This window comes from Amblyomma mixtum, chromosome 10 (assembly GCF_055824585.1).
Source record: "Amblyomma mixtum isolate Tamu chromosome 10, ASM5582458v1, whole genome shotgun sequence".
NCBI lineage: Eukaryota > Metazoa > Arthropoda > Arachnida > Ixodida > Ixodidae > Amblyomma > Amblyomma mixtum.
Genome location: NC_143021.1, coordinates 8,771,150 through 8,827,500, shown reverse-complemented (window position 1 = coordinate 8,827,500; position 56,351 = coordinate 8,771,150). Strand labels below are relative to the sequence as shown.

Sequence of the window (56,351 nt, the reverse complement as noted above, 5' to 3'; positions counted from 1 at the left end):
AGAGTCCTTAAATCACGTATTTACGCTGTTTTCTCTCTCTTGTCCTTAGTGATTGCTCAAAAATGCGTGCAACATGTAATTCACAACTCTTTGTAGATATATTTCTGTTTTCTATTATTTTTGTTTGAAAATGAAGTGGCGCTGCAGAAAAATAATAAATGAGAGAACAGGGACCACATGCAAAAGTCTGGGAGAGCCGCGTTGCGCAACTTGTTTCCTGTGTTTATTTTAACTCTTTTACTTCCTTTTTTCAGAGTAGCAGGCAGGACAGAAAGCCATGACAAAGGCATGACGCGGGTCCTGCCCCCTTAAAAATTGGCATTCATACAGATACGGATGCCTCACACGTGTTTCACAAGTCAAACAAAACAAAAGAAAACACACAAGTATTGCCCAAATTTTAAAAAGCTATTGAGAACACAGCTCATGTCGAAAATGAATGCGAGTGGACATGAATAAACAGTTGTCACCAGAAACAGATTATGTGGGAACGATTGAAATATAATTGAAACATCACGTAGGTAACCCAAAAATATCTTAATCTTAAAATTCGGATTCCAAAAATGATCTCAACGACTGTTGCTCCAACCAATTTTACAAAGAGGGGAGCGTGTATGATAATGATTCCTTGCAGTAGTTTGCTCGTTGCGTGGGTACGTTGCATGTTGCACCATGACTGGTACGGCGACAAGATTCGTTCTTTTCCAGCTGCACTATTTCCGCTAAGATGTTATCGCTTTTTTTAACAGAGGACTTGGAGCATACCAGCAACCTGTGACTACCAGATTAGGAGGGGGCATTTGTATGCGGCACGCTTGGCAAGCGTGAATAGTCGGTCGAAGTAGGGCCGCAGGCACTTCGGGGGGCTGTATACGTTGAGGATAAGAGACTGTTATCCAGAGTGTGCTGCGGCACGAGTTCGAGGAGGAGATGATCTATTTCAGGGACGTCTAAGGGGTGGGAGATGGTTGTGAGCGCATGGCGTACAAGGAATGCAACCCGATGGGGTGTAGGAGAAATAGGGACGATGGGCAGGTAGCTGGGTAGGGTAAGGGAATTGGAGGGCTCTTTCTTGCAGCGCGAGCATGTCAGGGCCGTCTGCCCGAGCTAGGAACTGGTGAACCAGTCGCCGCCTGGAACCAAAGCCCCAACAGTTCCACTGCCAGATGGTGAGGCTAGTGCGTGGCCTCGCCATCACTGAAGGTGTCGTTTGCCGTGCAGGAGTTAGGGTGTGGAGCTGGGCCTTCTTTTTAGGCTGCGCGTCGTCACAAGCTGTCGCGTGGGGAGCCTCTTGCTCCTTGAATCGTTCGTCAATTTTTCGTGCGAAATCTTCTAGACTGGTAGTGAGCCTGGAGAATTCATTGTTCAATTACTGGATGGCCGTCTGCACCGCGGCCTGAATTCTGGCTTCCATGAGTTGTTCGAATTTTGGAGGTAGGACTGGGGTTATCTCGGCCGGGGTTGCTGTGGTCAAGGAGGTAGAGGGAGTTGCAGCCCGCTTCTTGGCTGGTGGTTCGCGAGTAGGGAGAGGTGGTGTTGGAAGAGTGGAGGTAGGAGCGGCCGGGGCCGCTGTGCCCGGGGTAGGGGTTTGGGCCTGCTGATGAGCACGCAGCTGGGCCTGGAGGTGGAGGTTGGTGGTTTGGATGGAGGCGAGCTGCGCGCGGACACGCAACAGCTCTTCATAGAGGGGGTTGGCGGAGTTCTGGGACACTACGTCTGCCCACCTCACCTCAATGGTGGTGAAGCGACGGGGTGCTTGGGCAGGTGGCCTCGGGGGGACTGGAGGTGGTGGTAGCCTGGTTCCGGTCCAAGAGCGGGACCGGGCCTTGGGCTTGCTAGTGCTAGGCGGCTGTTTCGGTGCGGCAGGCTGCAGCGCCGGGAAGGACTCCGGGGTGAGCCGCGGTGCCTGGGGCTTGCGGGTCGAGGAGCGGCTGCCGTGTTGGGATGGAGCCTTACTGGCGGAAGCCTGGCTGGCGTTTGCCTCGGCGGCTCGCTTGGCATCCCAATACCTCTTTTTGACGAGGTATGGAGTGCGGGAACGCACCTTGCACGTTCTGTCCACCGTAAGGTGTGCTTTGTCGCAGATCTTGCATTGCGGCCTGCAGGAGTGGTCCTCGGGGGGATCTAATTGGTCGCAGCCGGGGCAAACGCATTGTTGGGAGCCGGGCACACATCCGCGCGGTGGCCGAGTGCGCCGCAGTTAAGTCAGTGCTCAATCTTCTTTTTAAACAGGTAGCACCCAGAGAGAACGGAAGAGTTATAGATGTGCTTGGGCACCCAGTCTTTTTCGAAGAGACTGATGATGGGCTCTGTCGAGCCCATCCGTCTAAAGTCGAGGATGGGAGTGCTCCGCTCGCGACTGAGACGCTCCTTGATATCTTCGTATGAATGGTCGAGAGGGACCCCGTGGACCACGCCGTGGACGCAGTTATCCGGGGCTGCTTGTTAGGATTATATATCGTAAGGGGTGCCTTTGACGATTACTGACTTGATGGCGAGGTAACGGAGTCGGCGCTGCCGGTCGGGAGTGTTGATGAGGATGAGGTGTTGGAGGGTATAGATGATTAGTGTGTCAGGCTTGGCCTCTTGAGGTCCTAGGCGTGCTGCTTGTAGAATGGCATCGTGCAGCACAGCGCCATTAACGGTGGGAAGGTTGAGGCCGCCACGGTGACGGAGGATGATCTTATGATCGTCGATGGGTAGCTTGGGGTGGCGTAGGGAAGAGAGTTGGGGCGGCCGGGGCAGGCGCCCGGCAGAGGCTTGCGGCAGATTCGGAGTAATGGTGGGAGGGGAGTTGCGACTTGAGCATCGCTTGTGGTGAGCTGATTGTCAGCCGTTGGTAGAGGTCAGTTTCGAGGGTGATATGTGTTCTCCTTGTACTACAATGGTTTCCATGCCGGCTTCGAGGCGCCGACGCGCCGGTGGTCTGAGCGCGAAGCTGCGTCTCTAGCGGCGTTCGATATCGGTGGCTGCTGCGTCGCGAGGCTTAGCCTGTTAGCGCAGCGCTGTGAGGAAAAGATATGGACTTGCCTCTTGGTGTGGTAGTCCAAACCGGGAGAGGTTGGTATCGGCAGGTCCCTGACGAGAATCGGAGGCTGGTGATACTAGTTTCAGACGGCTGGGATGAGTTAATCAAGTCGTAAATGATAAAGTTTGCGGAGCGCATTTGCAGCGGGTCCGCACACACGGCCTGCGAACGCTGGGTCTCGTCATCCAGGGGAATACTGAATCGCTATACCTTCCATTAGGGTACATGCAACACTGATTTAATAAATCATTTGAGACTGCAATAACTTCGAAAATTCGGCATTAACAAAATCGCTAAGAGCACAGATGTTTTTTATGTGTGGCAAGGTCTTACCTAATAAGGTGCAGCTGATTCTGGACTTCCGTTAACACGTTTCAATTGCTGAATCCAGTGGCGCCAATGCGAAGGAATGCAAACACTGGTAAATGGTCTGAAATAGACACGTTAGGCTCCCGAGGATATGTCGGTAATGATGAACAAAACATGATCTAAAATTGTGGCCGATGTAGCCGTGATTCGAATAGGTTCCGATACGCAGTACATAAGATTGTAAGGCGGCAACAGCTGTATATACTCTAGAAATAACGATGTTGAAGTCTCTAAAACAGGCCTTTATATTTAGTATGCATTTAATCAAGAATTCCATCCATTTCCTCTAGATATAGACCGTGGTTAGAACTGGGTGGCCTGTATACTATTCCCGCTATTATACCACTAAAAAACCCAACCAAAAGTCATTCTAACGTTTGGTAATCAACTGATACGTGGTTAATTATCATGAGTCGTAAAGAAGGCCTAATTAAGAGAGGAACTCCTCCTCCTCTAGATAGCGAGTTCCTATAGTTGGTTAGTAGTGTATATCCACACACACCGACCTTCTCGCCGATTTTCAAACAGCTTTCTTTTAAAGCTGCCACATCAAACAGGAAATCAGGCCCAGATAGCAGTGCTCACAATGAGTTTTCATTCTAATTTCAAACTTCGAATATTGCAATAAAACTCGGAAAAGTTATTTTGGTTACGGAATTCAAGATTAACTTCGGCTGTCGTAAAACCCGCATTTGTGTTGAACGGCGAAAACTGTTTAGGCTTGTAGGGCCAATGGCCTACACCACTCGTTCAAGTACCTCCTCTTTAGTTATGTGCACAACTTCAGATCTCTCAGTTTTCCTCATTAGGATCTTGCTATTGCTTACTCACGCGAATCTGCAGTTTTTGTCCTTTTTCTTCTGCATACCCCTGTCGAGAAGGATCTTGTTTTCCAGACAGAGAGAGGCCCACTAGTCCCAAGACCCAGAACAGATGTAATTTTCAGTTTTCGTGCCGTCCGGAGCATTTAATCTCGTTTCTTCCCTGAGATGAATTTCACAACGATGTTCGGTACACTGTTCTTTGTGAGAACACGGTGGACAGCATCGATTTCCTCATCGCGAATTTCCTTCTTAAGTACAGCAGCAATTTTTGAAATCCCATCTGAGAGTGACTCATCAGCAGCGAGTGGGACGCCTTTGATTTCGGCATTGTTGCTCCGGCTGTATTGTTTCATGTTAATAAGTGCGTGGCGCAGCTGGCATGCTTAATTTTGCAGCTCCTTAATTTCTTTAGCGTCCTCCGTCTGTTGTTGTTTAACTAAAGTCAAGTCCAAGGAAACACTCTGTATAGTAATTCTCAATTCTTCAAAGGTATCATTCATTAAATCAATTGGAGCTTTCACTTCCTTGTGGCCGTTTGCGCTGCCACAGATGTCTGTTTCTTATAATAATTTTAATCATGGCTAACTTCTGTATCATATCAGCCAAGACCATCGCGATTTATTTCACTCTATCAGATAGTGATTGTGCAAGCGTTGTGAATGGATTGGCGCCATCGCCGGTTTGCATGCTGATTAATCCAACAGCTAAGCAGCAGCAGTATGAATAAGTACGAAGCGGTTCAGGTGCCAAAATTCAAGCAAGAAGGTGCCAAGCTCGTAGCGTACCTGCGAAATGCAAAGCAGAACCTTAGTTTTGTAGTGGGGTTTTCGGCTGCCAGAACCGCTGCTTAGTGTGCCGACTGGTCGGTGTAAATAGCGTCCGAGGTCGGTGCGCAACCGCTGTCACAAGTGTTGGCGTGTCTTTCGGTGCTGTGTAAGCGTGGGTCCTGCTCGCATAGTGGCAGGAGGGTCAACATTACATAGGAGTATTCAAGTTACATGTCTAAGTCGACCTGGTTGACTGTGTAATTTCTATGGACGCATATACACGACGAGATGTACCGCTGGAACGTCTTATAATTTGTTTGTGCGGCGCCTTCCCCTGGCTCTTTAAGAGAAACCACGGCTGGAAAATGCTCAAAGGAAAAGCCGGAGGTCGGCCCGCTTGGAACGGGACCGGAGCCCCCGATAGTTCCATTGTGTAATCGTAATGGGGGCAGCCGATTTAGAAAGAAGGGAGCGCCAACACTGAGGTTGTCCCGCAATGCTCAGATTAAGAAGTGAAAGGTGGAAGTGAGATACCAGGGGTTGAAGCTCAGCACCTAGAAGGGGGCAGCGTCGAAGTCATTGACTCGGTGGTACGATCTGGAGTGCCGACCAGATGCGTCCTTAAGGGGGCTGGCTCTGGGAGAAAGGCGTGGGTTAGGCGCGACGTGTTGAGCGTTCCTAGGGGCAATAGCCTCCATGACTCGAGCGTTGAGGCGTTCTATCCCTGTCTCCAACAGGGTGTTGCGGTTCTGGGCAATTCGTCGTATCTCGACAATGAACGCCGGTACTGGTTCCCCTTCCTACTGTTTTCGGTAGGAAGAACTTGAAGCTTTTGGAAATCTCGCTCGGTGTAGGGTTATAGTACTTGCTTAGCTCGTCGACAACTGACTGATAGCTCAAGGTGTTTGGCTAACTCAGGAGTGACTTGTCCACAAAGGACGTCAATGGTTCTTGACCCATGCACGGCGACTAGCAGTGCTCTTTTGTTTCCACAGCCGGTTATTTGGTTAGCTTCGAAATACGCTTCAAACGTCACGAGGTGAAAATTACCACTTATCTTTCCCTTCGTCGAACTGTGCCAGACAGTGACCCATGGTTGCGGAAGGTCGCAGGCCTGGATGCTGTTGTCAGGCTTTTCTGTTCGATAAATCCTCGTCGCCACTGTAGCAACCGGCCGGCGGCAGCGCCGGGCCCAACCAAACCAGGCAAGCAGTCGGGGCAAATGGTCGGCGTTTATTCAACTGCTTGCGTTTTTCAAGCCAATGAAAAGGAGGAGAAAAAAAGGGGTTTGTCGAGTGGCGCGCGTGGTCTTCGGCACAAACGATAGCAGAGCGATAGGAGGCACACGTGACCCTGACGGCACAGTTCGGAGCAGGGTGTTAAATTTAGCATTAAGACGGGATTCGAGTTCAATCCGTAGCCGTAGCTGCCGCCGTCTCGATCTCTATAGCCTCCGCGTCTGGGGAACTATGGGGAGGGGGAGTTGTTTTAAGGCTTCAATTTTGGCGAGTAGCATCTCATTTTGCGCCCGGAGAGAAGCTACAAGGTTGTGGAGCTCAGCTTCAGTAGCCGAGCGAGGGGGAGGGGGGGGGGGGAGGAGGAGACAACCCTGCCCTAACCGTTCACCTGTTAGCCATTCATGACGCCATCGGCCCATGCACCGGCCGCGCCAATCTTGTCTTGGGAATAGGCTTGCTTTTCCTCGCCGCCGTGTGGGGCGATTGTGACACTTGTCTGCTCTTCACGCCATTCCCGCTAGTAGGCGTCTGTCGCTTTGAGCCAGTGACGTCGCCGCAATGTGTTGAAGCATTGCTGGCGGGGTGATGTGTCTGCCTGCCCGTCACGCTGGATTTCCGGCCCTTTTAGACGGCTGGCTGGTTGCGACGATACTTTGCAGTGCACTCTCGCGATTTCGCGGCATGACCACCACCAGAAACCGCACTCTTGTGCATACACACGTGAGGGGCCCACACCCCCTCTTCTATGGGGAGCCTGCTGTCCACACTGGCCATACTTATCTTGGTTTGGGGCAAGAGTCCGCCCGATGGCCGGCTGTTCCACACAAGCTGCAGGCCGGAATAGGGCGCAAATATGGCTGCACTGAGACGATCTCAGACTTGTAGTGGATGAACCTAGGCTTCAACGTTCAGCACAGGTGAGCCGGGCTTTGTTTCAGTTGCCCATCTTGCGGATGTCAAGTAGAGGGCCGTTCCTCCACTGCGCGCGAGCTTGATGTGATTTAGACGACTCTAGGTTGGCCACCGTATTGACCCCATAGCAGACGCCCTCTGCATTTTGTTTGAAATGGCCGGCGAGAGGCACATCTCCTTTGGCCGATTTGATGGGAAAGTCACCTGGCAGACGGTCTGTGACGTGGCCGTTCCTGTTGCTAGCGAGGATGAAATTTTGCTCCTTGCAGAAAAGGAGGCCCAACTGGGCCGCCTTAGGCGCCCCGAGGAAAGCGCCGAACGTGTCACCGAGCTCGCCATATTGAAAGGCGTCCCGGATGGCCAATGATTTCCGGGGCTTGATGATGTTGACAAAGTCGTCCTGGTGGAATTTTGGTAAAGGCTTGTGCCTCCACTTGGTCACGGAGTTGGGCCCTTGGGGCCGCAGTCCTTCGCCGTGGTCGAGGTGGTAGCTTGGCAGGTAGCAACAGCCTTGACGGTGGTTGGCGTGGCGTTAGCCGCTATCTTGGCCTCTCGTGGGAGCGGCGCTCAAGGAGACGCAGAAGATTTTCATCGCGGATCGGGTCCGCAGGTGCCGATTTCGGTTCCACAGCGACGGGAACGGTCGAACAAGACATCGTGTCCGGGTCATAACCGAGGTAAAGAAGTGTTTCTGCCATCTTGCCAAAAGAAGCGGCTCCCGGAAGCCGTTAGGCTTAGTGTCGGTGCCGGAGGCGGGAAAGAAAACCCGCTTTAAAATTTGGAAAAGTGGACCCACCTAAATGAAATTCGTGTCCACGGATGCCGATGAACGTGCCGCATCCAAAGGGAGCTGCAAGATTGCTGCGGTCCGATGACATGATTCGTGGCTCCTGTCAAAAAATGACGGAGCGAAGCGCCACACACCTAGCAGACGCAAGACGCTGCCGTGTTCCTCTGAAAAAAGCGTGCCGGCGATGCCGGATTCTTAGTGGTGGGTCATTTCCGGTCTGGCTTGTTACTTCTCCAACAAACGAATAGGGGACTGCATCGTCTTCTACAGAGTTTTTTTTACCGTTTCTGAGTAAAATAGCAGATGCTTCACAGCCATAATATTAAAAATAATTATTATTTATAACGTCCACACTATATCGAGCGCAAAATTAACCGAAGTAAACCTTCGGTTAAGTAGGCCTCTAAAGCAGCTGCGCGCATACGTCAGTACATGGTGGTGACAGCTGCACAGCACCTTGCCTACATTCGTTTGCATGTAGTGCTCAGATAGCCTAATGCTCAAATACTTGCTGAGCTAGCTGCTGTATCGTCTTCGTTATTAACAACTTTCTCAGCTCCGGGTTTTCTGCCCATGGCAGAAGTAGATCACATGCACGTGGGCGAACTCTTTTTGATGTCTAGTTCCAGCACGTGAATGCAGGTATTAGTACACGGTGTTTGAGCTTGCCAAAAGTTTGTTGTTCGGCACCTCGTGGACTCCGTGACTGACAAGTATGAACTGCATTTACTTATTTCAAATCCATATGCAAAAAAAAGAACAACGGGGTCTGAAACAGTAACATGGAAAATTTTCTTCGCTATTCGTCGCTTCCTGGCACACTTCCAGTGAATGATTCCAGCCTGGTAATCGAGAACAGTTGTGTGGCACAAACCGTTGCTCAAGTAGGTATGAATGTTCATTTTGTTGCATTGTTAGAACATTTCTACGGCACTAGTCCATCTCAGTATGAAGAGGTGCTTTGATGTCATCACAGGAATATAGAGCTGATTGAAGCCATGTAAACTGGTTACGAGGTCGAGGCTTCTTGAGGAACGCCGCAACAGCCTGCCACAGCGAAATGCAGCCGTGCGCCTAGCCCACCATGCAGCACCTATGAGCCATTGCTGTGCAGCAGCACTGTGCCGCCAGTATCAAGTGGATGTGCCCCTCGAGTTTCCTGTTCAAAGAGAAAGTGTGATGGAAGAAAAGATACCGCTCTCTCAGACTTAGTGGAACAACAAAAGTGATGTGCAACAAATGGGACGAAGCAAGAAAGAAGGAACTTGAGTGGTATGAAAAAGCCGTGAAGCTTCAGGAAGAGTCTGGAAGGAGAGAAACGGAGTTAGTAGGCGTCTTGAAAGATTTCTTGTCTCGTTGAGGAGTAATGCAGGGTGCAGGTACAGAAGCAGTATGACAGAGAAAACAGGAGCATGTGCCTTCCGCGCTTCGTGAAGCACTGCCGCCGAGAGCTGACAAGAGTAGGGGGCATAAAGTGCATGCGTGGAAAGAGCTGCCGACCTCTCTTACTGGGCGTGTGCGTTTACCGCCAATTCTTGCCCGCTTTCGGTGGTAGCGCTTCACGAAGCACGGACGCCAGGCGCTCCCGTGTTTCTTTAAATATTGCTTGTATCTCTACGGTAAAGAAATAAATGTATATTGTTTGCAACGCTGAGTGTCATCAAAAACAGTTGAAAGCATAGTTTGATCGGGGTAAATGGTCATCAGTTAATGTGGACACCTAGGGCATTCTATTATCTCTCTGAGTACTTCTTGCAACCATTGAATTCAGTATAAGGCGCAAAGTTGCTCACCCCTCCGCATAAATTAGTGAACTTCCCCACTTACTAACCAAGGGGAAGCGAAGGCCGCTTCTTCTGCTGCTGGCTCACATTTCAGTCGTCAAAGCAGAGTTGGTGTTCAAATGTTGGCTTGCAAATAACTGGTTCGTGTCAATGCTTCTCAACCTTTGTTTCAAACTCAACCAGGCGGAGTTTCATGAAGTTCATGAAGTTTCAACTTCATGATGCATCCTCAGCATTAGAGCTGAGTCTACGACTTATATGAAAGTTTAAAGAATTTCAGTTGAATATCTTGGCAGCAGTGGGCTGAAAGTACTAATGAACTTTGCCAGCCCAGTCCAAAAGGAATCAAGTACATTGGTTTCATTCCAAACGAGTTTAAACAGAAAAAAAGATTAATGGCATGGAACACGGCTGATTCATGACCAACGCAATAAGAGCAAAAGCCTGCAAGGAACCATTACGCACATAAAAAACTCCTTGGCTTGAATAGTTGGATAGTTGGATAGGCTTGGATAGGAAGTCCTCATGAGTTACGAGCAGACCTTGCAAAAATGCTGTACCAGTGCTTCCCTCACACTGCGTGCAGTTACAGTTCCTTCTCCTGTATAGTGTGAACTGTCTGCGGGAAGATAGTGTCCTGTAATGCGACCTCCTGCTCCCACTGCTGGCCCGTACGCTCTGTGAACTCTTCACAAAAGTTGTGAAGGACACTAGCGGCCTTAATTGCGAATTTCGCTGTGCTGACGTGACATTCCATGTGTTTCATAGTGAAACGAAACCTCGCCTTCAATCGACCAAAGCCATGTTCAGCAATCCTTCTCGTCTCGGCGAGGTTATAATTGAATGCTCCTTCAAGAGCTGCTACAGCAGCATTCGAGCACGCATTTTGTAAATTTCACGTCAGGCTAAAAGCCTGATCATACACCATGATCGGCGGAACACGCACCCCTTCCACACATTCTGTCGGCTCTTGGAAGCAAGAGCTCTCAACATACGTCTGGAGGCTGGAATGGTCGTAAGCATAGGCATCATGGCACCGCCCTGGTGATCCCATGTTTACAAACATGAAGCGGTACCTCTGATCAACGAGGGTCAGCATGATGATGCTATACCTACAGAGAAGATAATCAAAATGAAGGTGCATGGTACATGAGTCAGAAAGGTTTACAAATTCAGAGCAAAGCTATAGGTGGTAAAAATGTGCAAGCCTTTGCCAGAGAATGAGCTTTAAGTGTATAGATGCCATAATGGGCAGACGCAAAAGTGCCAGTAACGATAGGACAACTGCGCACACGAATGCTACAGTAATCTACAAGCAAAGCAGGTGAGGCACAGCAAACATTGCTTTTTCTGGTGTCCCCCATTTTAGTGGTTTCCACTGCTTTACATGGAAATGATACAAGACAGTCGGATCTGTACTGAATATTGCGGAACAGTAACGAAGAAACAAAACAAGTATAATGCAAAATTTTACCTACCATCCTTTATATTTATAGTAGTCTGTAGCAAAGTCTTTGGGCGGTGGGACGGGGAAATGGCATTCGTCTAGTGCACCGACGCCTTGCGGAATTAAGGTGAGTGCCCTAAACTCGCGAATGTGTCAGCGGACGTTGAACGTAAGCCACTGCTGCTCCAGATTACTCAACACTGCCGCACAGAACTCTGTTAATTCGTTGACAGTTGAACGTCCAAGTACAAATAGTTCGGCTATTACTCGGTCCTCCGCCGCTGAGGACAGCCAGAAAACCCCGACAGTGACACGTTTTTCGATGGAGACGGCTTCCGTCTTGCAGATGTCCTGTCGTTCAGGGTCTTTGCGGCAGGACTCCACGAGGTATCTATAGATGACTTGTGAAACAGGAAAGCATCTTTTGAACTTGGCTTGTCCTAAGTGAGGCAACGTTTCCTCAAACCACCTTGAGTTACGGGGAAATCGCCAGCGCTGTCTGGCACCGTCCCGACTGTAGCACTCACAGTAGCCACTACCATTGCATTCGCCAGCAAATGATACTCGATGTCATAGACACGATTCCTAGCAGCGTTCAGTTGCATCTGAAGCCTGTTGAATTCAGCGCGATGCTTCACACGGATGCAGATAAGAACCACAAGGAAGCGTTGAGCCCTGTTCATGTTTGGACTCCCACGTTTCGGCCGCAAACACCACGTTCAGCACGTTGAACACGTGTTCGCTGAACACTTGCAACTGTCCCAGAGGTCTCAACGGCTGCACTACTTTCCATGGCGCGGCGAATGAAACTGCGCAATGCAAAGCAGAGCCTTCGTTTGCCTGGCGTGTTTTCGGCTGCCTGAAGCGCTCCGTAGTGTGCCGACTGGTCCGGGCAGCGGGCTTTTTTATAGGCGGGCTGATGCGCAGTAAGTAGCCTCCCAGGATGGTGCGCAACCGCTGTCACTGGTGTTGACGTGTCTTTCGGTGCTGTATCGTCCACGTGCGGCCCGTGTTGTCGGCATGGCTATCGTCGCTGAGCACGTGCAACTGTCCCAGAGTTCCCAACGGCTGCACCACTGTGCATGGAGCGGCGATCGAGACTGCGAAATGCAAAGCAGAGCCTTAGTTTGCCTGTGGTGTTTCCGGCTGCCTGAACCGGTCCGTAGTGTCCCATTTCACGCTGTGCAACACAGTCAGCCGCGAAGCATGACAACATGCCGGGTGGATTCGAGCCTATCTGAGAATATCGCAGAATCACACCTTTTACATGCTCGACTTTCCAACATGTTCGAAGTGATAGTCCGGCAGCTGTCAGCCATGTTTTTTTTCCTCCATTGCTTGCGTGAGATGATTCAAACTCCTCCCTGGTGGATGTCAAGTCGGTGAAGAGAACGAGTGGGGCTACCAAAGAACATCCAGTAAATGAGCCCGCAGTAGGTCATGGCACTGCTTGAGGGCTTCAATGGCGCAGCTGTCGACTGCAGCTACAGGCTTTACTAGCTAATATGCATTCATTTTGCGCACAAGCCGAACGGCAATCTGTCAAAGTTTTATGGCCTGTGTTAACAAATGGCCCCAAAATATGTTGCCGAGAAGCGAGGTGTAAACTCTGTAGCTGATTCTCTTAGAAAATATTCTACATGACAGTTTGGTTTCTTGAATCATCCTGGCAGCGAGGAGGCACACACACACACACAGAGAGATAGATAAGGAACGCTCAAAACACGGACGAACGCTGCACTCACAATTGGTTTATTGGGAAACGATTTTGGGCATAACAAAGGCTCACGCGTCTGCGCACTACAGACAAGAAAAAAATCGTAGGAACCACATGCCAAGGAACACCAGAAATATCTTATCGTATTGCCGCGAAAAGATTGAGCTCCGAAGTGTACATAAAACCGACGCATCACTACTACAGCCATCTGCTCCTTTCTTTAAATGAAAGGCGCAGGCTTTCTTGTTTCCGGAAGCGAGACATGAAGAAATGGGTGTGCTTAAAAAGCACACCACGCCCTATGTGCAGTGCAGTTTTGGGGTTGTATACGAGCTGCCACTCTCATGTGGAAAAGTGTACATCGGTCAAACGGGGCGATGTATCACGAGCGGCTTCGGGAGCTCCAAAGGAATTTAAAGAACAAAGAAAATGTGCACTTCGTTAAGCACTGCCAGTCATGAACGACATGTTCGCCACGTTTCGACAGTGTAGAATTCTAGGCAGCAGCAAGTATCAAACGTCCCGTGAACTCCTGGAGGCCTTTCACATAAAGAAAGGAGCAGATGGCTGTAGTAGTGATGCGTCGGTTTTTTTGTACACTTCGGAGTTCAACCTTTTCGCGGCAATACGATAAGATTTTTTCTGGTGTTCCTTGGCATGTGGCTCATACGATTTTTTTCTTGTCTGTAGTGCGCAGACGCGTGAGCCTTTCTTATGCCCGAAATCTTTCCAAATAAACCAGTTGTGAGTGCAGCGTTCGTCCGTGTTTTGAGCGTCCCTTATCTGTGTGTGTATGTGAGCCTCTTCGCTGCCGGGATGATTTAAGAATGTTACCAACTTGCCCAAAATGTGTTTTAATTGTTTTAATGACAGTTTGGGTTCCGAAACTTATTTGAAATACAAGAGAAGATAGTTTGGTTGGTTTGGTTTATGGGGTTTAACGTCCCAAAGCGACTAAGGCTATGAGAGACGACGTAGTGGAGGGCTCCAGAAATTTTGACCACCTGGGATTCTTTAACGTGCGCTGACATCGCACAGTAAACGGGCCTCTAGAATTTCTCCTCCAAAGAAATTCAACCACCGCGGCCGGGATCGAACCCGCGTCTTTTGGGTCAGCAGCCGAGCACCATAACCACTGAACCACCGCGGCGGCACACGACAGGAATAGGCTGGGCTAGTTGGTACATTATTGGAATAAAAAACTTTCAAAATCTCGGCTCGGTGCTAAGAAATGTGAGATGTGCAGAAAGTTATCAAACCCACGAAATGCGGAGGAGAGTTACAGCTGCAGAATCGCTAAAATATGCGGCTATGCATATTTGTTCCGCTATTACGAACGCTAATTTGTGTGCAAACGTTAATTACAGCCATTTTACACGTGACGTCACTTACCTTTTCTGAACGCCGACGTAAAAACTACCCGCACCGAGTCGCATCTTTTATGAAAGCTCTCGAAGAGGATGGAAGTCAGATGACTTCGAGCGCAGACTTGAGAGAGATGCACAGAGAAGTTGCATTTTTATAACACTAAACGATCTTCCACAACTGCTGCGCCTGCTGTACTGGTCCGCATTTTAATGGCAAAACATTTCACAGCCACACCTGTGCGGAGTGCACATCCATGGCTATAAGGCTGTAATGTCGCATATACTACTGTAGTATAACACAGTCTAGAGAAGGGTTGGCAACACATGCTGTTGGTGAGCCTGCCTGGAGTTATGACTGAACAGCATCTTAGTAGGACATGGAGAAAGGCAGAAAGAGTTGCTCTAGCACTAAAAAAAAAGCAACAGGTAATCTGGGCAGATGCAGTTCATATAACAAAGAGCAGTCTCCACACAGTCAAAGAAGGGGGCCTACGAATTTAAAACGGACAGCGCGAAGATGGCTATGGCAAAAACAACCACATCACCGAGTTCAACGTTTCCTCCTATTCCGACAAAGAAAGGGATTTGGTGTTTACGCGCAATTTATCTATCCTCCTTAATTTATCTATGCTTCCTCTAGCCGACCGAGCTGTGTTATGTTTTTCAGCATTTGACACTGCCGTGCTTTCGAGCTGTCCAGTTAGAATAGATGTAAGGTAGAGCATACTGTGACATTTAGGCAGGACGTGTTAAGCGGTTGAGGGGTAAGCGACGGACTGTTCCGGTTACAGGGCACTCTCTGAGGGATCTGAAAAAAGTAGTCGGGTCGCACAGAGGCACACGGGGGACAAAGGAATTCACAAAACTTGCTGGTGTAGGGGCGGCCCGAACCAAGAGACCAATGCTAAGCAGATCCCATGAGCTCCACATTGATGACGACGATTATGGTGTCGTTATGCATGGAAGAAAAGAAATACAATGTCTGAAGAAAATAAAATTTATTAGATGACGGGGGTTACGTGACAAACAATGTAAAACAATTTAAGAGACAGGCGAGTGGTTAAATGAACTGAGAAGAATATACGCAAGTGGCAGATTGCAACTGCACACATGCAGCGGTGCTCCATTTAACTTCAAGCGCAATCCGCAAGACATACAACTGTAAGGCCCTGCAAGGTCTTTTTTCGACTTGCTTTTTATCCCCAGTCTAGCGTAGGAGGTCACATTAATAATCGGGTCAGTTGAGAAGTTACTTTTCATTTGTCGAAAACGAGCCTAGACCTACTTCACGTACGTGAAGCAAGTCTACGCACGTTTAAAAGAAATGAAAAATCACTTCTCAACTGACCCGCTCATTACACCCTACTTCACTTACGTGAAGTAGGTCTACTCAGTGGGTGACTCAGTACTCAGTTGGTCTAGTCAGTAGGTCGCATACGTTAAGTAGGTCTACTCGTTTTACTTCAAGTACATGAAGTAAAACGAGTGCTTCTAAAAATCAGCACTCGAACCAGCCATATTGCTCACTAATGGCTCCACCAATAAAACTCTTCCTTAGCATCCACAATGTGATTCCGAAAGAACTCATGCAATAGCACTACTGGTCGTACGCTGAATTCAGCATATAATTTTAACTGCTAGTATTTTGGTAGTCTAAGTTAAATGATAGCGCTGCTGCCTCGCGCGGTACAAATGCTTCAAAGAGTTTTTCTGCTACATTTCATGAGAACGCATTCCTCTGTCACAAGCCTGTAAGGGTCATCTCAAAGGGGCATCGGTATCCCGGCCATACAACGACAAGGCGAATACCCCGCGTTAGCCGTGCACACATTTCGCAAACATCGCTCCACTGTGGTCGTAGGCGCGACTGCTCGGATGCACAGAAAACTGTTCGGACGCACAGATAACGCCGAATGATGCGAGCGATGTCACTGCTCCTCGAACGAGGACGCCTCCAGCTTGAAGTATTGCAGGTTAGCGTAGATAAGAAGGTTGATGATGATCACGGCAGCCACAATGAGCACCTTGACGGCCAGCGAGAGCGTCCTGCGCGGCCGCTCCTCGCTCAGTGCACCCACGTGGTTGCTGCTGGGTCCCGGATCGTCGGCCCTCAACGTGCCCCTGCGTAAACAGCGGAAGGAGAGGGGAACTCAGCTAGAGCACGCGTCAGATAGTTGAAGGCTGGGAACTGGTCGCCCTGGACCACACAAGATATTTGCTGCAATGAAATTACAGTAACTTAATATAACCTTTTTCATATCTTATTACACGAGGAATTACTACTTCTGGCAATTACTACTTCCGGGGCTCTTTATTTGACACAAAGAACTCACTTTTAAACATACATTTATTAAAACACCACTGTATTTGTGTCAGAAAAGCAAGGCAGAATTCTCAACGCTCACTTTGAGTCTCATTTGTGACTCCAGTAAAATAAATTAGGCAAGTGTAAAAGCTTGCGGCTGCAGGCAGACTTACAGGCCGACCAGCTTACTGTTCATTTTATATGAAGGTATGTAGTAGGCTAATCAAAAATTTTGATTAGATGAGCCTTAGCATTCAGTCAATCTTGGTGATCGTGTGCCCTGGCTCAGGGTATCTGAATTAGTGAAATCCGTTTTTCATGTGGCAGTGCCTGCAAATCCGCAATATTGCCTGCCAGCAAAAAAAAAAGCAAATCATCTGATCAGGTAGAACTCAGGAATCCTTTGAAGCTACGAGTGACGTCATCCCGCGTACACGTCAAATACGCAGCGGCAGTGCATGACACCATAATTTATCCTCGCGGCTTACATGCTACAATATATCACAGAGTGCCGCGTGCCTCACCTGGTTGTTCTGGCTCGAAGAGCCATCCTAGCGAGTGGACGAACCTCGTCGGGTCTGATCTTCCTCCTGTCGCCCACGCTCAGAGGGCCCTGGTCGTCGAGGGCAAGTCACGATTCCTCCGCTTCCTTGGAATTCATGCGCACAGTAGAAAAGGGAAACAGGCTCAAAAGTGAGACAGACCTTTTAGATTGTTGCATCGGAGATTCTCAGCTGTTTAGAGCGCGCTGTTCACACAATACCTCTATGTTAGATTTGCTGCACTTTTATTTTTTTTTGTCTGTTTGCGAACTCGTTCTGTGTGCAATTTGGTGTGCTAAGGTTTAAAGCTGTGGCAAGATCAGTCTATGCCCAAAAGAAACGGTCTGCGGCCGAAAGTCGGGTTACTGTGCGCCCCATCGTCAAGATCACCGGCGCCGTTAATAACTAAAGGAGGAGGGACGAACGAGTAACGCAGTTCCGATCAGCATTGTTTTTAATCTTTGCTCTGTCCTTGAATGCTCAATAATGGTATATCGCAACAATTCAGCGCACGACTATTGCTTCTCTAAACCTCGTAACCCTTTTTTAAATAAGGGTTACTTGAGTATTTAAGGCTCTTGAGCCGAGAACTCGAAGTAGCGTGCAAATAGAAGATCGCTTTCTAACCGCCCTCCAACAAGTCGCCTGTATTCTTATGTACTATTATATAAAAGGGTCCTCCGGCATGCGAGGAGTTCTTTCATTACGACTCATAATATTCGGTCTCAGTACTGAAAAACAGTAAGCCCCGCCGCGGTGGCCCAGTGGTTACGGCGCTCGGCTGCTGACCCGAAGGACGCGGGTTCGATCCCGGCCGCGGCGGCCGAATTTTGATGGAGGCGAAATTCCAGAGGCCCGTGTGCTGTGCGATGTCACTGCACGTTAAATAACCCCAGGTGGTGGAAATTTCCGGAACACTTCACTACGGCGTCCTTCATAACCTGAGTTCCTTTGGGACGTTAAACCCCATAAACCAATAACCAACCATAAACGGTAAATAAAACTGGCAGCGTCATTGCTTGCATGGGCGATATGCATTGCTGCGTCTTGGAACCCAACAGTTCTATAACATGAGCATATGAAAATCGTTTCCGGAACAGCACTTGTATTTACTGATATTCATTTGTCTGCAACACCCCGCTTTTTACTGCACTGCACAAAGGCAGTGTGTGCAATCGCGCTCAGCTCTCAGCGTGGACCACAACTTTGCGCTTCGTAATGATGCCCCCGAGGTCATTGCGAAATCACTGGCATGTGTGCAGCGTAATTGAAGTGCTGCCGCCTGATTTCAATGCAGTAAGAAAAAATATATTTTTCTCTACGTTCTGACAACACTTAGGGAGGACCGACTGCTGCGGTGGCTCATTGGTTGCGGCTCTCGGCTGCTGACCCGAAAGACGCAGGTTCGACCCCGGCCGCGGAGTTCGAATTTGTATGGAGGCGAAATTTTTAAACTATTTACAAATACTGCAAGCCTTTTCGGCCCAAGCAGCAGTGGGACGATACGCAAGAGCAAGCTGCCTGCTTGATACTTGAGACATTATGCCCAAAACCAACAGTAGACAAAAAATTAAAAAGCCTAAAGAAAACCACAGCGGATACTTCCAATCAGTACACAACTAAAACTTACATGAGATAATTTTCAAGCTGCTCTGCAAAATTATTGGAATCAGCTAATGTAGCCGGTAAGCAGTTCCAGACTGCAATAGTTCTTGAAAAAAACTTTGTTTAAATGCTTCCGTTCGCGAAAAAATTGGGAATAGAGAGTTACTGTGAGTATGTCTGGTTCTTCGAACTGTAGATTTATTTATACAATTACAATAGTCTATAATTAGCTTACCTGTAATTAATTTGTGCAAAAAATTTAACCTGTGAAATTTTCTGCGAACCGCTAAGGGACGGATACAGTGTTGCTCCATCAGAAGTGAGGGGGAATCTAGCCGTTCTTATTTGCTGAATATAAGCCGAATAGATTGCTTTCGTACGCGCTCCAACTGATTGACGTCTTTTTTAGTATAAGGGGGTTCCCAATTGTCGGTAGGTATTGCAGTTTGGACCTTATAAAAGTACTATAGGCTTGCTACCTTATTTTAATCGGAGCCTTTTGAAGTTTTTGTTTTATAAACCACAATTTTCTTAATAATGAACCGCAGACATCTCATATATGGCTAGATCACGAAATTGTGTTCTTTAGTGTAACACCCAGATACTTACAAGTCTCAGCTTTATTAACTAAACCATCCTGAAGCCAATGTGAGAAAATGCTGGGTGTCTGTTTTCTAGTTATCCGTAATAGCACAGTTTTCTCCGCGTTAAGTTCCATGCCCCATATCTCGCAGCAATTGTCAATCGCAAGAAGTGCATTTTGTAATAGGGCATAATCGTCAGTTGAAAAAATTTCTTTAAAAACAACACAATCATCCGCGAATAATCGACAGATGTCACCATGCACAATATAAAAAAATCATTAATATAAATTAAAAACCAAACCGGGCCTAAGACGCTGCCCTGTGGGACGCCAGAAGTAACACACATTACATCAGATGAACAGCCCCTATTGTCAACAAACTGTGTCCAGCCACTGAGATATGCCTGAATCCATTAAAATATTTCTTATGGTAGTCTAATTCGTTCTAACTTAAACGGCAATTTCCTATGTGGCACCTTATTCAATGCCTTTCGAAAGTCGAAAAACAATACATCAGTTTGACCGGATACATGAAGTACTCACGATATTTCGAAAACCGTAGACACGAGCTGAGTGACAGTCGACATGTTCCTCCCAAATCCGTGTGATGTTTCGTCAAGATATTTTTTCGATCTAAAATTCATACACAGCGTGCTACAGTGTGCTCTAAACATGCTGCAGGTACTAATTATTGACAGTGGGCGTTAATTCGTCAATGAAAGTCGATCACCTTTCTTGAAGATGGGAACTACGCGTGCGTTCCTCCAACATTCTGGTATCTCACCCTTTTGAACAGGCAGATTAAAGATATGCGTTAGAAAGCCTGAAACATGGTCCGCATAGCGTCTCAGGAACACGTTCAGTATGTCATCTGGTCCGGAAGCCTTTTAGGATCCAATTCTTATAACATTGCCAAAACACCGTCACATGATATGAGTAACTCACGCGGGGCAACAATAGCTGGTACCGGAATCTGACACTCATCAGGTTTAGAAAAAAACGTGTTCAAAATATCTATTAAAGTGGTTAGCTATCTCAGTTGCTTTCGTTATTTCTTCATCTTGGACTTTTGTTTCAGAACTTCTTTACTGTGAGCGAGACAACGCCAAAACTTGCCTGGATCCGATTTGATGAAGTCAGTAAGGTTTTCATCAAAAAACTTGTTCCGAGCTTAATTAATGTTTCTTGATAGCTATTGTTTCAGCTTCGAATACTGATGTATGCGAGATTTTCCGTGCTTTTGTAGCCGCGCTTTACTTTACGTTTTGTGTGTATAATATTCCGGTCAATCCAGGGGTTATAAGGACGCTTGTTTATCTTCTTCAGAGGGACAAAGTTAGTAAAACAAAACTGAACTATACGACAAAAAAGCTGCCACGAGTCGGCGACTTCACGCGGAGTGCCAAAAAACTGTTAACTTAAATAAGCAGTTACTGCGACATCATCAGCTCTGTTGTATTCCCTATTTTTAATCTGTGGTGTTTCATTTCTGTCCTTCAAAACTTCAACTTCTCAGAAGAAGGATATAAGTTTGTGGTCAGAGATTCAGGCTCCTACGGAAACCTTGGAATTGGCAATGACCAAAGTAAAATCTCAGTACACTGTACTGATGGGCGACTTCAACGCGAAGGTAGGCAAAAAGCAAAACAGAGACCGGGAGGTAGGTGACTAAGAGATAGAATCTAGGAATAGCAGGAGAGAGTTATTAGTAGAGTTCGCAGATACAAATAATTTACTGATCATGGATCTCTTCTTCCGAAAACGAGCAAAAAGGAAGTGGAGGTGGAAGAGCCTCAATGGTTAGACTAAACAATTGGAAGACGCTTAAGCTACGTCTTGAGGAGTTGAACGTGATAGCGTGTTGCAGCGGTGCCAGGGAGCCCACGTAACGACATCGCCCGTTCAGCGCGACGCCTTGCCCGTTGGAAACAACTTTGAACTCAACGCATTTTGGAGGGGAGGAAATGGCTCAGTAATTCTCTCACATCTCAGTAGACACCCGAACCCCATAGTACAGAAAGGGAGGTAGGTAGGAGTGAAAGAAGACAGAGAGAAAGAGGTGCCGTAATGAAGGAAACGAAAATTGGATGGGAGGAAAGGGAGTTGAACTAACGGTATCACACATCGCGATGGACACCCGCAGCCCCGATTGTAGGTCGCCGGTTCGAATTCCGGCCGCAATCTCTCTAACTTAACTAGTAAGTTCATGTTGCTCGAAAGGCTGAATGGTATTGCACCATCTGGAACATTCTGCGGCAAACGGTTGGCTTGATATGATTTTTTCCGACGAGCAGTGCCGGCAGCTACCACTACGACGCCGACGGCTTTTCGACCGAACGAACTCTATACGCTGGTGCGTAAATGACTGCGTGGGATACTGAAGAGAGCGCCATAGAACTGCACATTCGTACTCACAACCACAACGCTCGTATTCACAACCACAACATATCGCATTAAGAGCTGCCACTGAATATCGCGTTGACCAGCGTGAGCGACATGTAATTTCTTCTCTTTAACCTTAACCCCAGAGTAAGAGATATGCGGGTTGGGAGACATCACACGCGACCGTGGAGTGCTAGCATTCGGTCGCAAGGATGCAGATGAGCAGTGGAAGTAGAAATTAAAACATGGCCGCGGCACTCACACGTGTTTTGCATTATGGAGCAGGGGCGCGAGTGTGTGGAAGCAACTGGTTGAAGCAGCAGTGTGTCAAGTTTCTTGGCCTCTGTGCTTCCACAAAACACTCATTATTATAAACCTCCGGAGGCAGCCGGCGAACGTGGTAGCCGCATTTCCGTACCCAAGAAAGCCTGCACGTCCTGGTAGTCAATACACTAGATCATTTAAACTATGTAGACTAATCCAAGCTACGACCCGAATGAATTTTATTTAGTAATACTTCTGGGATTTTTCGCTCACGGCTTCTCACCCGCTTTTCTGCGATATCGACCCTATCACGCTAAAATGAAATAGACTTCATACTGTGCGCTCACCCTGGCATCGTAGAGGATGTGGAGATCCTGGGTAAGGTCCGTTGTAGCGACCACAGAATGGTAAGGTCTCGTATTAGCTTAGATTTGAAGAGGGAACGGAGGAAACTACTGAAGCGAAATACTATTAACGAGTTAGCATTTAAAGGGAAAATCGTGGAACTCAGGATTTCGCTGCGGAACAGATTTTCCGCTTTAACTCAAGAAGAAGACCGTAATGTTGAAACAATGAACGATAATCTCACAGCTATCGTTAAGGAGCGTGCCGCAGAAGAAGGTGGTAGGATTGTTCGACAGGATACCGGCAAGCTATCTCAGGAGACTAAAGAGCTGATGAAGAAACGCCAAAGCATGAGGACGCCTAACTCCACAGACAGAACTAGCAGAGCTGTCGAAGTTAATAAATAAGTGCAAGGTAGCCCACATAAGGAAGTTTAACATGGAGAAAATCAAGCATGCTCTAACGAACGGAAGTAGCCTAAAAGGAAGAGAAAACTAGATATAGGTAAAAACCAGATGTATGCGCTAGCAGACAAAGAGGGCAATGTCATTAGCAATATTGACAAGTTAGTTTAAGTAGCTGAAGAGTTTCACACAAATCTGAAAACTAGCGAATGTAATCAGAATGTTCATGAGAGAGTCAGTCATGCACACCAATGGGACGCTCCGCCAGTAAAGAAAAAGAAAGTAAAGAAAGGCTCAGGAGCAATGCAAAGGGGACAAGGAGCTGGTGAGGATCAGATAATAGAAGATTTATTGAAGGACGCAGGAGAGATTGTGCTAGAAAAAGTAAAAAACTAGCCACCCTGTATACGCAATGCCTTCTGACCTCGAGCGTACCAGGACCTTGGAAGAACGCTAAGATTATCTTACTTAATAAGAAAGGAGACGTCAACGACTTCAAGAATTACCGACCGTTTAGATGTCAGTTGCCTACAAAGTATTTACTAAGCTATTCGCTAATAGAGTCAGGACAACCCTAGTCTTCAATCAACCAAATGGTCAGGCGGGCTTTCGTAAAGGATACTCGACAATAGACCATATCCACGTTATCAATCAGGTGATAGAGAAATGCGCAGAATATAGCCAACCCCTATATATAGGCTGCATTTATTACGAGAAAGCATTTGACTCAGTGGAAACCTCAGCTGTCATGCAGGCATTGCAGAATCACGGTGTGGAAGAGTGCTATGTGAAAATATTGGAAGACAATTATAACTATTGCACAGCTACTATAGTCTTCCATAAAGTCAGAAATAAAATTCCAGTAAAGGAAGGTGTCAGGCAGGGAGACACTATTTCGCAAGCGTTATTCATCGCCTGTGTACAGGAGGTATTCCGCGGCCTGAAATGGGAACAGTTCGGTATGAGAGGTTATAGAGAATACCTAAATAATTTGCGATTCACTGATGACAGTGCCTTGCTAAGTCACTCAGGACATGAACTGCAAAGCATGATCAATGAGTTAGACAGGCAGAGCCGAACGGTGGGTTTAAAAATTAATTTACAAAAAAAAACAACTAATATTCAACAGTCCAGCAAGAAAACAGCAGTTCGTAATTGGTGGCGAGGTGCTGGAAGTAGTAAGAGAATGTATCTATTTAGGGCAGGTAGTGACAGCTGATCCGGATCATCAGAAGGAAATAACTAGATGAATAAGAATGGGATAGAGCGCATATTGCTGATTCTATCAGATCATGAATGGCAGTTTACCAGTAACCCTCCAGAGAAAAGTATACAACAGCTGTGTATTACCGGTACTCACCTATGGGGAGAAATGTGGAGGCTAAGAAAGAGGGTTCAGCTTAACTTCAGGACAACGCAGCGAGCTATGGAAAGAAAAATAATCGGTGCAACGTTAAGACATCGGAAGCAGGCGGAGTGGGTAAGAGAACAAACGCGGGTTAATGACATCCTACTAGTCGAAATCAAGAGGAAGAATTGGGCTTGGGCAGGGCATGTAATGAGAAGGCAAGATAACCGCTGGTCCTTAAGGGTAAGGGAGTGGATTCGAAAAGAAGGCAAGCGTAGCAGGGGGCAGCCGAAAGTTAGGTGGGCAGGTGAGATTAAGAAGTTTGCGGGGATACGGGGGCCGCAACTGGCAAGGGACAAAGTTATTTGGGGAGACATGGAAGAGGCCTTTGTCCTGCAGTGGGAGTAGTGAGGCTGATGATGATGATGACAAAAACCTTACCTCCGATAAATTTATCGGTAACAAATAACAAGTCTGATATTGATTTTTCACGAGTAGGCTGTTTTACGATTTCATCAAGAGAGAGGGAGAACATTATGTCCAGTAGCAGGTCGAAAGAAGCCGAACATCGTTAGTTGGGGTGCTCCAATTAATTGCTAGCTAGTTGAAGTCCCCTCTTATTATCACAATTTTACCACGCAACCGCACAAACTGTTCAGAAAATCACCACTTGCATCAGGAGCACGCTAAACTGCACAGAGATGTAAAGTTTCTTTAGAGATTTCTAGTTTCAGTAGCAATGCTCCACGCGAATTAAAATCTTCTACAATAGACACGTCAGTAAGAATCTTCATAAAAACTGCGAAACCACCACCTCGAGAAGTACGGTCACACCGGTATACGCTATAGCCTGGCGAAACAATTTCATCGTCACAAATTGCTTCGTGCAACCAACTTTCCGTTAATACACATACGTGCGGGTCATGAAAGAACAAAGTGCGTTCCAATTTGTCGGTCTTATTCACGATCCTTCGTGCATTGATACACAGTAGACGCAGCTGTTTCTGCGAGCGCTAGCTGGGTGACCTAGTACTACTGTCCCTTCGTTGTTCCTTACGAGATTCGGACTCATCATCTCAGAATGTATGTGCGGCTGGCGATCCGAAAGTTAGCATGCACAAGAAAAATCCTTTTGCCCTCATCTTTAAACTGATTTTCACTCGCCCATAGAAGCTTTCATTTCAGTAAAGAGTCAGCGCAGTGGTCATTTGGATATATATTTGTGTTCCTTTTAGCTTACTGGCATTGTGCCACAACTCGTGTTTTTCTAAGCAGTCTTTAAAGTACAAAATAATGGGGCGTGTCCTACTTTAATTTCCAACTGTGAATCCTAGATACCGACGAGCACTTAACACCGAGCTCATCCTAGATCATATCTTTAACAACTTTATTGCGTAGGTCGGCATCCGATTCAGTTGAGACTTCAGGTACACCAAAAACAATTGTTAGATCTGCGGTCATGGCCTTCTAATTACACGAGTTTCGCATGAAATGCCTGTAGTTGAGGATTCGACGAAAACCCGTCTGGCGAGAGAAATTCAGCATATGAACAAACGAACACTCGGCAAAGTCATACAAGAAAAAACAAACATAAAAGCATTGACGTTTCAGCACCACTACGGGTGCCTTGTTCACAACAGGATGGAAATGAGATGGGCTGTTGCTACTGTAGGAAAAACGTTACTTGTCGTGCTGGATGTATATCTCGGGGAGATTGCCTGTATCCTGTTAATCGCTTGGCCTGTCATTTCTATATGTAGGAATTCCTTGAACAGGCGTGTAGATATAGACTTTTCTTTTCCGAGTATGCGCGCCGCATCCCAATCAATCAAGAGGCCCGTGTTTTTCTGGTTTTCAGCGAAAGCGTTAGAAGTAACTTTTTCGTTCCTGACGTCACGTTGGTCTTCTTTGAAACGTCTCTTGAAGTTCCCTGTTTCGCTTATATAGGCTGCCCCGCCTCCTTTGCAAGGGACTTTGTAAGCGACTCCAGGGTAACTTGTCTTTTTAAGCGGGTCTTTTACCCGTGCCAGAAGGTTTCTGAGCTTGCTGAATGGGACATGGATAACTAGGATGCCGCTGTCACACAGTATCCGGCAGAACGTCTCGCTGACACATGGGATGGCTGCACGTGTTTTCTTTTTAGTGCTCTTGCTCCGGCTGGAGCGGACGCAGCGTGTCGTTCTCTTGACTGCAGTGCTCGACGCGGATATCCGATCTTTGTCAGGTATTTTCTTATGCGGCGGGCTTCACGAGTTGTTTTCCAAGGGTTTAAAAAAGCTTCAATGCCCGATTGTAAAGCGCCGCAGCAACTGAGCGTTTCTGCCCTATTGGGTGTGCAGAAAGAAAATCCAGGTAATTCCTTGTCTGCGTGACCTTCCTGTAGACGCTTATCGTGATGCCGTTTGCTGTACGCTCGATGAGGATGTCCAGGATGTGGTAAAACAGCCGGTGCTGTCACGACAACACCGTCTGGGCGGGGAGGAAAGTCCTTCAATGGGGTACGCGGAAGCAGCGACGGGAGCGCCACCTCGAATGATACGCGGAGCTCCGCGGAGCCGATGAGAGCTCTCGACACGTCCCGCGGCAGGCGCACGGAGATCTGTTGTGCCTTCCCGCTGGACTTCTGGCTCCAGACGACGAAGCGAGCGCAGCAAGCGCGCGCTCTCCTCACTTCCCCCAGCTCCGGGATGGTATTGCCTCAAAGAATGCGACGCGCACGGGAAAACCCGGCCGCCATTGTCGGCGCGTACAAACGTTCGCCGCCATCGAAGTCGCGCCCTTGCCCCAGCCGGTAACTCGGAAGCCCTTCTTACGTTAGCCTTCTATTTCCGAGGAATGAGTCGCCGATGTTTTGTAGCTAGCTGGCGGTTAGCGAGCGGGAACGCTACACCCACGGAGTGGGTGTGCGGGGCGGAAGACTGGACCCCCATATTTCCACAATGGCAGCCCAACGCGTGGCAAGCTCTTGGGACAAGGGACGATACTCAGTTCGGTTCACGGAATGCCTGCCCGGATTTAAGCAGCGTTAGGCCCGACCCGAACTAGGAGCTGCTGGCAAGGCTAAAATGCTTTCTTGACAGCGAGAGCAGCGGAATAGCAGCATGAGGGAATTGCCGTGCATGTTACGCTTTTGATGAGTACTACTTTGGAAACTGAACGTACTGAATCCGCAAATGGAGAGGGAGACCGAGCTGTCCACGGAGAACAGCTTGCCACAAGGGAGTGAATGCGGGGGCCTGAAGGGTGACCCGATTTATCTTGTATATAGCTGTAAATATTCTCCATTCTGCACCTTTGGCTCTGGGAGCCGGGTGCCGTAATCTGGTGGCTTGTATTGCAGCAGAAGCACCGGGGCGCTCAGACACTGCCGGGAGAGGTGCTCCTCGTTCGCTCAGAAGTTGCTAGTAGCCAGCGAGTAGGGTCACCAAGGCAGAAATGTTTCTCCTCGTAGCGGTTTGTTCTAGCTGTTGTCCTTCGCTGTTTGTTGACACCGGCAAGTGTCAGAGCGAGTAGGCCGAAGGCTGTTCGGGAGCTGCCTGTCACTTTTGGGAGGAAACAGTCGTACCGTGGCACAAGCACGCGCAAACGTGTTTGCTTTTAGATTAACCTCGCTAGAGCCCTGAAGTCTCGATCAACTACAGAAAGCTGACTTTGTTCAAACGGACTTGGTAGTTTTTTCGGCTGCGAAGCGAAATGAAAATTTTGCTGAACCAGAGACGCTAATGCAGTTCAATTGAGCTTAGAATCGCTATGCCGGGAAGCGAACCGCGATGCGCTTCAACCGAAGGCCGCATGCTACGTTCAAATGAACTGAGTGCTTAGGCGGTGCCGGACAAAATTGTTTGGCACTCGCATTGCTCCGGATTTTACCAAAGTGTCAGCTTGTGTGGTCTAATTCCATCTGATTCAAACTTTTGGAGATTGTGGGAGCGATATGCAGAGTTCGAGAGAAGCCGCCTTGACCTGCTGTCCTTTGTCTGCGCTCCTGCCTGCTGCCCTGCGGCCATGAGTCATCGTAAGTTGCGGAACCTACGGCGAGCAGTTTGCAGCGGCTACGAGGGGGGAGGCCGTTCCCCTACCTTCCACCTTCCAACCTTCCAACAAAGGCGCGTCTGCACGGACAACGCCCTCCCGGCAGCGAATGTTAATATAAATCTAAATGCAAATGAGGCTCACTGAAAAAAGTTACATCAAAACAATAAGAAAACTAACAGTAAATAGCAAAAGTAGAAAAACCCTTAGCAAAAACTAATACGTTTGGAATATACGGTGGGCTATTTAGATTGTATTTCAAACATATCTTGTATTCATGAATGCACTAAAAATATGTAGGAAATACGTTCCTGAAATTTCATTCTTGGTATTCGAAATATATTCTTAAAATATGCCAAAAATACCTCACATAAAGCATACTTCGAGCACTTTTCAAATACGTGAAAAAATATGTATGCAGTTTTAGCATCTTATCAGTGTACAGTATTAAAAGTATATTTTCGGAAATATGAAATTAATTCATTCAAAGTATACTTCAATTCTACAAAACGGGCAGTCCTTGTAAACGTATATGTATGCAGTTTTAGCATCTTGTCAATGTATTAAAAGTGTACTTTCGGAGTATGAAATTAATTCATCCGAAATATACTTCAATTCTAACAAACGGGCAGTATTTTTAAACGTATTTACGCACACTTCTAGCTGGCGTTGAACAGTCGACTGCTCGAAATCGCGTTTCGGGAAATGGCATTTGCGTGTTGTCAACGTATTTGAAGTGTACTTCCGTAAATACGCAATTAATTCGTCCAAAGAATACTTAAATTCTAGCAAATTGGCAGTCCGCCTTAGCATACTTTTAGCACACTTCAAGCTGCCGTTGAATTACCTAATGCTCCAAATCGAGTTTGGGGAAAACGCATTTTGGTGCTGCCAATGTTTTTAAAGTGTACTTTCGTAAATACGCAATTGATGCGACCAGGTATACTTAAATCCTAACAAATGGGCAGTCCGCGTAAACATATTTGCATTACACTTCAAGCTACCGTGGGACAATCTGAGAGCTCGAAATGACGTTCCAGGGAACAGTGAAAACTCTCCCTTTCCTGTCGTCCTTTCATTGCAACACAGTAATCATACCGCAGGAACAACGCAGGACAAAGACGAGACAGGACGAGAACGCCTGCGTTGTTCCCGCGCTTTGATTACTGTGTTGCAATGAATTACCAAACTGCCCAAGCCTTGTCTGTTCTGATGTCCTTTCCTTTATGGTAACTTCTAGCAGGCGGGTCAACTGACACTGCATCATTTGCATTTTAACCATAAACACCGCATACGTGTCTACACAGATGGCTCAGTGAATTCAACAAGCTCTGCTGGGTCTGTGGTGATACCGGCCAGGTCTATTTTAAAGAAGGTGAGGACTACCTATCTCACCTCTTCAACTGGTGCAGAACTAGCTGCCCTACGGGCTGCAGTTCAGTTCATTAGTCAGGAATCTGCACATGACTGGACAGTTTTCACCGACTCTAAAGCAGCCCTTCAAGGCCTGCAAACTGCACTACGCCGTGGGTCACACGAACAACTCGTTGCCGAAATCCGCAAGCTGTACCATGACGCCGCATTGAAAGGACATGACATAATATTCCAGTGGCTGCCTGGCCACTGCGGCATTCATGGCAATCACCAGGCTGACGAAGCTGCCCGTTCTGCCCACAATGACGGAATCCCCGTTAATATCCCCGTAACGAGAATTGACGCAGCGTGTCGGCTTCGTTCCTTGAGGCTGGAGCTCACACTTTCAGCGTGGAACTTTGGAGAGTTGTGCAACCGTCGCCTCAGGACATTGGACCCTGGACTGCGCCTCCGTCTTCCGTGTAATGTAGCGCGTCGTGAAGCAACACTACTGTGTCGTCTATGGCTCGGTGTTGCCTTCACGAATAAGTATGCTTTCCGGATCGCGACGGCCGACAGCCCTTCTTGTGTGAACTGCGCCTGTGATGAGACAATCACCCATATCTTGTGTGAGTGCCCCGCCTTTGTAGCCGAAAGACATAAGCTGCGATGTGCTCTGGACCGCCTGGACCCTCGCCCTTTCACAGAGGCCAAGATCCTCGGTCCGTGGCCACAACAGTCAAGTGCCATCAAGGCTTACAAGGCACTCTTTCGCTTTTTGAGTGCGACTGTCTTATTTGACAGACTGTGATTATTTCCCCTTCGTTCTCTCTTCCCTCTTTAATTCCCCTCATTCCCTTCCCCTGTGCAGGGTAGCCAACCGGAATCCTTTCTGGTTAACATCTTTGCCTTTCCCTCTCTCTCTCTCTAGCAGGCGGGTAATCACCACTTATTTATACTACGTGCGGAGAACGTGATAGCATGATACCGGCAAAGGCACCTTGGGTATTTCCGGGCCCGAATATGCCAGCGAAAAGGACCACGACCGGCAAGGCCGACCGGCACCCTTAGACGCCCGTGCATCTGTTGGTTGACGGCTCGACTCTTGACCTATTTCTGACGCAAGTTTCGACTAGCAATTCTGTTCTAGATCGCTTCCCGATTCAAACGCAACCAGTAGGGCACTTCTGGGATAATTTTTGTGCACACAGTCTTTGCGCAAAAAAACACCTCACCGGGCAAGATAGTGCGTCTCTCTCGGTGAGTATATATAAGGAAAGCCAAGTATGGTATATATAAGGCAAGCCAAGTATGTTGTTTGCTGTCCGAGCGACACTAGTCGCTGCCTTGTCTTTGTGAGGGACTATGGTCCCTTTGTATGAATAATCAGTCCAATAAACTTCTCTTCAAGGGACTTCCGTCATGATTTGCTGTGTCGGTATCTCTGCCGTTCCAATGCCGTCACGTGACCGTATAATCTCATGTACATCGATCGTCATTGATGATAACTTCAATTGTACAAGTTGTTCTTAAGATGTAGCTTTAATCCGTCTCATTCTGTGAAGCAGAACAGTAGACATTTTTTAAGGCTTAAGTGAATATATTTTCAATGTATTTAATGTATATTTTTAGTGTATTTCTGATGTAATCTAATGTATTTAACCTATATTTTCAGTATATTTTTAATGCATTATAAATGTGCTAAGCGGGCAAAAATGTACTCTTCACGTATTTTAAGGAACGTTCAAAATATTATTCGTAGTATACTTAGAAAGCATTCGTAATGCAGTTTAAGCATAGGGACAAAAATTCGAAATATGAAATTAATACAATATGTTTGAAATGCATTTTAAGCACATCCTCTTTTTCAATAAGGGAAAGAAAAAGGAAAACCAGGTGAGCATACAAGGCACAACTAGTACTTTTGCAAACATGAAAAAAAAGGCCAGATAAGGCGCTCCAACATTCACCACATGCGCCTACCGAACAAGCAGAACAATTGTTTTAAAATGATTGACGAAGAAAGCAGGAGGAGGAGGAATAAGAGGAAAGGCAGGGAGATTAACCAGAAGAATAATCGGTTTGCTACCCTTCACGGGGGGAAGGGGGAGAGGGGATAAAAAAATGAAAGAGAAAGGAGAGTAACAGAAAATTACATGAATGCTAGCATTCATGAAGTCACAGCCTATCATGCAGGCCAGAAGTCCGCAAGAAGCGGAGCAGTGCCTTTGAGGTCTCCACCGCCGACGATCGCCGCGGCCAGTGGCCGAGAATCTTCCCTTCCTTCAGTGGGCGTGGATCTGGACGCTCCAGCGCACGGCTGAGAGACTGCCTTTCGACGCTGTAGGCAGGGCAGTCACAAAGAATGTGGGATAGTCTCGTCATACCCGCTGGTGGCACATGCAGGGCTATCATCCATACCGATCAAGAGAGAGTAATGGTTGTTGAAAGCTACATTAAGCCACAGGCGACACAGTAAAGTTTCTTCACGTCGGGGTAGGCCGGATGGAAGCCGGAGCTTCAGATCTGGGCCCAGCGATTTTAAACGTGAATTAGAAAATTGGCCGGAATTCCACGTGGCAATCGTGATGTACCGCACAAGTGCGTGAAGCCTGCCCGCTGCGTCTGATTTCGAAAGGGGGATCGACACAAAATCGCCGTCCCGGTGAGCAGTTCGCGCGACCTCATCCGCGCGGTGATTTCCTGCTATGCCGCTATCTCCTGCATTGATGGCAGGGTGATGTAGTTGTCGAATTTCTGCGACTAGTTCTTCATGGCCTCCACGGCGAAGTGCAGCTAGCGAGCCTTGGAGGGCAGCTTTAGAATCGGTGAAAATAAACCACTGTTGAGGGCGCTGCTGATTGATGTGTGTAACGGCGCCACGAAGAGCGGTGAGTTCTGCACCCGTCAAAGAAGTCCGGTGAGCTTTCCTAACTCCAATTTCTGTAGTCCTTGCGGGGATGACCACGGAGCCCGAACAACTGTTAGGGTTCACTGAGCCGTCGGTGGAGACGTGCACCAGGTTTGCATGGTGCTCATGGAAATATTGCCGAGTGACTTGTTTTAGTTCTATCGGCGATAGACCGTCGCCGGCGATAGACTATCGGCCGTCTTCTTCCTGATGCCAGGTATTGAAAGAAGTACATGGGGACTGTGCAGGCTCCAAATTGGCTAGGACGGTTTAGAGGCTGGTGTAAACTGGGACGGCAGAATGACGCGATGTGCATCATTGGTGTCTGTAAACGATGTGCGCGGCCTGGTAATAGGAAGACTGGCAAGGTGGTGAGAGGGAGCCCGGGATATGTGTCGGAAATGTGCCCTCAATGCGTGAACTGTTAGGTAGGCAGGGATTGGATGCTTCTGGGTGATGAGTGCAGATGCGGCCGTAGAGGCACATATACGAAGAAAGCATAGCGCGGTAACTACAGAGGACGAGACGAGAACCGGACAAGTGCTTGTCCTGTCCTCGCTTCGTCCTCTGTAGCTGCTACGCTATGCTTTCTATATGACGATGAACCAACGCGCCCAAACAATTCCCTGCCTAAGAAGTTTGGTGCAATAGGAAATGAACTAAAAAAAGAAACGAAGAAGACAATACTACATTTCTTAATTTTCTTTGACACCAGCAGGTTAGTCAAAGCCGACTTCAAAGCAGAAGTGCAAAAAATTTCTACGATAGATTTGCGAAAGTGCTCGAAACCGACTGACGTACTGGGGAGAATGAACAGTATAAATGGTTGATTTGGCATGTAGGAATACCAACAGTACGACGATGGTCGATGCGATGTGCAACGTATCAAATTGGTATGATCACCTTAGTCTTAAGAATGAAGTTGCCGTAATATATACCATAGAAAAGGGAAGACGGCATATTTGGTGACGATCTGATTGCATAGGTAACGATAAGCTTGCTTTCATAGTAGTCACGCTGTAGTTGCGGTGATAATTTGAAATAATGAAACCAGTCGCCCGGTTCTAGACAGATGAAAGTTAATAGATGAGTGTCGATACACTGGGGTCGTAGACAGATGCCGCATATTCGAGTTTAGTACGAACTAATGATCTGTAAACAAGTAATTTCACAGGACTAGAAGAAAGATAGAAACTGTGGGGCATGTTGCCCAGCATACGATTAGCATAGTTGCCTATATAGTCTACGTGCGTTCTCCCTGAGAGTTTAGAAGAAGTAAATATGGCTAGATATTTGCAACAGGACAGAAATTCGATGTTACTGTTATTAGAATGCCATGACAGCAGTGCAGTATTATGACGAGTGCAGTGCAGTTATTATGTACTTGCATTTCTTAATGTTTATTTGCACGTTCCGTAGCCCAGTAGCGAACGTGGTTAATATAGGATTGAAGAAGAGCTACATCTGAGTCGCGGTATATGACGCAGTCAGCCGCAAAAAGGTGAAGTAATGAACAAAAGCTCTCAGGTAAGTCGTTGATACAGATCAGAAAAAACAAAGATCCCAATGCAGAGTTTTGTGGCACGGCCCAGATTCAAACGGAGACGTGAGGAAGAAAGTGTTATAGATTGTGACAAACTGCGAACGATCAGTGAGAAAAGAATGCAGCCACGCAAGAAAGCTAGTATCAAGATTAAGTTTGCTTAGTTTTCAAAAAGGCAATTGATGAGCAACCTCGTCAAACGCTTTCGAAGCTCTAGGGATACACAGCCGGCAATGGAAATCCAATCAAGCATGACACTTAGATCAAACGGAAGCGACAATAGTTGAATTTCACAGGAAATTTACTTGAGATATGCATGGTACTGATCTGCAAAAAAAGGCATTTCATTGTAAAAATGATGCAAGGGGAAAGTAAATGGCATGCTGCATTATTTTACATAAAATGCTGGTACAGGAAAAGGGTCTATAAATAAATGAGGAATGTTTGTCTCTCCACAGGTGCAAGGGAATCACCTTCCCGACCTTCGTGTGTTCCGGAATGCAGACTGTCAAAAGAGTTTGCAGGAACTTATTACAACTATTATAGCGCTGTATACTGCAGTTGTTATTATAAGCCTGGAATTTATGCTAATAATACCACATGACGAGGAAAGTTTTTGCATTTTATTAAGTTTTTCCAAGTCAGCAGGTTCGAATACACTAGGACTCATCGGTGAAACGTTAACACCGGGATAGGGAGGTGGTTCAAAACACCCATTTTTAGAAAAAGCAGTTACAAATACAGAGTTCCGAAGATATGCGCACTAGGCTGATTAGTTTGTTGCTTGAGTGTTTAGGGCGATAGCTGAAGCGTCTCTTTAGTAGACTAGGCTCAAAAATTGCCTAGGGTTGCTAATTAAGGAAGCTGATATAAAGTATTAAAAAAATTATATCCTTCGCGTACTTCAGCGCTTTTTTGTACTCGATAGCCGCGGCCTGATAAGCAGTCCACCGTTCTTGAGAGCCAGTCAGTTTTGCCGAGCGGAAAATACGTTTTTTCCTGGTACCGAGCCTTTTTAATTAACGCTTGACTTAACCATGGGGATTGCCTGTTAGACACGATCACTATGCGCGCAGCGTATTTTTCAGTGCTCAATGAAACTTATTCTTTTTATATAAATTTCAGTTGGCATTCACGGAGCGGTCATTAAAGGAAAGCTGGGAAAGTAATTATCTAAAAAAAGGAGAGAGCTCTCGGTTAACAGCAAGAAAATTAGCGTGTTTACGCTCACGGATATATTTATTGTGATTACTGTGATGATGTACGGTGTAGGGGAAAGAAAAATCAAGCTGTAAGCGGTCACTTAGCCCTTGTAGGCATGATACGGGCTAGAAAAGATCAGGTGAAGTGGAGAGTACTAAATCTAAAATGTTGAAAATAGTAGAGGTAATTCGAGTTGCCTGCAGTAGAAGCCGGGACAAGTTGAAATCACTGCGCAAATATAAAAGTCTGTCGCCTTCACCTAAAAAACTATTACACTCGGAATGACATTTGACCACACAATATTAGGGAAATTAAAGACGCCTAGTAAAATGAAAGTACTATTAGGGTACCGGACTGTAATCACATGGATGACGTCATTATGGTCGTCGGCAAAGGTGGGTGAACAGGACGAAAGTGATAGCAGACGCCCACTATCGATTTCCAGGAGCACCTACGAATTTCAACTAACACAAGTTCTGAGGTGTTTGAAAAAGGATAGAAAAAGAAAAAAAAAGCATAAGAGGCATAAGAGACGGCTATAAGCACGGCTCCACCGCACCGAGCGCCCTGTCGCACCGAGAAATTTCGAAGTATTTTCACAGTCGATCAATGAACTGCTATTAATCTTACAGACAGACATACATCTTACAGATAAAAAAGATTGCGGATAATACAAATCTAAGTGCACACTTTTCCATGAAGCATGTGGTCTCCTCACTAGGAACGTCTGCAAGCTTACTCGCGAAATCACTGAAGCAAAAGTCATAGACAGCGTAAGTGACAAGTGCATCGCAAAAGCCTCTGCTGGGCTATCAGGAAAAGAATTATACCATCTGAGAAACCAATAAAATCGTTCGTCTCCTGCGCCTACGCAATGTGTCGCTACTGCATGTATATTTACCGCCTCGCGGTTCACAATAAAGTGTTGGAAGTTAGTCCTCGTGTCCTTACTTGTCCCTCTGTGCTGTTATGCTTGTTTGTATATCACTCCAAATATCTCGAAGGAGAGGAGAACTCGTGTCTTCCCCCTTCCGATGTGAGCGATTTACTCGTACTAGTGATCTTACTACGAAGCGAAGTTTTTAAGATCTACATTTTTCACAAACCTTTTATTTATTTACCTATTTATTTCAATACGAACAAATCGCCCGTTTGGCATCGGTGTACACAAGCACAAACGTAAAGACAATTTCTAATAGCCCAGCGGTTCATACAAACACAGCCAAACATAGCCAAGGAAACTTCAAATGAATCCAAAAGCATGAAAAGATGTGAAAAGTTTTGAGACAGGTATTGTTTAAATGCGACATGCAACAATGCACGCAAGGCATGCAGAAAAGGGAAAAATAAAACTTGCAGCACATTGATCAAGTACAATTCGTTGACGGTTCGCAAATGATAATTAAGAGCAACTGGAAGGTCATTTTTTAAAGAGACTATTTCATTTGGTACGCTGTTCCGTTCAGTTATTGTGCGTGGAACGTACTAGCACTTCTGTCCTTTCGTATATCAGTGCAGACCAGTCTCGCCTCTGCTTTGTATTGTAAATACCGGATTCCAATAAACGCTGATGAAAGCAAACGACAATGCAGTCGACTGTCGCTACCCGGGGTAGAGGTCCCTGCGTATTTGTGCGCTATTCTCATTGGTGGATGCTCGCGAACCGTAGCGCCGGCTGTAACGCAGGAACCCTTCGAAGCACAGAATGGCCACCGATGCGTCTCCTCTCATAGATTCCATTTCTTCGTTTGTTAAAAGCCTTGATTGCTCTCAGCTCCGGCTCTCGGAATTAAACATTGTTCAGAAACGGAAGCAAAGATGTCGCCCAAAGGGGTGCCGGAACTAGGCCTGAGCGATGCGTGAATTTTAGTCCGAATCGCTTTGTAATACCAGAACGAAAAACCTTTTTCTGCGGCCTGAATTCAGATTCGCGCTGGCGCGAAACCTGTTGGATGGCTGCTGATGCATGAGAAACGCTCGTCCGCAACTACGACTTTTTCTTCTCCAAATACTGTTTATTAAACGCACTAAGGCATATGAACAGAAAGGAGACAGGCAATATACAGGGGCATTTACATATATCTAATGGCGCTCGCTGAATAAGTGTAGAAATCACAAATAAACAAAATCTGATCAAAAAAAAGGGGCGAGGAGGTACTACATCAACTGAACAATGACAACCATTTCTGTACAGTCACTTCCGTTATTGATGTAGTTCAACTAGTGCACCATTCGACTAAAATGTGTTTTGGTGAAGACGTCAGGTCGAGCAGTGCGGTTTAACATGCGCGTTTACACAGGCTGTAGCCAAGATAGAAAAAATAATTTGAAATGCCCCGTGATTTTGGTATGTTTACTTTAGGCCTGGCAGCACAAAATGAAGTACCCCCGACAGTGCGTTCTTTAGGACGTCATAAAATAAGATTACATCACTGCGCTTGATAAAGCAGCGTTGAATGGCTTCCTCACCTTCCAACAAACGGCAGTTAAAAGAGGACACAGAAATATGCTTTCTCCGGAGTCCTGTACTACAAGGCAGTGCAATTAAAAAAAAAATTCAGGGGGGCGTTTTGTTGACCTAAAGTGTGGTGAGGCGAAAGCCTTAAGCACAGTGTTGCTGCTGGTGTCACTGATGTGTGGTTATGTTAAGCTTCGCCTCAAAGAGTGGAACGCGACAGCGTCTTGCAACACTGCCAAGGAGTCCACAGAATGCCATCGCCCGTTCGGCTCTACGCCTTGCTCGTCGGTAAATTGGTTTTTGAAGAAAGGAGATCTATCTGTCTCGCATATCTCAGTGGACACCTGAACCTCGGCGTAACGGGAAGGGAGGAAGATGGGAGTGAACGAAGACACCGCATTCACAAGACGCGCCTTTGTTCATTCCAAACCATGGAGCTTGCACGGCGGAGTAATTAGCGTGCTCATCTCGCACTGCGGAGATCCTGGTTCGATTCCCCAACTCGACCAATTTCCTACTTGGTTTTATTTATTTATCTGGTTTGACTACAAGGGTTAATTCGGCTAATTGGATAATTCAGCAATCAACTGAACTCAGTCTCACTTATTTGGAGCATCACTATACAATCTCTTTAACTGGTTGCATGGTTACTAGCCAAAGTACAATTGGCCCCGTTTGAAATTCGCGCACTGTGACGTCACGACCATTTCGACCAATTGAAACAAGGTCAGCGTAGCTACGGCGGCCAGCCGAGGTTTCGCTTTGGCTGTCGGAGTGTTGCTTTCGCAACAAAAATTTTTTTGGCACAAGGTGAAACCAGCAATCTACACCCTTGCTAAAACCCCTTTGAGGAAAAATGGGAAAGAGCGCAGGCGGAAAAGTGCGCTCACATCAATTCCTCGTATACAGGTATGCGCGAAATACACGAGGACCGTTTAAAAAACAGAGGTGGGGCAGTGGCGTAGTGAGAAATTTTTTCGACCGATGTTGTAAGCCGCAAGCAAAAAAAAAAAGACAGCCTGCGCCCAAACAGTATCTTAGTAATTTTTTGCTTTCATAAAGCAGAAGGGTTAGATGCTTCGTTCACTGTAATATCTACATAAAAATAGGAGTGCACATAGGAATCCGAGGACTTAATTAGTGGGGAACATTTATTTTCTCACACAAAACACTGGTACGAAAAATCGCCGCTATTTACAATGTTTTCACATAATATACAACAACACAAAAGCTTCAGCTCCACAAGAAAGCCAGCAACAGCAAAAGAATGGCATTTGGCAAAACTTCTACCGTATATACGTATGTAAAAAAAGCACCTTTTTATTTTCGCAATAGTTTATGGTTACCTGCGGAGAATGCAAACGATGGAAATGTAGGCTGACGTGAAAAGGTATGCTTAATTCGGTGAAATGTGCCTACAATTAAACGGAGTGTCATACGTCGTTCGATGGCGACGAAGAGTGACTGTTTGCTGCGATAACTTGCCCTTCCTATTAAGGAGCCGCGACAAAGTACATCAATCTTTCCCAGCATAAACCGACAGGCTCGTTATTTCGTATTTACATTTCAATAATAACATACCCTGTGTAGCATGGGGGAAAATGCCGAAAGAAGTGGGGAGAGGGATGCGCACTCAGACAATTTCAGGGGGCGTTGTGACACTGACCCCCCCCCCCCCCCCCCCCCCCCCCCCACTGGCTACGCCCCTGACGAAAATTGAAAGGCACCGACCAAAAAAGAAAGATGGAATGACGTTGCGGCTCCCACACGGGAGCCTTGTTCACAATGAGGCGAAACGGGGAACCGTTGCCTTATATACGGCGTATCACAGAATACCATGATTACGATTCAGCGTATTTGCTGTCGTCTGAATGATCAGCGACTCAAGATAGAGCCGTGATGCTCTGTCCCTCTCTTTCGCTACCACACGTGCCTGTGTCCAGTCAATTGTTGTGCTCGGCAGATACCGAATGTTCGGCCAGCGCGTTCGAAGCCACCCGCCGGTTCTTCACGTCATTCTGGTGCTCGCGCAATCTTCTTTCAAAATCCTCTGACTCGCCAATGTACACGGCTGCGCAGTCGGCACATGGGATTGCGTATACGATGCCCGGGAATTTTTCCTTTCCGAGTGGGTCCTTCACTCGCACCAAATCTCCCCTGAGCTTACGGGCTGGCACATGCGCAGTCTGCACATCGTAGCGACGGAGTATGCGTGCCAACGTTTCACTAACTCCTGGAACATAAGGAATCGACGCCCGCTTTTGGGTACTTGGGGTCCGATGCAGCGCGGGACGTGCAAGCTGTCGTTCCAACGAGTCAATAAATTGTCCAGGGTAGCCGCAAGCAGACAAATCATGGCGTATGTGCAAGGTGTCAGCAGACTTGTCTTCACTTTTCGTGCATATTCTTTCGTTTCGACGGAGGAGCGAGGCAACCAAGGAACGCTTTTGGGAAACAGGGTGAACGGACGCAAAATGAAGGTAGCGGCCGGTGTGTGTTGGTTTTCTGTAGACGTTGAAGGTTAGTCCTGAAGGTTCACGAGAGACCAGCACATCCAGAAATGGCAGGCGGCCATCGACTTCTTCTTCAACGGTAAACTGTATTTCTGGTTCCATACTGTTAAGGTGTAGACTAAAAGCGTCCAGTGAACCTTTCTTAAAGATACAAAAGCAATCGTCCACGTATCTCTGAAAAACTTTGGGGGCATGCGTGAACGATGCTAGTGCCCGAGTCTCAAAGTACTTCATTGTCAAATTGGCCGCTCCGTGAACCTGCTTGTACGGCACCTGCTCAAAAGTGAAGTAAGTGTTTGAGAGGCAGAAGCTACGCCCCTGGTGCGGACCTAAAATCTGCAATTGGCGCAGGTTCGTCGCGATTGTGCCAAACCTTAATGCACAGCGACAGCTGCTTTTCTGCAATTCTTTATACATTTTTCTCTGTACTTCTTTAGTTTTATTTATGTTGTTTTTATTGGGTCCACACTTGGGTCCATCCCCAAGTGTGGGTATGGATTCAGCAGTATTACGAGCGTACTGCGGTGAATTGAATCCTACGTAATTCACTGAAATCCAGTAGAATCCACCCCTGTTCCAGAGCAATACGCCATAACCCACCCCAATGCAGCTTTACTTTCCTGATGATGTAGGCATTGCCGATGAGGGCACCCTCCTTTTTGTACCATCTCCCTACACAGACGCCACCGGCTTTTCTCGTAATGGGCCATTAAAGCTCTCGCCTTAAAACGAAATGAAAAACATTTTAAACCGCGCTTTTGGGTACAACTATACATGCGAAGTGCAGTTAGGACAGAGAAGCAAAGCCTCGCCACTGCAAACCGCCGTATCTCAGCGCTGCGCGAGCCTACACTTGTTGAAAAGCAGCGGCAAGCGAGCGCGGCAAAGCGGGAGCACCTTGCCATGACACTCGATTTTCGCGCCCGAACGGCGCGCGCAGACACCCGCGAATATCCAGGCGCCCTCTTTCGAAGCGAGCCCCGGCGGCGTAACGGGCGAACGCCGCACACAGACTTTATCAGGCGCGTTACGTAACAGCTCGAGAGTGAGGGCGAAGCATGGAGGAAGGTGGGGCACTCTCGCGCGGCACTCTCGCAGCAAGCGCCGGTCGGAGACAGCAGCGCCGCGGTGCGGCCCCGAGGCCGCTCCGCAGCCTGAAGCCGTGGGCCGTGTATTTTTGAAAACGACTCTAGAACTTTTGCTCCCTTTCCGTTTCAGTCCCAAAGGTTATTGTTTACTTTGTTCACAAATATTGACTGTTTATATGTGTTATTCATTACAGATAGTGTTAGGCTGCTCTATTTTAGGAATGCTACCTCTCATTACATTTCAGCGTAACCATATTGTGTTTTTTTTCCTTTTTTCCTCCACTTTGCTGTTAGTACTTTTCTTATATTTTGCTTCAATTGCTTCAACTAAAACTGTGGTGTTAGCGGTATTCCACTTTGTTGCCGCTGCCTGCCGGCCTGCCCTTCAAGCCCACTGCGGCTTTGGCAGGCCTATCATGTATTGTTGCTGTGGCAATCTTGCATTAATCAAGTTTATTATTATTGTTATTATTATTATTATTATTATTCAGTCCGCGCCACTGATAGGGCAACAAGTGCTTTCGCATTAGAAGTGCAGCAGCATTTAAAGGTGCACCAAAGAGGAATCTGAGGTTGTCTTTTTGCCACGGGAAGTCGATCTACACCTTCCGAGAATCCTTAGAAATTTTAAATTATTGTCCTGTGCGGCTGATTCCCCTAACTTGAATGGGGAAATCGGAGTTGAATAGAAGGCCGGAGCCGGGACCTTTAATTAGACGATAGGACGATAATTAGAAGCGACTCTCGGCGACAAAGCAGACCGGATTTTTGTCTGAAAACTTAGAAGTGGGAAGTCGCTTCCGGGCGGCACGCTTCTTTGCATGAATAAGGCTAGTAGCACGTGGACGACTCGCAGAACGAAACGCATGCATGTTGTCTATTCGAAGTAAGGCGTTAATTAATCGTAACTCATTCTACACGAGCTTAGCCCACAGCGTTCATCATTAATCCGTCATGAGCATGTTTCCCAGCACCACAAATGGCATCCAGGTGGTGCTAAGCGACAATTCTTGCGCCCTTCTAAGCACAGAAAATATACTGTTGAGTTAGCGCTCAATAAATCACTATTCACGCGAGAGCTACCCTTTTAAGGAAGGCTGCGCAGGTCCTTTTAAGGAAGGCTGCGAAGGACTGCGCAGCTGAAGCGACATCTCACTACCGACCCCACTTAAGTATCAATCCTACTCCCGTATCTGTTACCGCGCATCATTTGGATACAAGCGGTTGATCGCGTCGCGCTTTTTTGTGCCGCAGGCAAAAGTTCCCACAGCACCCGCTAGGCCTAACAACTCTACATGCGTATTTCACCGAGCATGGCTGTCGCAGCCTTACGCGAACGAGGCCTTCCGACCGCATCGAACGAGTCAGTCAAGACGCCTTACCTGTGTTTCACCGGATCAGTCTGCCTAAAAATCCTGGCCGTTGCCCGAAACGAAGGTGTGTGCTCGGTGCGCGCAGCCGTGGTCGTGTGATGCGTACCGAACGCTACCCGAAAGCGGCGGATTGGGGTCTGCAGCGGGGACCAGCCGTTTTCCTCATTTGCGGCCTTCGCCGGGCGTCAGATAAGGAAATTGCTCGGCCCGAACGACAATAGCGCACGGAGGACCACGACACGCGCGGCTGAGCACACGCCGAGCTCGCCACGTGCGCGCGTCCCCAGCCGTGACCTCGAAGGCCGCCCGCTCCAAGCGAAATTCCTTGAGACGGTAGCTCCAGTGTGTGGGTTTTGTGCTCTTCGCGGAGCAGTTGTCATCGTCCGCTGCAGTGGCATTGCTTTCGGTCGTAACAGAGAACTCAATGAGCTCAGTCTTCGAGGGCTGACGTGAATACTGCGGAAACATTGAGAGAGGAGGAGCACTGCCCTCAACAGCCGCGTGCCAATGAGGATGTGCCTGCCGCGATCATGAGCGGCAGTGGACCATGAACTGCTCCATTAGTGTCACTCCTACGCCAAGGGGGAGGGTGACTGGACGTGTCCTTGCGTATTTCCGCTTCTTCTAAAGGAGTACCGAAGAGAATTCATATTCGTGTTTTTTTCACTTCAGAAGGGTTGAAATGCGGGCCAGTTGGTACATTGTAAACTGAGAAAAAACCAGTCACACAAGACGACGGACAAGAAGAGAGTACACACCACAACGACTGGGGTCGAGTACACACCACAACGACCAGTCGTTGTGGTGTGTACTCTCTTCTTGTCCGTCGTCTTGTGTGACTGGTTTTTTCTCAGTTTTTTCACTTCCTTTCCCTTTTCCTATTTTTTTCATTCATAGTGAAATGCGGTAGGTCAGCAATTCGTGATTCGATGTCTCATCGGCTGGAACAAAAAATGCTGCATTGCTAACACTAGGCATGAAATTAATATATTTTTCTTGGCCACCCAAAATTCAGCTTAAACGCGTGACACCAGATGGCGTCGGGTGCCCCTAGTTTGCTTAACTCTCTATTTTTAGTTGTCTACTTTCTCGCTTTCAATTTGTAATGGAAGCGCACAGCTGTAATGATTACACAGGTTACCATTCCATTAGGGTTCGTAGCCCTAAGTTTTCTGTTATACTGTAAACCTCGTCTGACATGCGACTACTTTCCATCTGTACCACTTGTTTCTGGGGTTCCTCAAAGATCATTACTAGGCCACGTTAAAATTTTTTCTCTTCTCTATTGCGGTGAATTGCCGTTCCATTCTGTAACGTACTCTCTATTCTGAGAGTAAAATAAATAAATATCTCTTGCCAAGAAGCATTCGCGGAGGAGGGGGCAAAAAGAGAAAGGGTGCTAACGCGCCCCAGTCACCCTCACAGATTTACACATCTTGTTAATTTCCTGGAGGATAACAATTCCTTCTCTCTAACAGAGCATGGCCTACAAAAATGTTTCTCTTGTGACATTCAACTGCGTTCCTTCACTTACGACTGGCACTTCTATTGGGACTCATCTTTTTCATCTGGCTGCATTTTTTGTTAACTTTACTAAAGCATTCAATAAAGTTAGTAACTCACTGCTATTACATAAAATAAGTTTGCTTAACATTGACCCTGCACTTTTTAATGGAATCCGTGGATGTCCTTCTTCTCGTGTTGATGTCCGCACTAATGACGCTGATTCCTCTACTGTACCACTTCGTTCTGGGGTCCCTCAAAGATCAGTACTCGGTCATCTTAAATTTTTTTTATCTTGTGTACTGCTGTGAATTGCCCCTCCACTCTGTAATGTACAGTGTGTCGTGACAGTAAAACGAATAGTTTTTGTCAAGGAGCATGCCAGGAGAACGGGGAGGGCAGAGAAAAAATTGAGGGGGTGTTAAATGGGCCGTAGTCATCCTCGGCCGATTGAAAACTGAGCGCCTATGGCCCCGCCCATTTCAAATTAGTGAAATGGAATGTCACCAGCTTATGCTTCAGGGATGCCAATGATGCCAATGTTGGAATATGCTGCGGCAGTGTGGGATCCCTGGACGGAAAGTGACAAACTTAAAATAGAAAATGTCCAACGCAAAGCAGCTAGGTTTATCTCTAATTGTTACAGTTGGAATATGTCCCCAACAGCCCTACTGCAAACCGCAGGACTTGAAAAGCTGGCCATGCGTCGTCATCGTGAAAAATTGAAGTTATTACACCTGTATTATTACAATAAACTAACAATAGAGGAAGGGATTTTAGTTGAGCACACATCTCGACGCCCTACACACTCTTACCGTACTAAAAAAGTTGTCGCGTTTTTAAGAAACGTTTTTAAGCACTCGTTCCTTCCCTGTGCGATCACTAAGTCGAATGGTTTACCTGCTGACGTTGTCAATTGCGTATCGGTAAATTTATTTTTACAAGCTCTGAATGAAGTATAGGGCTCTTATGTATTCCTGTTTTGGGCCAAGTTCGATGCCTTCGTTTACTGCCAGATTCGATGTCTTTACATGTTCTCTGCCTTTGTAATCGATTTTATGTTGTATGTTCTGGTTTTTGCTCTGTTCGCTAGCTGGTTTTTTTTGCAATGTACTCGTAATTTTTATCAATATGTTTGGTTTTGTGGGTTTTAACGTCCCAAAGCGACTAAGGCTATGAGAGACGCCGTAGTGAAGGGCTCCGGAAATTTCGACCACCTGGGGTTTTTTAACGTGCACTGACATCGCACAGTACACGGGCCTCTAGAATTTCTCCTCCAAAGAAATTCTAGCCGCCGCGGCCGGGATCGAACCCGCGTCTTTTGGGTCAGCAGCCGAGCACCATAGCCACTGAGCCACCGCGGCGGCTTTTATCAATATGTCTGTACCCCACTCCTGGCTAAGGCCTGTAACACAAAGACACTGTAGCGCAGCAAAAGACGAGGACACAAGAAACGAGAGACGAACACCACGAGCGCTAACTTCCAACAAACTTTATTCTCCTGAAGCATCACACTTTTATACACCAGAAAACAGTAATCACACGTGCGAACAGTATCAATTTCTTAGAAAAACGAGCTCTTTATCTGAGAGGAGAATGGAAGGTGTGCTTACACACGAGCCTCCTGACCTATTTATCTTTTCGGCTTCAATGATTTCGCGCGTCAGCCTTTCTCTACTTTTTCCTATTACCAGACTTTTATCAAAGTAAGGCTTACAGGTTTTTGACTTGCATGCGAGAATGTGGTCAACCAGCGATCCGCCTTGCCCGTTTCTGACGTTGCGAGCGTGTTCCATTAGGCGCTCGTTCAGACATCTCCCCGTCTGGCCGATATAGTGTCTCCCGCATGACAAGGGAATTTGATATACAACACCTTCATCGCACGTGACGTAGGGCTTCTGGTGCCTAGTAGCGCAACCGCGCGCTTTGTTGGTGTTGGTTTTTCCCAGTTTGCACAACGTTGCAAGTTTTTTCGGCGCCGAGAACACGACGGTCGCATTCGCTCGTTGACCAATTCTTTTTAGATTGTGGGAAATCTTGTGTAGATAAGGTACTACAACAAGGTTTTTTCGTTCTCGAGGAACCGGGTTTAGGTTACATTGATTTTCTGGTTTCATTCTCTTAACAAGTTTTTCGGCAACAGAAACTTGAACATGAGAGGGGTACCCGGCATTAGTCAGCCTCTTGGACTGCTCTTGAAAACTATCGGTCATCATGTGCGGACAAGATTTCTGGAGAGCATTTTGAAAACATAAATTGACAATACCTCTTTTTACCAGTTTGGAATGAGCGGAGTGATATGGCAGCATCGGCTTGTTACTACGCGGCTGGTAGGCCCAGCATATGTGATGAGCGTGAAAGATGAAGTTAATATCTAAAAATCTAATGGAGTTATCGATGGGCAATTCGCATGTTAAAACAAGCGGTTTAAAATGTTCTCTCATGGTAGTTAAAATGCTCTGAGCCTTTGACTCAAGTGAGCCGTGGTCACACTTAACAAGAATAAAAAAGTCATCAACAAATCTAAAGACCTTGATTACGTCCAAGCTGTCTAGGTGGCTGGAAACAGCCTTGTCAAGTTTTGATAAAAACAGATTACTCAAAATCGGCGCTATGCACGACCCGATGCATATCCCTTCTTTCTGAAGGTAGGGTTTTCCTTCCCAGTTAATAAACGTTGACTGCAAGTAAATAGCTAAAATTTCTAAAAAACTGCTCGCCGACACACCCGCCGCATTCTGGAAAGCAACACACCCAAACTCATCTATGCACTCCTCTACACAGCACAGCACCTTGTCATTCGGCAGCGAGTAATATAGATCCTTAATATCTACAGAAAATGCAACCATGCTGTCATCAGAGCGCGACCGAACAAAGTCTAAAATTTCGTCAGATTTCTTAACCATAAATGGGTCGTCAAGCGGTAAAAGGTTAAGTTTGCTTTGTAAGTACATTGAAACCGTTTTTTGCCATGTGCCAGTTTCAGAAATGATCACCCTGAATGGTTTTTCCGGTTTATGGGTTTTTGCACTGAAAAACACGTCTAAAAAATCTTTTCGTGCATCGCCTATTTCTTTAGCCAGCTTGGTAAGGTTTAACTTGTTGCATAGCTTCTTCGCTTTAGCTTTTACTTTTGACATCATTACTTCGTTGCGGCAGTTAAATACAGAAGACACGGCTTCGTCAGCCTTTGACTTGTAAAGTTCACAGGATAGAATTGCAAAGCCACCTGCACCTGCACAACTACTTGCGATGGTACGCCAAGTATCGCAGCGTGCAACGCAACTGGAACACGACCGCTGTATTTCAGAAGGAGTCGACGTTTTGAAGTGCTCAAAGCCAGGATCTTCCAAGCTACCCCTCAAGCGCGTCGAGTCCTTCATCAAGGAACAGGACCTGATCGTGCTGCCTGCTGACAAAGAAGGTGGCTTTGCAATTCTATCCTGTGAACTTTACAAGTCAAAGGCTGACGAAGCCGTGTCTTCTGTATTTAACTGCCGCAACGAAGTAATGATGTCAAAAGTAAAAGCTAAAGCGAAGAAGCTATGCAACAAGTTAAACCTTACCAAGCTGGCTAAAGAAATAGGCGATGCACGAAAAGATTTTTTAGACGTGTTTTTCAGTGCAAAAACCCATAAACCGGAAAAACCATTCAGGGTGATCATTTCTGAAACTGGCACATGGCAAAAAACGGTTTCAATGTACTTACAAAGCAAACTTAACCTTTTACCGCTTGACGACCCATTTATGGTTAAGAAATCTGACGAAATTTTAGACTTTGTTCGGTCGCGCTCTGATGACAGCATGGTTGCATTTTCTGTAGATGTTAAGGATCTATATTACTCGCTGCCGAATGACAAGGTGCTGTGCTGTGTAGAGGAGTGCATAGATGAGTTTGGGTGTGTTGCTTTCCAGAATGCGGCGGGTGTGTCGGCGAGCAGTTTTTTAGAAATTTTAGCTATTTACTTGCAGTCAACGTTTATTAACTGGGAAGGAAAACCCTACCTTCAGAAAGAAGGGATATGCATCGGGTCGTGCATAGCGCCGATTTTGAGTAATCTGTTTTTATCAAAACTTGACAAGGCTGTTTCCAGCCACCTAGACAGCTTGGACGTAATCAAGGTCTTTAGATTTGTTGATGACTTTTTTATTCTTGTTAAGTGTGACCACGGCTCACTTGAGTCAAAGGCTCAGAGCATTTTAACTACCATGAGAGAACATTTTAAACCGCTTGTTTTAACATGCGAATTGCCCATCGATAACTCCATTAGATTTTTAGATATTAACTTCATCTTTCACGCTCATCACATATGCTGGGCCTACCAGCCGCGTAGTAACAAGCCGATGCTGCCATATCACTCCGCTCATTCCAAACTGGTAAAAAGAGGTATTGTCAATTTATGTTTTCAAAATGCTCTCCAGAAATCTTGTCCGCACATGATGACCGATAGTTTTCAAGAGCAGTCCAAGAGGCTGACTAATGCCGGGTACCCCTCTCATGTTCAAGTTTCTGTTGCCGAAAAACTTGTTAAGAGAATGAAACCAGAAAATCAATGTAACCTAAACCCGGTTCCTCGAGAACGAAAAAACCTTGTTGTAGTACCTTATCTACACAAGATTTCCCACAATCTAAAAAGAATTGGTCAACGAGCGAATGCGACCGTCGTGTTCTCGGCGCCGAAAAAACTTGCAACGTTGTGCAAACTGGGAAAAACCAACACCAACAAAGCGCGCGGTTGCGCTACTAGGCACCAGAAGCCCTACGTCACGTGCGATGAAGGTGTTGTATATCAAATTCCCTTGTCATGCGGGAGACACTATATCGGCCAGACGGGGAGATGTCTGAACGAGCGCCTAATGGAACACGCTCGCAACGTCAGAAACGGGCAAGGCGGATCGCTGGTTGACCACATTCTCGCATGCAAGTCAAAAACCTGTAAGCCTTACTTTGATAAAAGTCTGGTAATAGGAAAAAGTAGAGAAAGGCTGACGCGCGAAATCATTGAAGCCGAAAAGATAAATAGGTCAGGAGGCTCGTGTGTAAGCACACCTTCCATTCTCCTCTCAGATAAAGAGCTCGTTTTTCTAAGAAATTGATACTGTTCGCACGTGTGATTACTGTTTTCTGGTGTATAAAAGTGTGATGCTTCAGGAGAATAAAGTTTGTTGGAAGTTAGCGCTCGTGGTGTTCGTCTCTCGTTTCTTGTGTCCTCGTCTTTTGCTGCGCTACAGTGTCTTTGAAGTATGTACCAACAAGCCCAAAAAGCCACGCTACTGTAACACAAGCCGGCAGTATTTGCGAAATAAATAAATAAATAAATAAATAAATAAATAAATAAATAAATAAATAAATAAAAGACATGCCGCCACCTTCGAAGCCGCAGTTTTCATAACCAGGTCTCGCGCCTATAAGCCGCAGGTTTGCAACCACAGGTGTTGGCGACAGTGGTCTGTAGCTAAAGAAGAAGCTAGCGGATAGTAGTTCGGATCAACGGAAGGAAAACGATCGGAAGAGCTTCGTTGTTCCCTGTAAACATACTCCCAGGCAGCACAACAACATTGGCCGAAGGTCGGTCAACTGTTGGCAAAAATTGGCACGAACATCGGTTCTACACTGGCATTTGGGCCGAGCGCTACCACTTTACACATTGGACCTACTTTCATGCCAGTTTTGGGCCAATGTTCGGACGATCAAGCGGCCAACGCAGTACCGATGTTCGTTCTGCAGCATGGGCCAGCAAAGGTCTCATACTGGTATCCAACTTTCAAACATTGGTAGCCAGCTTTCAAACATTGGTAGCCAACTATCAAACATTGGTAGCCAGCTTTCGAATAATGGTTTCCAGCTTTCGAATAATGGCATCCTGCTTTCGAATAATGGTTTCCAGCTTTCGAATAATGGCATCCAGCTTTCGGACGCTGGCACATGCAATTAACCCACTCGGCAATGACCGGCACTGTGGATGGATGTACATAACATTCTACCTAGCAAATATTCATAATAGAGGGTGCGAATGAATTCCAGAAAAAAGACCCGTTTATTGCTTTGAGTTACAAGAATCACGCTTTTAGCCCGCACAGGATGGTTTGCGCTACCACCAGCCACCCTGGGGAGTAAAGAAAGGGGGCCCAAGAGCATGGTGGCAGAGGCTGTGGGAAAACAATTTATTTTCAAGTTTGGTGTGTGCCGACCAGGTTGGGCAAAGCATCTGGGCAAGCTGCTGCGGCACGGCTAAGGCATCCATAAAATGCTCAGCGGAGCTGTCCTCCAGTGAACTGATCAGTCATATCCGAAGTAATCGTTGCACTCCACTTGCAAGAGGGCTGCTGGACTGCATTCAAATAAATTCCTCGTCCAGCTCTTGCACGATGGCCTCACGAAGCGCCAAGCCTGCAACGATCGAGATGCATGATGTCATGGTAAGTTGAATTATGGCCATCACAGAACAAAAACAAAAATGATTAAATAACTCCGAATTTTGTGAAACACAGTCATCGTGAAGACACTAGCAACATATTTTACAGGATAATTTTAAATTTATTCTTAAGAACCAGCACCACATTAGTTGCACAAAGTGGAATTTAATTTACTAAACTTCTCTTATACCAAATGGTTTAATTTAGTCCAATGCGTCGTGTCGCACTCCCAGTAAATATATTCAATGCGAGATAAGCAAATTAATGTGATATTGAAAACAGATTAATGTATTATTTTTTTCTAATATCATAACTCGTATCTCTAAATTGCGAGCTAATTTTTTATTCAAGTAAATATGCACAGGTTGTAGCGTCTCTTCCACATTGACGTCAAAACAACATTTTTGATTAGTTTTTTTAATAGGGTTAAAAATACGGCTTGCGATTTTTTGCGAAATACGCTGAACGCAAGGAACTCAGGGCACCTTTGTTTTACCTTAGTCGCTTCGCATGCATGCTATAATTGGATTCGAAACTGCGACTTGCAAACCACACAAAAATACTAGTCTGATAGGCCAGAGTAATGCCCTTTTTCATTGCAAGAGAACTTGGGCAAAAGCTTTAACCAGAAATTGCGGATTTTCTATTGAGTCTGCAAGTGTAGAAGGCAAAAAGAAACAGTACGGAAGTATTACACATATTCTTACCAACTGGTCTGCAGTGGAAAATTAATTAAGCGGTTTTGATTTCCGTCGTGCATAAGCGGTAAAGGACATATTCCCGAATGCATCCCATCTCAGGTCATATGAGTTCAAACCCGCTCTTAGCTAAAGTAGTGAACCTTCAGTGAGTTCATCTCACCAAAGACGAAAAATTAAATTCTCACCATTCGGCCACAATTCCACTGCGCACGACGTCAAGCAAGCCATTTCGCAATGAGAGTGGGTACACAGAAGTCGTCCTCGTGCTTTTTGGCTCGCTCTGTTTTCCTGCCGAAAAAATAAAGGCGCATGTAGTCAAAGCAACGTTTACTACAAAAACCACTTTAACTTCCAGACGTATATCAAGATAAAAGAGTTTTAGTACTTACAAATAAGATCTTGCAGGCGGTACGAACAGCGTCGGAGCTCTCCTAATATATGAGCGTGGCTTTTCGCGTGCACAGACTATGAACGGTGCTAGCTCGAGTGTGCATGCATTTTCGTCGTGTTGGTTGTGCACGTGGTTGGGCTCCGCCGTGCGTCGCGCGGTTCCAAGACGAGCAGTGGAGACGATGGTGGGGGGGGGGGGGGGGGGAGGGGTTGGCTGGAGGGGATAAAGTCATTTTCCTTTACACAGGTTTTGTGGTTCCGAGAAAAGTCCTCGAGCGGAAAGGTGGAGACAGGGAGATCTTGGAAGGGTGCACGAACAGCGAAGCGCGTAGCTGCGCGCGAGGGAAAATAGCTTTGAGGAAGTGACAACCAAAAAGAAAAAAAAAAGCGCTTCGCAGAGGGGGGGGGGGGCGGGGTTAGCCCGCTACCTAAAGAAAGGGCGCGGCCGGGAGAACAGGTGGGGAGGTATGGGAAGACTTGAAAGAGTGAGGGAAAGGGGCCAAAACACGTGAAAAGGGTTTGGAACTTTTGGCGAACGAGTCACATGGCCACAGGCCGTACGGAAAGCAATACCTACAAGGAACAAGTGGATGGGAAACACGGAAGCGTCAAAGTATTGCTACAAAGCTGCAGCAAAAGCCCGAAAATTTTGAAGTGAAAAACTTGGAGCTTCAAGATGAATTTCGCCAAAACGACTTCAGACACTCGCGTATTTTGTGGGGCCGTATGATGTGGCTTCTGTTAGTTCAAGATAGCTTAAAATGTTACCACATAATAACAAAAATATAAAGCAAAAAAAATATCCAAGCAGAATGCGCGCTCTTCCGTAGTTTCATGTACCGTACATGGGCCAAACAAGCTAGGTTAACATGCGTCTAACGCCAGTTGTCAGTCCATTTATTCAGTGGTCGTCGAAGAATCCTCAAATTGTTTGTTGGTGTGGAAGTTTCGCGCAAAAAAAGCAAAAACAAACAAAGGCATGTTGAATTGTGGTTCGCAACTACTTTCGATGGTTTTCATCAATAAAGGTCATGTTCGAAAGAAAAAAAAAACTTGCGAGTAAATATGCAAGGACGTGAGCAAGAGCTATATTGCCCCCATTGCAAATTACGCATCAGAAGAATAAAATGGTCAAAAACAACAATTTCCAACACTACTATTTGCAGAAAAGGAAGGAAATAGCAAATAAGAAAACACGGGAAAGGCGCGATCACAGGGCACGAGGTAGGGAAGCGTAGGAATCGCTTAGCACGTGTCCGCGTGCGTTTATGAAGCACCCGCCTAATATTTCACGAGCGCAACGCATAATTCGAAATTACGAGGCGACTGCTTCGTGTCTGGAAGTTGCCAAAACTGAGCACAATTTCGGTTTAGCGAATGCACTTGCGCTAATCTATTACATTTGTATCGCGATTTCCATGAAGCAGACACCAGCTGCGCACTGCGGCAGTGAATCCTAGAGCGTATAAAAAAAGTGATTTTTTTATTCCAAAAATTTATTCAAATCAAACTTATTCGATTTTTGTTGAAGACGCCTGTTGACAATTTTTGTTGAAGGCGTCTCGTGTGTAATCAGAACGTTAATTCTGATCAACAGGACTTCGATCGCAATTCTCCTAAACGTATTACTGCTGCTCCCTGCGCAACCAGAGTGCAACTTTTCCAACGGAATCATGGGTAGCTTTGCTCACAAACTGCAAAAGTGTTCGGTTAAAATATAATAATAAATAAAACCAAATCTTTGAACTCGCATGTTATAGCGCGTTCGAAAATTATGAACTGCCGATATGGTACTCGACAATAAAAATAATTTTGAACCCATTTTAATGGATGACACAATGTTTACCAACGTTTGCCAGTATACTTTGAACACTGGATAAGCGGTGGCAATCCTAGGCCAATATAGCCAGCTCCCGGAAATGGTATAGCCAATTCTGGCAAAGAGTGGAACAACACTGGCTAACATGGCCCATGATAGCCAGGATTCAATGATGGCACAGCCAGCAATGGCAAACAGTGGGGCAATCCTGGCTAACCTGGCCCATGATAGCCAGGATCTAATTACGGTTGAGCCAATACTGGTAAAGCGACGGACAATCAGGGCCATTGTTGGATGTGCTAAGGAGTGGCACAACCAATATCGGATGCTCACTGGCAACTCTGGGCGTAGTTAGGGCCACGCTTTGCCAGTGGATTTCCAATATTGGCCCGCTGCCGTGTGCTACCTGGGCTGTTGAATCGAATTGGATTTGATTTCTGAACATTGATACAGGGCATGTTTGGAACAAATCTGGAAGTCTAGCTAAAATCTTGTTGGGATCAATGCAAACCACATCTAGTGAAACTATATGTAGGCATAAGAAAAAACTGTCTACATCACACATGAGGAAGGCTCTTGCATTCAAATAGAAAGTTGAAATCTATTTAACCAACAAATGCATAAATTAAACAAATATGTACCGATCAACTCATACATATTGCCACCAGATGGACCCAGGTAGCATCAGCAGGTAGTTCACCGATTCGGTCGCCGCAACCTAGTACTACCATCCCCTGAGCACGGGCCATTGGATTCTACCTCGGCGCCTGCGCCACGACCAGCCATGCAAGGTACTAATTTCTACACCCTTCAGAACCCAAGCGTACCGAAGCTCTTCCACGGCAGTCAGCTTGAGGACGTGAAAGGTTGGCTCGTGCAGTTTGAACGCGTCGCATCATTCGATCAGTGGGACGCCGCCGCGAAGTAGCGGAATGTCTTCGTCAGTCTTCAAGACGGCGCTCGTACGGGGTACGAGAATCGTGAAGAAGTTCTGACATCATGGCATGAGCTCCGCCGTTGACTGCTCGAGACATACACCGGCGCGAATTGTTGGGTACAAGCTGAGCGAGTTCTGCAAAACCGCATACAGATGCCCAATGAGACTGTAAGCATGTATGTCGAAGGCATGACGCGGCTCTACCGGCCAGCTGACCACGCTATGTCGGAAGCAAAAAAGCTCCGCCACTTAATGCGCGGAGTTAAAGAACAGCTTTTCGCTGGCCTCGTGCGCCACCCCACCGGTACTGTCGCCAAGTTTCTGACGGAGGCGGTTACAATGGAGCATGTCCTTCAGCAGCGTTCTCCCGTATGCGGCAGGCCTGTACTTGCTGCTTCCGTAACAGAGTCCATCCCGGCATTCGGACACAACCCTGACCTCCTCCGGGACATGGTCCGCTCTATTGTACGTGAAGAGCTCCAGAGCATTTGTGGTGCGTCGCAACCGATGCTCGGCTCCCGTGCTAGCGTCATCCGCAAGGAGGTGCAGCAAGTGATCATACCTCCGTTGCTGGGTGACAAACCTCAGCCCTTCCGGAATGACTTCCACCGCCCGACATACGCTGATGCTCTTCAACGCCCTGCCCCAGCGTCTGCGTCATTTCATCCGACCATCACGCCCCGCTTCCTTCCGTGCAGCCGGCGCGGTACTTGCCGGATGATCGACCACCTCTGCGTAAGGCGGACGTCTGGCGTGGCCCCGACCGAAGGCGTTCGTGCTTCCACTGTGGAGAGCCCGGTAATCTCTTCCGCCAGTGCCCAATGTCGGGAGCTTGGCCTGCAGGGTTTCTGCGCCGACGCGCCCAGACCTCCATTTGGTCAACGACCGCGCGAAATTGAAGAGTACGTGGCCCTGCAGCCTCTGCCATCCTCCGAACGACGGCAGTCAAGGTCGCCGTCATGTCGCCGACCATCGCCATCACCGGCAAACCAGCACTTCTCATGACCGGCGCACGGGTGGTCGCCGAGCCCTCGCTAGGAAAACTAACGACAGCGACCCCCGGGGGCGGGGTCGCTGGAACACGACACGCTACAGTTCCCTCAGGACACAGAATTAGGCTGGCAGGAACGGGACGACATCGACGACCACAGCTTCTGAACACAAGGATCGGTTTTCACTCGACATACCTTTGCTCAATGATGGTCAGAACATTAGCGCGCTGTTGGACACTGGAGCCGATTTTTCAATTCTAAGCGGTAAATTCGCTCCTTGCCACCGTTTGACCTTTCTATGCAGCCGCGCGTTGCTTAAAAAGAAACTGCATCAAGGCTGGGAATCGAACCAGTGCCTTTGGCATAGGAAGTGGAGACGCTACCACTCCGCCACGAATTTTTTTTTTTATTTATTGCCTGACTTCGGCAAGAACCACAGTACACAAATACACTTACAGAGCGCAATGAGCAATAATTAACAACACTATCCGCCCGGGGGAGCGTGGCTTCATCATATTAAAACTCCTTAAGCGCCACCAAAGGCTCGACTCTTTCGAGCCACTCGCGAGCTTCAGGAGCAAGTTTCTGAACTTCAATATACTTATGCATGCACTCCCGAAAATAGATCCGTGCTGGCCGTGCATCAGGATCGCAATGATATCCTGCCATTCTGGAGCGCCAAATACAATGGAGGCCCATTAGCATAATGAGGTCGAATGGTGTCCCATCCTCACTCTCTACAGGCAAGTACCGAATACCATGAGCGTCGAGCGGAAATTCCTTTTTTAAAGTCCGTTGCAAGATGTCCCAAAAGTATACCCCCTCCCAACAGTGCAAAAAAACGTGGTCTATTGTTTCTGGTTGTTTACAAATTAAACAATGTGATCCCCAAGGTAGAAATAACTGCTTCCTTTCCAAGAATTCCTTTACTGGTAGTGTTCCGGCATGTAATTTAAAGAAAAAAGTTTTCGCACTTGGCGGCACCTGCATCGCCTTCACACGCTTAAGTACGTCGCGTCCCTGGCCTCCATTGTATAAGGCCCTGTACATAGGTTGTGGAAGAACTACATCGCACAAATCTTTATACAACTTCTTCC

The 56,351-nt window shown here is 46.8% G+C and overlaps 1 protein-coding gene and 1 pseudogene across 1 annotated transcript; both read right to left on the bottom strand.

Annotated features, from left to right (window-relative positions):
• Window positions 1–1,369: 1,369 nt before the first annotated feature.
• Window positions 1,370–2,322, bottom strand: LOC149325093 (uncharacterized; annotated as a pseudogene).
• A 12,902-nt stretch (window positions 2,323–15,224) lies between these two features.
• LOC149325092 (uncharacterized) lies at window positions 15,225–42,669 on the bottom strand. Its single transcript, XM_089562712.1, has 3 exons — window positions 42,505–42,669; window positions 17,073–17,197; window positions 15,225–16,364 (listed from the first exon to the last, which is right to left on the bottom strand). Exons 2-3 carry the CDS (start codon window positions 17,096–17,098, stop codon window positions 16,172–16,174), a joined length of 219 nt encoding a protein of 72 aa, XP_089418838.1. The 5' UTR covers window positions 17,099–17,197; window positions 42,505–42,669; the 3' UTR covers window positions 15,225–16,171.
• Between the last annotated feature and the right edge of the window lie 13,682 nt (window positions 42,670–56,351).

Coding starts and splice junctions, on each gene's coding strand:
- LOC149325092 (XM_089562712.1), bottom strand. CDS start 17,098: ATGGCTCTTCGAGCCAGAACAACCAG. Junction 16,365..17,072: donor CTTCGAGCCAGAACAACCAG/GTGAGGCACGCG, acceptor CTGTTTACGCAG/GGGCACGTTGAGGGCCGACG.